Source organism: Lissotriton helveticus, chromosome 7 (assembly GCF_964261635.1).
Source record: "Lissotriton helveticus chromosome 7, aLisHel1.1, whole genome shotgun sequence".
NCBI lineage: Eukaryota > Metazoa > Chordata > Amphibia > Caudata > Salamandridae > Lissotriton > Lissotriton helveticus.
In genome coordinates this window covers 378873342-378945430 of record NC_136068.1, presented here as the reverse complement: position 1 = coordinate 378945430, position 72089 = coordinate 378873342, and positions in this window count along the sequence as shown.

Sequence of the window (72089 nt, the reverse complement as noted above, 5' to 3'; positions counted from 1 at the left end):
TATTATCCCCATATATCTCCACCTTAGCTCCATTTTATCCCCATTTTATCTCCACTTTATCCCCACTATAGCCCCATTTTATCAGTGTTTTAACCCCACTTTATTCCCCATTTTAGCTCCACTTTAGCCCAGTTTTATCTCCATTTCATCCCCATGTTTTCTCCACTTTATCCCCATTTTAGCTCCACTGTAGCTCCATTTTATCCCCATTTTCCCTCCATTTTATCCCCAATTTATCTCCAGTTAATCTTCATTATCTCTCTACTTTATTTACATTAAATCTCCGTCCCTTACCATCCAATCTCCATCTCTCCATCCTATCTCCAACTCCCCATCTCCATCTCCATCCCATCTCCATCTCCCCATCTCATCTCCATCTCCCCATCTCCATCCCATTTCTATAAAATGAGCATGATCATAGTCATTTTCCTGCTTCTAGGGAGCCAAAACTCAAGATTTGGCACATGGGTAAAAGTGACTCAAAATTACCCAAATGCTCACTTTGAGGGCTTAAAACATGTTTATTCACTGTAGGAAGTGATATAAACACCATAGAGGTAATTCATGTTCATGCGAGAAGGTCCGATTTTTCATGCAAAAGTATCTATGACCCGTGGCCTGAGAAAATTGCTCTGAGAGGAACAAAATGGTCCGTTTTGAAAATTTCCATCTTTCAACTAATTTTGACTTTCAGATGTGGATCATCCCTTTTGGAACTAAAATGACCATATTTATAGTCATTTTCATGCTTCTAGGGAGCCAAAACTCAAGATTTGGTGCATGGGTAAAAGTCACTTAAAATGACCCACATGCTCACTTTGTGAGCTTAAAACGTGTTTATTCACTGCAGGAAGTGATATCAACACCATTTAGAGGTAATTCATGTTTCCAACTCCCCATCTGTCTCCCCCATCTCCACCCACTCCCCATCACCCTCTCCCCATCGGTCTCTCAGTCATCTCCCTCTCCCTCATCATCTCTCCCCATCTGTCTCCCCCATCTCCACCGTCTCCCCATCAGTCTCTCCCTCATCTTGCTCTCCCTCATCCCCCATCTCCCTCATCCCATGTCCCTCCTCATCTGTCTCCACCATCTCCACCCTGTCCCCATCTCCCTCTCTATCCTCTCTTCACCTGTCTCTGCCTCATCTCCCTCATCTCATGTCCTCATGTCTCCCCAATCTGGTCATCGGTCTCCCCCATCTGTCTCCCCATCCTTCTCCCCCATCTCTCTCCCCATATTAGCTCCCCTTAATATCTCCATTATACCTACATTATATCTGTGTTTTATCAACATTTTATCTCTGCTTAATCTCATGTTATCCCTGTATTATCCCCATTTATCTCCACTTTAGCTCGATTTTATCCCCATTTTATCTCCACTTTATCCCCACTATAGACCCATTTATCCCTGTTTTAACCCCACTTTAACCCCATTTTAGCTCCACTTTAGCCCAGTTTTATCTCCATTTTATCCCCATGGTATCTCCACTTCATCCCCATTTTAGCTCCACTTTAGCTCCATTTTATCCTCATTTTCCCTCCATTTTATCCCCAATTTATTTCCAGTTTATCTTCATATCTCTCTACTTTATTTACATTAAATCTCCGTCCCTTACCATCCAATCTCCATCTCCCCATCCTATCTCCAACTCCCCATCTCCATCTCCATCCCATCTCCATCTCCCCATCTCATCTCCATCTCCCCATCTCCATCCCATTTCTATAAAATGAGCATGATCTTAGTCATTTTCCTGCTTCTAGGGAGCCAAAACTCAAGATTTGGCGCATGGGTAAAAGTGACTCAAAATTACCCAAATGCTCACTTTGAGGGCTTAAAACATGTTTATTCACTGTAGGAAGTGATATAAACACCATAGAGGTAATTCGTGTTCATGCGAGAAGGTCCGATTTTTCATGCAAAAGTATCGATGACCTGTGGCCTGAGAAAATTGCTCTGAGAGGAACAAAATGGTCCGTTTTGAAAATTTCCATCTTTCAACTAATTTTGACTTTCAGATGTGGATCATCCCTTTTGGAACTAAAATGACCATGTTTAAAGTCATTTTCAAGCTTCTAGGGAGCCAAAACTCAAGATTTGGTTCAAGGGTAAAAGTGACTTAAAATAGCTCAAATGCTCACTGTGAGGGCTTAAAATGTGTTTATTCACTGCGGCAAGTGATATAATCACCATTTAGAGGTAATTCATGTTCATGCGAGAAGGTCCGAATTTTCATGCAAAATGATCGATGACCCACGACCTGAGGAAATTGCTCTGAGATGACCAAAATGGTCCGTTTTGAAAATTTCCATCTTTCAACTAATTTTGACTTTCAGATGTGGATCATCTCTTTTGGAACTAAAATGACCATATTTATAGTCATTTTCATGCTTCTAGGGAGCCAAAACTCAAGATTTGGTGCATGGGTAAAAGTCACTTAAAATGACCCACATGCTCACTTTGTGGGCTTAAAACGTGTTTATTCACTGCAGGAAGTGATATCAACACCATTTAGAGGTAATTCATGTTTCCAACTCCCCATCTGTCTCCCCCATCTCCACCCACTCCCCATCACCTTCTCCCCATCGGTCTCTCAGTCATCTCCCTCTCCCTCATCATCTCTCCCCATCTGTCTCCCCCATCTCCACCGTCTCCCCATCAGTCTCTCCCTCATCTTGCTCTCCCTCATCCCCCATCTCCCTCATCCCATGTCCCTCCTCATCTGTCTCCACCATCTCCACCCTGTCCCCATCTCCCTCTCTATCCTCTCTCCACCTGTCTCTGCCTCATCTCCCTCATCCCATGTCCTTCTCCGATCTGTCTCCCCAATCTGGTCATCGGTCTCCCCCATCTGTCTCCCCATCCTTCTCCCCATCTCCCTCCCCATATTGGCTCCCCATAATATCTCCATTATACCTACATTATATCTGTGTTTTATCAACATTTTATCTCTGCTTAATCTCCATGTTATCCCTGTATTATCCCCATTTATCTCCACCTTAGCTCAATTTCATCCCCATTTTATCTCCACTTTATTCCCACTATAGCCCCATTTTATCAGTGTTTCACCCCACTTTATCCCCCATTTTAGCTCCACTTTAGCCCAGTTTTATCTCCATTTCATCCCCTTGTTTTCTCCACTTTATCCCCATTTGAGCTCCACTTTAGCTCCATTTTATCCCCATTTTCCCTCCATTTTATCCCCAATTTATCTCCAGTTAATCTTCATTATCTCTCTACTTTATTTACATTAAATCTCCGTCCCTTACCATCCAATCTCCATCTCTCCATCCTATCTCCAACTCCCCATCTCCATCTCCATCCCATCTCCATCTCCCCATCTCATCTCCATCTCCCCATCTCCATCCCATTTCTATAGAATGAGCATGATCATAGTCATTTTCCTGCTTCTAGGGAGCCAAAACTCAGGATTTGGCACATGGGTAAAAGTGACTCAAAATTACCCAAATGCTCACTTTGAAGGCTTAAAACATGTTTATTCACTGTAGGAAGTGATATAAACACCATAGAGGTAATTCATGTTCATGCGAGAAGGTCCGATTTTTCATGCAAAAGTATCTATGACCCGTGGCCTGAGAAAATTGCTCTGAGAGGAACAAAATGGTCCGTTTTGAAAATTTCCATCTTTCAACTAATTTTGACTTTCAGATGTGGATCATCCCTTTTGGAACTAAAATGACCATATTTATAGTCATTTTCATGCTTCTAGGGAGCCAAAACTCAAGATTTGGTGCATGGGTAAAAGTCACTTAAAATGACCCACATGCTCACTTTGTGAGCTTAAAACGTGTTTATTCACTGCAGGAAGTGATATCAACACCATTTAGAGGTAATTCATGTTTCCAACTCCCCATCTGTCTCCCCCATCTCCACCCACTCCCCATCACCCTCTCCCCATCGGTCTCTCAGTCATCTCCCTCTCCCTCATCATCTCTCCCCCATCTGTCTCCCCCATCTCCACCGTCTCCCCATCAGTCTCTCCCTCATCTTGCTCTCCCTCATCCCCCATCTCCCTCATCCCATGTCCCTCCTCATCTGTCTCCACCATCTCCACCCTGTCCCCATCTCCCTCTCTATCCTCTCTTCACCTGTCTCTGCCTCATCTCCCTCATCTCATGTCCTCATGTCTCCCCAATCTGGTCATCGGTCTCCCCCATCTGTCTCCCCATCCTTCTCCCCCATCTCTCTCCCCATATTAGCTCCCCTTAATATCTCCATTATACCTACATTATATCTGTGTTTTATCAACATTTTATCTCTGCTTAATCTCATGTTATCCCTGTATTATCCCCATTTATCTCCACTTTAGCTCGATTTTATCCCCATTTTATCTCCACTTTATCCCCACTATAGACCCATTTTATCCCTGTTTTAACCCCATTTTAGCTCCACTTTAGCCCAGTTTTATCTCCATTTTATCCCCATGGTATCTCCACTTCATCCCCATTTTAGCTCCACTTTAGCTCCATTTTATCCTCATTTTCCCTCCATTTTATCCCCAATTTATTTCCAGTTTATCTTCATATCTCTCTACTTTATTTACATTAAATCTCCGTCCCTTACCATCCAATCTCCATCTCCCCATCCTATCTCCAACTCCCCATCTCCATCTCCATCCCATCTCCATCTCCCCATCTCATCTCCATCTCCCCATCTCCATCCCATTTCTATAAAATGAGCATGATCTTAGTCATTTTCCTGCTTCTAGGGAGCCAAAACTCAAGATTTGGCGCATGGGTAAAAGTGACTCAAAATTACCCAAATGCTCACTTTGAGGGCTTAAAACATGTTTATTCACTGTAGGAAGTGATATAAACACCATAGAGGTAATTCGTGTTCATGCGAGAAGGTCCGATTTTTCATGCAAAAGTATCGATGACCTGTGGCCTGAGAAAATTGCTCTGAGAGGAACAAAATGGTCCGTTTTGAAAATTTCCATCTTTCAACTAATTTTGACTTTCAGATGTGGATCATCCCTTTTGGAACTAAAATGACCATGTTTAAAGTCATTTTCAAGCTTCTAGGGAGCCAAACCTCAAGATTTGGTTCAAGGGTAAAAGTGACTTAAAATAGCTCAAATGCTCACTGTGAGGGCTTAAAATGTGTTTATTCACTGTGGCAAGTGATATAATCACCATTTAGAGGTAATTCATGTTCATGCGAGAAGGTCCGAATTTTCATGCAAAATGATCGATGACCCACGACCTGAGGAAATTGCTCTGAGATGACCAAAATGGTCCGTTTTGAAAATTTCCATCTTTCAACTAATTTTGACTTTCAGATGTGGATCATCTCTTTTGGAACTAAAATGACCATATTTATAGTCATTTTCATGCTTCTAGGGAGCCAAAACTCAAGATTTGGTGCATGGGTAAAAGTCACTTAAAATGACCCACATGCTCACTTTGTGGGCTTAAAACGTGTTTATTCACTGCAGGAAGTGATATCAACACCATTTAGAGGTAATTCATGTTTCCAACTCCCCATCTGTCTCCCCCATCTCCACCCACTCCCCATCACCTTCTCCCCATCGGTCTCTCAGTCATCTCCCTCTCCCTCATCATCTCTCCCCATCTGTCTCCCCCATCTCCACCGTCTCCCCATCAGTCTCTCCCTCATCTTGCTCTCCCTCATCCCCCATCTCCCTCATCCCATGTCCCTCCTCATCTGTCTCCACCATCTCCACCCTGTCCCCATCTCCCTCTCTATCCTCTCTCCACCTGTCTCTGCCTCATCTCCCTCATCCCATGTCCTTCTCCGATCTGTCTCCCCAATCTGGTCATCGGTCTCCCCCATCTGTCTCCCCATCCTTCTCCCCCATCTCCCTCCCCATATTGGCTCCCCATAATATCTCCATTATACCTACATTATATCTGTGTTTTATCAACATTTTATCTCTGCTTAATCTCCATGTTATCCCTGTATTATCCCCATTTATCTCCACCTTAGCTCAATTTCATCCCCATTTTATCTCCACTTTATCCCCACTATAGCCCCATTTTATCAGTGTTTCACCCCACTTTATTCCCCATTTTAGCTCCACTTTAGCCCAGTTTTATCTCCATTTCATCTCCTTGTTTTCTCCACTTTATCCCCATTTGAGCTCCACTTTAGCTCCATTTTATCCCCATTTTCCCTCCATTTTATCCCCAATTTATCTCCAGTTTATCTTCATTATCTCTCTACTTTATTTACATGAAATCTCCGTCCCTTACCATCCAATCTCCATCTCTCCATCCTATCTCCAACTCCCCATCTCCATCTCCATCCCATCTCCATCTCCCCATCTCATCTCCATCTCCCCATCTCCATCCCGTTTCTATAGAATGAGCATGATCATAGTCATTTTCCTGCTTCTAGGGAACCAAAACTCAAGATTTGGCACATGGGTAAAAGTGACTCAAAATTACCCAAATGCTCACTTTGAAGGCTTAAAACATGTTTATTCACTGTAGGAAGTGATATAAACACCATAGGGGTAATTCATGTTCATGCGAGAAGGTCCGATTTTTCATGCAAAAGTATCGATGACCCGTAGCCTGAGAAAATTGCTCTGAGAGGAACAAAATTGTCCGTTTTGAAAATTTCCATCTTTCAACTAATTTTGACTTTCAGATGTGGATCATCCCTTTTGGAACTAAAATGACCATATTTATAGTCATTTTCATGCTTCTAGGGAGCCAAAACTCAAGATTTGGCGCATGGGTATAAGTCACTTAAAATGACCCACATGCTCACTTTGTGGGCTTAAAACGTGTTTATTCACTGCAGGAAGTGATATCAACACCATTTAGAGGTACTTCATGTTTACAACTCCCCATCTGTCTCCTCCATCTCCACCCACTCCCCATCACCCTCTCCCCATCGGTCTCTCAGTCATCTCCCTCTCCCTCATCATCTCTCCCCCATCTGTCTCCCCCATCTCCACCGTCTCCCCATCAGTCTCTCCCTCATCTTGCTCTCCCTCATCCCCCATCTCCCTCATGCCATGTCCCTCCTCATCTGTCTCCACCATCTCCACCCTGTCCCCATCTCCCTCTCTATCCTCTCTCCACCTGTCTCTGCCTCATCTCCCTCATCTCATGTCCTCATGTCTCCCCAATCTGGTCATCGGTCTCCCCCATCTGTCTCCCCATCCTTCTCCCCCATCTCTCTCCCCATATTAGCTCCCCTTAATATCTCCATTATACCTACATTATATCTGTGTTTTATCAACATTTTATCTCTGCTTAATCTCATGTTATCCCTGTATTATCCCCATTTATCTCCACTTTAGCTCGGTTTTATCCCCATTTTATCTCCACTTTATCCCCACTATAGGCCCATTTTATCCCTGTTGTAACCCCACTTTAACCCCATTTTAGCTCCACTTTAGCCCAGTTTTATCTCCATTTTATCCCCATGGTATCTCCACTTTATCCCCATTTTAGCTCCACTTTAGCTCCATTTTATCCTCATTTTCCCTCCATTTTATCCCCAATTTATTTCCAGTTTATCTTCATTATCTCTCTACTTTATTTACATTAAATCTCCGTCCCTTACCATCCAATCTCCATCTCCCCATCCTATCTCCAACTCCCCATCTCCATCTCCATCCCATCTCCATCTCCCCATCTCATCTCCATCTCCCCATATCCATCCCATTTCTATAAAATGAGCATGATCTTAGTCATTTTCCTGCTTCTAGGGAGCCAAAACTCAAGATTTGGCGCATGGGTAAAAGTGACTCAAAATTACCCAAATGCTCACTTTGAGGGCTTAAAACATGTTTATTCACTGTAGGAAGTGATATAAACACCATAGAGGTAATTCGTGTTCATGCGAGAAGGTCCGATTTTTCATGCAAAAGTATCGATGACCTGTGGCCTGAGAAAATTGCTCTGAGAGGAACAAAATGGTCCGTTTTGAAAATTTCCATCTTTCAACTAATTTTGACTTTCAGATGTGGATCATCCCTTTTGGAACTAAAATGACCATGTTTAAAGTCATTTTCAAGCTTCTAGGGAGCCAAAACTCAAGATTTGGTTCAAGGGTAAAAGTGACTTAAAATAGCTCAAATGCTCACTGTGAGGGCTTAAAATGTGTTTATTCACTGCGGCAAGTGATATAATCACCATTTAGAGGTAATTCATGTTCATGCGAGAAGGTCCGAATTTTCATGCAAAATGATCGATGACCCACGACCTGAGGAAATTGCTCTGAGATGACCAAAATGGTCCGTTTTAAAAATGTCCATCTTTCAACTAATTTTGACTTTCAGATGTGGATCATCTCTTTTGGAACTAAAATGACCATATTTATAGTCATTTTCATGCTTCTAGGGAGCCAAAACTCAAGATTTGGTGCATGGGTAAAAGTCACTTAAAATGACCCACATGCTCACTTTGTGGGCTTAAAACGTGTTTATTCGCTGCAGGAAGTGATATCAACACCATTTAGAGGTAATTCATGTTTCCAATTCCCCATCTGTCTCCCCCATCTCCACCCACTCCCCATCGCCCTCTCCCCATCGGTCTCTCAGTCATCTCCCTCTCCCTCATCATCTCTCCCCCATCTGTCTCCCCCATCTCCACCGTCTCCCCATCAGTCTCTCCCTCATCTTGCTCTCCCTCATTCCCCATCTTCCTCATCCCATGTCCCTCCTCATCTGTCTCCACCATCTCCACCCTGTCCCCATCTCCCTCTCTATCCTCGATCCACCTGTCTCTGCCTCATCTCCCTCATCCCATGTCCTTCTCCGATCTGTCTCCCCAATCTGGTCATCGGTCTCCCCCATCTGTCTCCCCATCCTTCTCCCCCATCTCTCTGCACATATTGGCTCCCCATAATATCTCCATTATACCTACATTATATCTGTGTTTTATCAACATTTTATCTCTGCTTAATCTCCATGTTATGCCTGTATTATCCCCATATATCTCCACCTTAGCTCCATTTTATCCCCATTTTATCTCCACTTTATCCCCACTATAGCCCCATTTTATCAGTGTTTTAACCCCACTTTATTCCCCATTTTAGCTCCACTTTAGCCCAGTTTTATCTCCATTTCATCCCCATGTTTTCTCCACTTTATCCCCATTTTAGCTCCACTGTAGCTCCATTTTATCCCCATTTTCCCTCCATTTTATCCCCAATTTATCTCCAGTTAATCTTCATTATCTCTCTACTTTATTTACATTAAATCTCCGTCCCTTACCATCCAATCTCCATCTCTCCATCCTATCTCCAACTCCCCATCTCCATCTCCATCCCATCTCCATCTCCCCATCTCATCTCCATCTCCCCATCTCCATCCCATTTCTATAAAATGAGCATGATCATAGTCATTTTCCTGCTTCTAGGGAGCCAAAACTCAAGATTTGGCACATGGGTAAAAGTGACTCAAAATTACCCAAATGCTCACTTTGAGGGCTTAAAACATGTTTATTCACTGTAGGAAGTGATATAAACACCATAGAGGTAATTCATGTTCATGCGAGAAGGTCCGATTTTTCATGCAAAAGTATCTATGACCCGTGGCCTGAGAAAATTGCTCTGAGAGGAACAAAATGGTCCGTTTTGAAAATTTCCATCTTTCAACTAATTTTGACTTTCAGATGTGGATCATCCCTTTTGGAACTAAAATGACCATATTTATAGTCATTTTCATGCTTCTAGGGAGCCAAAACTCAAGATTTGGTGCATGGGTAAAAGTCACTTAAAATGACCCACATGCTCACTTTGTGAGCTTAAAACGTGTTTATTCACTGCAGGAAGTGATATCAACACCATTTAGAGGTAATTCATGTTTCCAACTCCCCATCTGTCTCCCCCATCTCCACCCACTCCCCATCACCCTCTCCCCATCGGTCTCTCAGTCATCTCCCTCTCCCTCATCATCTCTCCCCATCTGTCTCCCCCATCTCCACCGTCTCCCCATCAGTCTCTCCCTCATCTTGCTCTCCCTCATCCCCCATCTCCCTCATCCCATGTCCCTCCTCATCTGTCTCCACCATCTCCACCCTGTCCCCATCTCCCTCTCTATCCTCTCTTCACCTGTCTCTGCCTCATCTCCCTCATCTCATGTCCTCATGTCTCCCCAATCTGGTCATCGGTCTCCCCCATCTGTCTCCCCATCCTTCTCCCCCATCTCTCTCCCCATATTAGCTCCCCTTAATATCTCCATTATACCTACATTATATCTGTGTTTTATCAACATTTTATCTCTGCTTAATCTCATGTTATCCCTGTATTATCCCCATTTATCTCCACTTTAGCTCGATTTTATCCCCATTTTATCTCCACTTTATCCCCACTATAGACCCATTTATCCCTGTTTTAACCCCACTTTAACCCCATTTTAGCTCCACTTTAGCCCAGTTTTATCTCCATTTTATCCCCATGGTATCTCCACTTCATCCCCATTTTAGCTCCACTTTAGCTCCATTTTATCCTCATTTTCCCTCCATTTTATCCCCAATTTATTTCCAGTTTATCTTCATATCTCTCTACTTTATTTACATTAAATCTCCGTCCCTTACCATCCAATCTCCATCTCCCCATCCTATCTCCAACTCCCCATCTCCATCTCCATCCCATCTCCATCTCCCCATCTCATCTCCATCTCCCCATCTCCATCCCATTTCTATAAAATGAGCATGATCTTAGTCATTTTCCTGCTTCTAGGGAGCCAAAACTCAAGATTTGGCGCATGGGTAAAAGTGACTCAAAATTACCCAAATGCTCACTTTGAGGGCTTAAAACATGTTTATTCACTGTAGGAAGTGATATAAACACCATAGAGGTAATTCGTGTTCATGCGAGAAGGTCCGATTTTTCATGCAAAAGTATCGATGACCTGTGGCCTGAGAAAATTGCTCTGAGAGGAACAAAATGGTCCGTTTTGAAAATTTCCATCTTTCAACTAATTTTGACTTTCAGATGTGGATCATCCCTTTTGGAACTAAAATGACCATGTTTAAAGTCATTTTCAAGCTTCTAGGGAGCCAAAACTCAAGATTTGGTTCAAGGGTAAAAGTGACTTAAAATAGCTCAAATGCTCACTGTGAGGGCTTAAAATGTGTTTATTCACTGCGGCAAGTGATATAATCACCATTTAGAGGTAATTCATGTTCATGCGAGAAGGTCCGAATTTTCATGCAAAATGATCGATGACCCACGACCTGAGGAAATTGCTCTGAGATGACCAAAATGGTCCGTTTTGAAAATTTCCATCTTTCAACTAATTTTGACTTTCAGATGTGGATCATCTCTTTTGGAACTAAAATGACCATATTTATAGTCATTTTCATGCTTCTAGGGAGCCAAAACTCAAGATTTGGTGCATGGGTAAAAGTCACTTAAAATGACCCACATGCTCACTTTGTGGGCTTAAAACGTGTTTATTCACTGCAGGAAGTGATATCAACACCATTTAGAGGTAATTCATGTTTCCAACTCCCCATCTGTCTCCCCCATCTCCACCCACTCCCCATCACCTTCTCCCCATCGGTCTCTCAGTCATCTCCCTCTCCCTCATCATCTCTCCCCATCTGTCTCCCCCATCTCCACCGTCTCCCCATCAGTCTCTCCCTCATCTTGCTCTCCCTCATCCCCCATCTCCCTCATCCCATGTCCCTCCTCATCTGTCTCCACCATCTCCACCCTGTCCCCATCTCCCTCTCTATCCTCTCTCCACCTGTCTCTGCCTCATCTCCCTCATCCCATGTCCTTCTCCGATCTGTCTCCCCAATCTGGTCATCGGTCTCCCCCATCTGTCTCCCCATCCTTCTCCCCATCTCCCTCCCCATATTGGCTCCCCATAATATCTCCATTATACCTACATTATATCTGTGTTTTATCAACATTTTATCTCTGCTTAATCTCCATGTTATCCCTGTATTATCCCCATTTATCTCCACCTTAGCTCAATTTCATCCCCATTTTATCTCCACTTTATTCCCACTATAGCCCCATTTTATCAGTGTTTCACCCCACTTTATCCCCCATTTTAGCTCCACTTTAGCCCAGTTTTATCTCCATTTCATCCCCTTGTTTTCTCCACTTTATCCCCATTTGAGCTCCACTTTAGCTCCATTTTATCCCCATTTTCCCTCCATTTTATCCCCAATTTATCTCCAGTTAATCTTCATTATCTCTCTACTTTATTTACATTAAATCTCCGTCCCTTACCATCCAATCTCCATCTCTCCATCCTATCTCCAACTCCCCATCTCCATCTCCATCCCATCTCCATCTCCCCATCTCATCTCCATCTCCCCATCTCCATCCCATTTCTATAGAATGAGCATGATCATAGTCATTTTCCTGCTTCTAGGGAGCCAAAACTCAGGATTTGGCACATGGGTAAAAGTGACTCAAAATTACCCAAATGCTCACTTTGAAGGCTTAAAACATGTTTATTCACTGTAGGAAGTGATATAAACACCATAGAGGTAATTCATGTTCATGCGAGAAGGTCCGATTTTTCATGCAAAAGTATCTATGACCCGTGGCCTGAGAAAATTGCTCTGAGAGGAACAAAATGGTCCGTTTTGAAAATTTCCATCTTTCAACTAATTTTGACTTTCAGATGTGGATCATCCCTTTTGGAACTAAAATGACCATATTTATAGTCATTTTCATGCTTCTAGGGAGCCAAAACTCAAGATTTGGTGCATGGGTAAAAGTCACTTAAAATGACCCACATGCTCACTTTGTGAGCTTAAAACGTGTTTATTCACTGCAGGAAGTGATATCAACACCATTTAGAGGTAATTCATGTTTCCAACTCCCCATCTGTCTCCCCCATCTCTACCCACTCCCCATCACCCTCTCCCCATCGGTCTCTCAGTCATCTCCCTCTCCCTCATCATCTCTCCCCCATCTGTCTCCCCCATCTCCACCGTCTCCCCATCAGTCTCTCCCTCATCTTGCTCTCCCTCATCCCCCATCTCCCTCATCCCATGTCCCTCCTCATCTGTCTCCACCATCTCCACCCTGTCCCCATCTCCCTCTCTATCCTCTCTTCACCTGTCTCTGCCTCATCTCCCTCATCTCATGTCCTCATGTCTCCCCAATCTGGTCATCGGTCTCCCCCATCTGTCTCCCCATCCTTCTCCCCCATCTCTCTCCCCATATTAGCTCCCCTTAATATCTCCATTATACCTACATTATATCTGTGTTTTATCAACATTTTATCTCTGCTTAATCTCATGTTATCCCTGTATTATCCCCATTTATCTCCACTTTAGCTCGATTTTATCCCCATTTTATCTCCACTTTATCCCCACTATAGACCCATTTTATCCCTGTTTTAACCCCATTTTAGCTCCACTTTAGCCCAGTTTTATCTCCATTTTATCCCCATGGTATCTCCACTTCATCCCCATTTTAGCTCCACTTTAGCTCCATTTTATCCTCATTTTCCCTCCATTTTATCCCCAATTTATTTCCAGTTTATCTTCATATCTCTCTACTTTATTTACATTAAATCTCCGTCCCTTACCATCCAATCTCCATCTCCCCATCCTATCTCCAACTCCCCATCTCCATCTCCATCCCATCTCCATCTCCCCATCTCATCTCCATCTCCCCATCTCCATCCCATTTCTATAAAATGAGCATGATCTTAGTCATTTTCCTGCTTCTAGGGAGCCAAAACTCAAGATTTGGCGCATGGGTAAAAGTGACTCAAAATTACCCAAATGCTCACTTTGAGGGCTTAAAACATGTTTATTCACTGTAGGAAGTGATATAAACACCATAGAGGTAATTCGTGTTCATGCGAGAAGGTCCGATTTTTCATGCAAAAGTATCGATGACCTGTGGCCTGAGAAAATTGCTCTGAGAGGAACAAAATGGTCCGTTTTGAAAATTTCCATCTTTCAACTAATTTTGACTTTCAGATGTGGATCATCCCTTTTGGAACTAAAATGACCATGTTTAAAGTCATTTTCAAGCTTCTAGGGAGCCAAACCTCAAGATTTGGTTCAAGGGTAAAAGTGACTTAAAATAGCTCAAATGCTCACTGTGAGGGCTTAAAATGTGTTTATTCACTGTGGCAAGTGATATAATCACCATTTAGAGGTAATTCATGTTCATGCGAGAAGGTCCGAATTTTCATGCAAAATGATCGATGACCCACGACCTGAGGAAATTGCTCTGAGATGACCAAAATGGTCCGTTTTGAAAATTTCCATCTTTCAACTAATTTTGACTTTCAGATGTGGATCATCTCTTTTGGAACTAAAATGACCATATTTATAGTCATTTTCATGCTTCTAGGGAGCCAAAACTCAAGATTTGGTGCATGGGTAAAAGTCACTTAAAATGACCCACATGCTCACTTTGTGGGCTTAAAACGTGTTTATTCACTGCAGGAAGTGATATCAACACCATTTAGAGGTAATTCATGTTTCCAACTCCCCATCTGTCTCCCCCATCTCCACCCACTCCCCATCACCTTCTCCCCATCGGTCTCTCAGTCATCTCCCTCTCCCTCATCATCTCTCCCCATCTGTCTCCCCCATCTCCATCGTCTCCCCATCAGTCTCTCCCTCATCTTGCTCTCCCTCATCCCCCATCTCCCTCATCCCATGTCCCTCCTCATCTGTCTCCACCATCTCCACCCTGTCCCCATCTCCCTCTCTATCCTCTCTCCACCTGTCTCTGCCTCATCTCCCTCATCCCATGTCCTTCTCCGATCTGTCTCCCCAATCTGGTCATCGGTCTCCCCCATCTGTCTCCCCATCCTTCTCCCCCATCTCCCTCCCCATATTGGCTCCCCATAATATCTCCATTATACCTACATTATATCTGTGTTTTATCAACATTTTATCTCTGCTTAATCTCCATGTTATCCCTGTATTATCCCCATTTATCTCCACCTTAGCTCAATTTCATCCCCATTTTATCTCCACTTTATCCCCACTATAGCCCCATTTTATCAGTGTTTCACCCCACTTTATTCCCCATTTTAGCTCCACTTTAGCCCAGTTTTATCTCCATTTCATCTCCTTGTTTTCTCCACTTTATCCCCATTTGAGCTCCACTTTAGCTCCATTTTATCCCCATTTTCCCTCCATTTTATCCCCAATTTATCTCCAGTTTATCTTCATTATCTCTCTACTTTATTTACATGAAATCTCCGTCCCTTACCATCCAATCTCCATCTCTCCATCCTATCTCCAACTCCCCATCTCCATCTCCATCCCATCTCCATCTCCCCATCTCATCTCCATCTCCCCATCTCCATCCCGTTTCTATAGAATGAGCATGATCATAGTCATTTTCCTGCTTCTAGGGAACCAAAACTCAAGATTTGGCACATGGGTAAAAGTGACTCAAAATTACCCAAATGCTCACTTTGAAGGCTTAAAACATGTTTATTCACTGTAGGAAGTGATATAAACACCATAGGGGTAATTCATGTTCATGCGAGAAGGTCCGATTTTTCATGCAAAAGTATCGATGACCCGTAGCCTGAGAAAATTGCTCTGAGAGGAACAAAATTGTCCGTTTTGAAAATTTCCATCTTTCAACTAATTTTGACTTTCAGATGTGGATCATCCCTTTTGGAACTAAAATGACCATATTTATAGTCATTTTCATGCTTCTAGGGAGCCAAAACTCAAGATTTGGCGCATGGGTATAAGTCACTTAAAATGACCCACATGCTCACTTTGTGGGCTTAAAACGTGTTTATTCACTGCAGGAAGTGATATCAACACCATTTAGAGGTACTTCATGTTTACAACTCCCCATCTGTCTCCTCCATCTCCACCCACTCCCCATCACCCTCTCCCCATCGGTCTCTCAGTCATCTCCCTCTCCCTCATCATCTCTCCCCCATCTGTCTCCCCCATCTCCACCGTCTCCCCATCAGTCTCTCCCTCATCTTGCTCTCCCTCATCCCCCATCTCCCTCATGCCATGTCCCTCCTCATCTGTCTCCACCATCTCCACCCTGTCCCCATCTCCCTCTCTATCCTCTCTCCACCTGTCTCTGCCTCATCTCCCTCATCTCATGTCCTCATGTCTCCCCAATCTGGTCATCGGTCTCCCCCATCTGTCTCCCCATCCTTCTCCCCCATCTCTCTCCCCATATTAGCTCCCCTTAATATCTCCATTATACCTACATTATATCTGTGTTTTATCAACATTTTATCTCTGCTTAATCTCATGTTATCCCTGTATTATCCCCATTTATCTCCACTTTAGCTCGGTTTTATCCCCATTTTATCTCCACTTTATCCCCACTATAGGCCCATTTTATCCCTGTTGTAACCCCACTTTAACCCCATTTTAGCTCCACTTTAGCCCAGTTTTATCTCCATTTTATCCCCATGGTATCTCCACTTTATCCCCATTTTAGCTCCACTTTAGCTCCATTTTATCCTCATTTTCCCTCCATTTTATCCCCAATTTATTTCCAGTTTATCTTCATTATCTCTCTACTTTATTTACATTAAATCTCCGTCCCTTACCATCCAATCTCCATCTCCCCATCCTATCTCCAACTCCCCATCTCCATCTCCATCCCATCTCCATCTCCCCATCTCATCTCCATCTCCCCATATCCATCCCATTTCTATAAAATGAGCATGATCTTAGTCATTTTCCTGCTTCTAGGGAGCCAAAACTCAAGATTTGGCGCATGGGTAAAAGTGACTCAAAATTACCCAAATGCTCACTTTGAGGGCTTAAAACATGTTTATTCAATGTAGGAAGTGATATAAACACCATAGAGGTAATTCGTGTTCATGCGAGAAGGTCCGATTTTTCATGCAAAAGTATCGATGACCTGTGGCCTGAGAAAATTGCTCTGAGAGGAACAAAATGGTCCGTTTTGAAAATTTCCATCTTTCAACTAATTTTGACTTTCAGATGTGGATCATCCCTTTTGGAACTAAAATGACCATGTTTAAAGTCATTTTCAAGCTTCTAGGGAGCCAAAACTCAAGATTTGGTTCAAGGGTAAAAGTGACTTAAAATAGCTCAAATGCTCACTGTGAGGGCTTAAAATGTGTTTATTCACTGCGGCAAGTGATATAATCACCATTTAGAGGTAATTCATGTTCATGCGAGAAGGTCCGAATTTTCATGCAAAATGATCGATGACCCACGACCTGAGGAAATTGCTCTGAGATGACCAAAATGGTCCGTTTTGAAAATTTCCATCTTTCAACTAATTTTGACTTTCAGATGTGGATCATCTCTTTTGGAACTAAAATGACCATATTTATAGTCATTTTCATGCTTCTAGGGAGCCAAAACTCAAGATTTGGTGCATGGGTAAAAGTCACTTAAAATGACCCACATGCTCACTTTGTGGGCTTAAAACGTGTTTATTCACTGCAGGAAGTGATATCAACACCATTTAGAGGTAATTCATGTTTCCAACTCCCCATCTGTCTCCCCCATCTCCACCCACTCCCCATCACCTTCTCCCCATCCGTCTCTCAGTCATCTCCCTCTCCCTCATCATCTCTCCCCATCTGTCTCCCCCATCTCCACCGTCTCCCCATCAGTCTCTCCCTCATCTTGCTCTCCCTCATCCCCCATCTCCCTCATCCCATATCCCTCCTCATCTGTCTCCACCATCTCCACCCTGTACCCATCTCCCTCTCTATCCTCTCTCCACCTGTCTCTGCCTCATCTCCCTCATCCCATGTCCTTCTCCGATCTGTCTCCCCAATCTGGTCATCGGTCTCCCCCATCTGTCTCCCCATCCTTCTCCCCCATCTCCCTCCCCATATTGGCTCCCCATAATATCTCCATTATACCTACATTATATCTGTGTTTTATCAACATTTTATCTCTGCTTAATCTCCATGTTATCCCTGTATTATCCCCATTTATATCCTCCTTAGCTCAATTTTATCCCCATTTTATCTCCACTTTATCCCCACTATAGCCCCATTTTATCAGTGTTTTAACCCCACTTTATTCCCCATTTTAGCTCCACTTTAGCCCAGTTTTATCTCCATTTCATCCCCATGTTTTCTGCATTTTATCCCCATTTGAGCTCCACTTTAGCTCCATTTTATCCCCATTTTCCCTCCATTTTATCCCCAATTTATCCCCAGTTTATCTTCATTATCTCTCTACTTTATTTACATTAAATCTCCGTCCCTTACCATCCAATCTCCATCTCTCCATCCTATCTCCAACTCCCCATCTCCATCTCCATCCCATCTCCATCTCCCCATCTCATCTACATCTCCCCATCTCCATCCCATTTCTATAGAATGAGCATGATCATAGTCATTTTCCTGCTTCTAGGGAACCAAAACTCAAGATTTGGCACATGGGTAAAAGTGACTAAAAATTACCCAAATGCTCACTTTGAAGGCTTAAAACATGTTTATTCACTGTAGGAAGTGATATAAACACCATAGAGGTAATTCATGTTCATGCGAGAAGGTCCGATTTTTCATGCAAAAGTATCGATGACCCGTGGCCTGAGAAAATTGCTCTGAGAGGAACAAAATGGTCCGTTTTGAAAATTTCCATCTTTCAACTAATTTTGACTTTCAGATGTGGATCATCCCTTTTGGAACTAAAATGACCATATTTATAGTCATTTTCATGCTTCTAGGGAGCCAAAACTCAAGATTTGGCGCATGGGTAAAAGTCACTTAAAATGACCCACATGCTCACTTTGTGGGCTTAAAACGTGTTTATTCACTGCAGGAAGTGATATCAACACCATTTAGAGGTAATTCATGTTTCCAACTCCCCATCTGTCTCCCCCATCTCCACCCACTCCCCATCACCCTCTCCCCATCGGTCTCTCAGTCATCTCCCTCTCCCTCATCATCTCTCCCCCATCTGTCTCCCCCATCTCCACCGTCTCCCCATCAGTCTCTCCCTCATCTTGCTCTCCCTCATCCCCCATCTCCCTCATCACATGTCCCTCCTCATCTGTCTCCACCATCTCCACCCTGTCCCCATCTCCCTCTCTATCCTCTCTCCACCTGTCTCTGCCTCATCTCCCTCATCTCATGTCCTCATGTCTCCCCAATCTGGTCATCGGTCTCCCCCATCTGTCTCCCCTTCCTTCTCCCCATCTCTCTCCCCATATTAGCTCCCCTTAATATCTCCATTATACCTACATTATATCTGTGTTTTATCAACATTTTATCTCTGCTTAATCTCCAGGTTATCCCTGTATTATCCCCATTTATCTCCACTTTAGCTCGATTTTATCCCCATTTTATCTCCACTTTATCCCCACTATAGGCCCATTTTATCCCTGTTTTAACCCACTTTAACTCTATTTTAGCTCCACTTTAGCCCAGTTTTATCTCCATTTTATCCCCATGGTATCTCCACTTTATTCCCATTTTAGCTCCACTTTAGCTCCATTTTATCCTCATTTTCCCTCCATTTTATCCCCAATTTATTTCCAGTTTATCTTCATTATCTCTCTACTTTATTTACATTAAATCTCCGTCCCTTACCATCCAATCTCCATCTCCCCATCCTATCTCCAACTCCCCATCTCCATCTCCATCCCATCTCCATCTCCCCATCTCATCTCCATCTCCCCATCTCCATCCCATTTCTATAAAATGAGCATGATCTTAGTCATTTCCTGCTTCTAGGGAGCCAAAACTCAAGATTTGGCGCATGGGTAAAAGTCACTTAAAATGACCCACATGCTCACTTTGTGGGCTTAAAACGTGTTTATTCACTGCAGGAAGTGATATCAACACCATTTAGAGGTAATTCATGTTTCCAACTCCCCATCTGTCCCCCCATCTCCACCCACTCCCCATCACCTACTCCCCATCGGTCTCTCAGTCATCTCCCTCTCCCTCATCATCTCTCCCCATCTGTCTCCCCCATCTCCACCGTCTCCCCATCAGTCTCTCCCTCATCTTGCTCTCCCTCATCCCCCATCTCCCTCATCCCATGTCCCTCCTCATCTGTCTCCACCATCTCCACCCTGTCCCCATCTCCCTCTCTATCCTCTCTCCACCTGTCTCTGCCTCATCTCCCTCATCCCATGTCCTTCTCCGATCTGTCTCCCCAATCTGGTCATCTGTCTCCCCCATCTGTCTCCCCATCCTTCTCCCCCATCTCCCTCCCCATATTGGCTCCCCATAATATCTCCATTATACCTACATTATATCTGTGTTTTATCAACATTTTATCTCTGCTTAATCTCCATGTTATCCCTGTATTATCCTCATTTATCTCCACCTTATCTCCATTTTATCCCCATTTTATCTCCACTTTATCCCCACTATAGCCCCATTTTATCAGTGTTTTAACCCCACTTTATTCCCAATTTTAGCTCCACTTTAGCCCAGTTTTATCTCCATTTCATCCCCATGTTTTCTCCACTTTATCCCCATTTTAGCTCCACTTTAGCTCCATTTTATCCCCATTTCCCCTCCATTTTATCCCCAATTTATCTCCAGTTTATCTTCATTATCTCTCTACTTTATTTACATTAAATCTCCGTCCCTTACCATCCAATCTCCATCTCTCCATCCTATCTCCAACTCCCCATCTCCATCTCCATCCCATCTCCATCTCCCCATCTCATCTCCATCTCCCCATCTCCATCCCATTTCTATAGAATGAGCATGATCATAGTCATTTTCCTGCTTCTAGGGAGCCAAAACTCAAGATTTGGCACATGGGTAAAAGTGACTCAAAATTACCCAAATGCTCACTTTGAAGGCTTAAAACATGTTTATTCACTGTAGGAAGTGATATAAACACCATAGAGGTAATTCATGTTCATGCGAGAAGGTCCGATTTTTCATGCAAAAGTATCGATGACCCGTGGCCTGAGAAAATTGCTCTGAGAGGAACAAAATGGTCCGTTTTGAAATGTCCATCTTTCAACTAATTTTGACTTTCAGATGTGGATCATCCCTTTTGGAACTAAAATGACCATATTTATAGTCATTTTCATGCTTCTAGGGAGCCAAAACTCAAGATTTGGCGCATGGGTAAAAGTCACTTAAAATGACCCACATGCTCACTTTGTGGGCTTAAAACGTGTTTATTCACTGCAGGAAGTGATATCAACACCATTTAGAGGTAATTCATGTTTCCAACTCCCCATCTGTCTCCCCCATCTCCACCCACTCCCCATCACCCTCTCCCCATCGGTCTCTCAGTCATCTCCCTCTCCCTCATCATCTCTTCCCCATCTGTCTCCCCCATCTCCACCGTCTCCCCATCAGTCTCTCCCTCATCTTGCTCTCCCTCATCCCCCATCTCCCTCATCCCATGTCCCTCCTCATCTGTCTCCACCATCTCCACCCTGTCCCCATCTCCCTCTCTATCCTCTCTCCACCTGTCTCTGCCTCATCTCCCTCATCTCATGTCCTCATGTCTCCCCAATCTGGTCATCGGTCTCCCCCATCTGTCTCCCCATCCTTCTCCCCCATCTCCCTCCCCATATTGGCTCCCCATAATATCTTCATTATACCTACATTATATCTGTGTTTTATCAACAATTTATCTCTGCTTAATCTCCATGTTATCCTTGTATTGTCCCCATTTATCTCCACCTTAGCTCCATTTTATCCCCATTTTATCTCCACTTTATCCCCACTATAGCCCCATTTTATCAGTGTTTTAACCCCACTTTATTCCCCATTTTAGCTCCACTTTAGCCCAGTTTTATCTCCATTTCATCCCCATGTTTTCTCCACTTTATCCCCAATTTAACTCCACTTTACCTCCATTTCATCCCCATTTCCCCTCCATTTTATCCCCAATTTATCTCCAGTTTATCTACATTATCTCTCTACTTTATTTACATTAAATCTCCGTCCCTTACCATCCAATCTCCATCTCTCCATCCTATCTCCAACTCCCCATCTCCATCTCCATCCCATCTCCATCTCCCCATCTCATCTCCATCTCCCCATCTCCATCCCATTTCTATAGAATGAGCATGATCATAGTCATTTTCCTGCTTCTAGGGAGCCAAAACTCAAGATTTGGCACATGGGTAAAAGTGACTCAAAATTACCCAAATGCTAACTTTGAAGGCTTAAAACATGTTTATTCACTGTAGGAAGTGATATAAACACCATAGAGGTAATTCATGTTCATGCGAGAAGGTCCGATTTTTCATGCAAAAGTATCGATGACCCGTGGCCTGAGAAAATTGCTCTGAGAGGAACAAAATGGTCCGTTTTGAAAATTTCCATCTTTCAACTAATTTTGACTTTCAGATGGGGATCATCCCTTTTGGAACTAAAATGACCATATTTATAGTCATTTTCATGCTTCTAGGGAGCCAAAACTCAAGATTTGATGCATGGGTAAAAGTCACTTAAAATGACCCACATGCTCACTTTGTGGGCTTAAAACGTGTTTATTAACTGCAGGAAGTGATATCAACACCATTTAGAAGTAATTCATGTTTCCAACTCCCCATCTGTCTCCCCCATCTCCACCCACTCCCCATCACCCTCTCCCCATCGGTCTCTCAGTCATCTCCCTCTCCCTCATCATCTCTCCCCCATCTGTCTCCCCCATCTCCACCGTCTCCCCATCAGTCTCTCCCTCATCTTGCTCTCCCTCATCCCCCATCTCCCTCATCCCATGTCCCTCCTCATCTGTCTCCACCATCTCCACCCTGTCCCCATCTCCCTCTCTATCCTCTCTCCACCTGTCTCTGCCTCATCTCCCTCATCTCATGTCCTCATGTCTCCCCAATCTGGTCATCGGTCTCCCCCATCTGTCTCCCCATCCTTCTCCCCCATCTCTCTCCCCATATTAGCTCCCCTTAATATCTCCATTATACCTACATTATATCTGTGTTTTATCAACATTTTATCTCTGCTTAATCTCATGTTATCCCTGTATTATCCCCATTTATCTCCACTTTAGCTCGATTGTATCCCCATTTTATCTCCACTTTATCGCCACTATAGGCCCATTTTATCCCTGTTTTAACCCCACTTTAATCCCATTTTAGCTCCACTTTAGCCCAGTTTTATCTCCATTTTATCCCCATGGTATCTCTACTTTATCCCCATTTTAGCTCCACTTTAGCTCCATTTTATCCTCATTTTCCCTCCATTTTATCCCCAATTTATTTCCAGTTTATCTTCATTATCTCTCTACTTTATTTACATTAAATCTCCGTCCCTTACCATCCAATCTCCATCTCCCCATCCTATCTCCAACTCCCCATCTCCATCTCCATCCCATCTCCATCTCCCCATCTCATCTCCATCTCCCCATCTCCATCCCATTTCTATAAAATGAGCATGATCTTAGTCATTTTCCTGCTTCTAGGGAGCCAAAACTCAAGATTTGGCGCATGGGTAAAAGTGACTCAAAATTACCCAAATGCTCACTTTGAAGGCTTAAAACATGTTTATTCACTGTAGGAAGTGATATAAACACCATAGAGGTAATTCATGTTCATGCGAGAAGGTCCGATTTTTCATGCAAAAGTATCGATGACCCGTGGCCTGAGAAAATTGCTCTGAGAGGAACAAAATGGTCCGTTTTGAAAATTTCCATCTTTCAACTAATTTTGACTTTCAGATGTGGATCATCCCTTTTGGAACTAAAATGACCATATTTATAGTCATTTTCATGCTTCTAGGGAGCCAAAACTCAAGATTTGGCGCATGGGTAAAAGTCACTTAAAATGACCCACATGCTCACTTTGTGGGCTTAAAACGTGTTTATTCACTGCAGGAAGTGATATCAACACCATTTAGAGGTAATTCATGTTTCCAACTCCCCATCTGTCTCCCCCATCTCCACCCACTCCCCATCACCCTCTCCCCATCGGTCTCTCAGTCATCTCCCTCTCCCTCATCATCTCTCCCCATCTGTCTCCCCCATCTCCACCGTCTCCCCATCAGTCTCTCCCTCATCTTGCTCTCCCTCATCCCCCATCTCCCTCATCACATGTCCCTCCTCATCTGTCTCCACCATCTCCACCCTGTCCCCATCTCCCTCTCTATCCTCTCTCCACCTGTCTCTGCCTCATCTCCCTCATCTCATGTCCTCATGTCTCCCCAATCTGGTCATCGGTCTCCCCCATCTGTCTCCCCTTCCTTCTCCCCATCTCTCTCCCCATATTAGCTCCCCTTAATATCTCCATTATACCTACATTATATCTGTGTTTTATCAACATTTTATCTCTGCTTAATCTCCAGGTTATCCCTGTATTATCCCCATTTATCTCCACTTTAGCTCGATTTTATCCCCATTTTATCTCCACTTTATCCCCACTATAGGCCCATTTTATCCCTGTTTTAACCCCACTTTAACTCTATTTTAGCTCCACTTTAGCCCAGTTTTATCTCCATTTTATCCCCATGGTATCTCCACTTTATTCCCATTTTAGCTCCACTTTAGCTCCATTTTATCCTCATTTTCCCTCCATTTTATCCCCAATTTATTTCCAGTTTATCTTCATTATCTCTCTACTTTATTTACATTAAATCTCCGTCCCTTACCATCCAATCTCCATCTCCCCATCCTATCTCCAACTCCCCATCTCCATCTCCAACCCATCTCCATCTCCCCATCTCATCTCCATCTCCCCATCTCCATCCCATTTCTATAAAATGAGCATGATCTTAGTCATTTTCCTGCTTCTAGGGAGCCAAAACTCAAGATTTGGCGCATGGGTAAAAGTGACTCAAAATTACCCAAATGCTCACTTTGAGGGCTTAAAACATGTTTATTCACTGTAGGAAGTGATATAAACACCATAGAGGTAATTCGTGTTCATGCGAGAAGGTCCGATTTTTCATGCAAAAGTATCGATGACCTGTGGCCTGAGAAAATTGCTCTGAGAGGAACAAAATAGTCCGTTTTGAAAATTTCCATCTTTCAACTAATTTTGACTTTCAGATGTGGATCATCCCTTTTGGAACTAAAATGACCATGTTTAAAGTCATTTTCAAGCTTCTAGGGAGCCAAAACTCAAGATTTGGTTCAAGGATAAAAGTGACTAAAAATAGCTCAAATGCTCACTGTGAGGGCTTAAAATGTGTTTATTCACTGCAGCAAGTGATATAATCACCATTTAGAGGTAATTCATGTTCTTGCGAAAAGGTCCGAATTTTCATGCAAAATGATCGATGACCCACGACCTGAGGAAATTGCTCTGAGATGACCAAAATGGTCCGTTTTTAAAATTTCCATCTTTCAACTAATTTTGACTTTCAGATGTGGATCATCTCTTTTGGAACTAAAATGACCATATTTATAGTCATTTTCATGCTTCTAGGGAACCAAAACTCAAGATTTGGTGCATGGGTAAAAGTCACTTAAAATGACCCACATGCTCACTTTGTGGGCTTAAAACGTGTTTATTCACTGCAGGAAGTGATATCAACACCATTTAGAGGTAATTCATGTTTCCAACTCCCCATCTGTCCCCCCATCTCCACCCACTCCCCATCACCTACTCCCCATCGGTCTCTCAGTCATCTCCCTCTCCCTCATCATCTCTCCCCATCTGTCTCCCCCATCTCCACCGTCTCCCCATCAGTCTCTCCCTCATCTTGCTCTCCCTCATCCCCCATCTCCCTCATCCCATGTCCCTCCTCATCTGTCTCCACCATCTCCACCCTGTCCCCATCTCCCTCTCTATCCTCTCTCCACCTGTCTCTGCCTCATCTCCCTCATCCCATGTCCTTCTCCGATCTGTCTCCCCAATCTGGTCATCGGTCTCCCCCATCTGTCTCCCCATCCTTCTCCCCCATCTCCCTCCCCATATTGGCTCCCCATAATATCTCCATTATACCTACATTATATCTGTGTTTTATCAACATTTTATCTCTGCTTAATCTCCATGTTATCCCTGTATTATCCTCATTTATCTCCACCTTATCTCCATTTTATCCCCATTTTATCTCCACTTTATCCCCACTATAGCCCCATTTTATCAGTGTTTTAACCCCACTTTATTCCCAATTTTAGCTCCACTTTAGCCCAGTTTTATCTCCATTTCATCCCCATGTTTTCTCCACTTTATCCCCATTTTAGCTCCACTTTAGCTCCATTTTATCCCCATTTCCCCTCCATTTTATCCCCAATTTATCTCCAGTTTATCTTCATTATCTCTCTACTTTATTTACATTAAATCTCCGTCCCTTACCATCCAATCTCCATCTCTCCATCCTATCTCCAACTCCCCATCTCCATCTCCATCCCATCTCCATCTCCCCATCTCATCTCCATCTCCCCATCTCCATCCCATTTCTATAGAATGAGCATGATCATAGTCATTTTCCTGCTTCTAGGGAGCCAAAACTCAAGATTTGGCACATGGGTAAAAGTGACTCAAAATTACCCAAATGCTCACTTTGAAGGCTTAAAACATGTTTATTCACTGTAGGAAGTGATATAAACACCATAGAGGTAATTCATCTTCATGCGAGAAGGTCCGATTTTTCATGCAAAAGTATCGATGACCCGTGGCCTGAGAAAATTGCTCTGAGAGGAACAAAATGGTCCGTTTTGAAAATTTCCATCTTTCAACTAATTTTGACTTTCAGATGTGGATCATCCCTTTTGGAACTAAAATGACCATATTTATAGTCATTTTCATGCTTCTAGGGAGCCAAAACTCAAGATTTGGCGCATGGGTAAAAGTCACTTAAAATGACCCACATGCTCACTTTGTGGGCTTAAAACGTGTTTATTCACTGCAGGAAGTGATATCAACACCATTTAGAGGTAATTCATGTTTCCAACTCCCCATCTGTCTCCCCCATCTCCACCCACTCCCCATCACCCTCTCCCCATCGGTCTCTCAGTCATCTCCCTCTCCCTCATCATCTCTCCCCCATCTGTCTCCCCCATCTCCACCGTCTCCCCATCAGTCTCTCCCTCATCTTGCTCTCCCTCATCCCCATCTCCCTCATCCCATGTCCCTCCTCATCTGTCTCCACCATCTCCACCCTGTCCCCATCTCCCTCTCTATCCTCTCTCCACCTGTCTCTGCCTCATCTCCCTCATCTCATGTCCTCATGTCTCCCCAATCTGGTCATCGGTCTCCCCCATCTGTCTCCCCATCCTTCTCCCCCATCTCCCTCCCCATATTGGCTCCCCATAATATCTTCATTATACCTACATTATATCTGTGTTTTATCAACAATTTATCTCTGCTTAATCTCCATGTTATCCTTGTATTGTCCCCATTTATCTCCACCTTAGCTCCATTTTATCCCCATTTTATCTCCACTTTATCCCCACTATAGCCCCATTTTATCAGTGTTTTAACCCCACTTTATTCCCCATTTTAGCTCCACTTTAGCCCAGTTTTATCTCCATTTCATCCCCATGTTTTCTCCACTTTATCCCCAATTTAACTCCACTTTACCTCCATTTCATCCCCATTTTCCCTCCATTTTATCCCCAATTTATCTCCAGTTTATCTACATTATCTCTCTACTTTATTTACATTAAATCTCCGTCCCTTACCATCCAATCTCCATCTCTCCATCCTATCTCCAACTCCCCATCTCCATCTCCATCCCATCTCCATCTCCCCATCTCATCTCCATCTCCCCATCTCCATCCCATTTCTATAGAATGAGCATGATCATAGTCATTTTCCTGCTTCTAGGGAGCCAAAACTCAAGATTTGGCACATGGGTAAAAGTGACTCAAAATTACCCAAATGCTAACTTTGAAGGCTTAAAACATGTTTATTCACTGTAGGAAGTGATATAAACACCATAGAGGTAATTCATGTTCATGCGAGAAGGTCCGATTTTTCATGCAAAAGTATCGATGACCCGTGGCCTGAGAAAATTGCTCTGAGAGGAACAAAATGGTCCGTTTTGAAAATTTCCATCTTTCAACTAATTTTGACTTTCAGATGGGGATCATCCCTTTTGGAACTAAAATGACCATATTTATAGTCATTTTCATGCTTCTAGGGAGCCAAAACTCAAGATTTGGTGCATGGGTAAAAGTCACTTAAAATGACCCACATGCTCACTTTGTGGGCTTAAAACGTGTTTATTCACTGCAGGAAGTGATATCAACACCATTTAGAAGTAATTCATGTTTCCAACTCCCCATCTGTCTCCCCCATCTCCACCCACTCCCCATCACCCTCTCCCCATCGGTCTCTCAGTCATCTCCCTCTCCCTCATCATCTCTCCCCCATCTGTCTCCCCCATCTCCACCGTCTCCCCATCAGTCTCTCCCTCATCTTGCTCTCCCTCATCCCCCATCTCCCTCATCCCATGTCCCTCCTCATCTGTCTCCACCATCTCCACCCTGTCCCCATCTCCCTCTCTATCCTCTCTCCACCTGTCTCTGCCTCATCTCCCTCATCTCATGTCCTCATGTCTCCCCAATCTGGTCATCGGTCTCCCCCATCTGTCTCCCCATCCTTCTCCCCCATCTCTCTCCCCATATTAGCTCCCCTTAATATCTCCATTATACCTACATTATATCTGTGTTTTATCAACATTTTATCTCTGCTTAATCTCATGTTATCCCTGTATTATCCCCATTTATCTCCACTTTAGCTCGATTGTATCCCCATTTTATCTCCACTTTATCCCCACTATAGGCCCATTTTATCCCTGTTTTAACCCCACTTTAACCCCATTTTAGCTCCACTTTAGCCCAGTTTTATCTCCATTTTATCCCCATGGTATCTCTACTTTATCCCCATTTTAGCTCCACTTTAGCTCCATTTTATCCTCATTTTCCCTCCATTTTATCCCCAATTTATTTCCAGTTTATCTTCATTATCTCTCTACTTTATTTACATTAAATCTCCGTCCCTTACCATCCAATCTCCATCTCCCCATCCTATCTCCAACTCCCCATCTCCATCTCCATCCCATCTCCATCTCCCCATCTCATCTCCATCTCCCCATCTCCATCCCATTTCTATAAAATGAGCATGATCTTAGTCATTTTCCTGCTTCTAGGGAGCCAAAACTCAAGATTTGGCGCATGGGTAAAAGTGACTCAAAATTACCCAAATGCTCACTTTGAAGGCTTAAAACATGTTTATTCACTGTAGGAAGTGATATAAACACCATAGAGGTAATTCATGTTCATGCGAGAAGGTCCGATTTTTCATGCAAAAGTATCGATGACCCGTGGCCTGAGAAAATTGCTCTGAGAGGAACAAAATGGTCCGTTTTGAAAATTTCCATCTTTCAACTAATTTTGACTTTCAGATGTGGATCATCCCTTTTGGAACTAAAATGACCATGTTTATAGTCATTTTCATGCTTCTAGGGAGCCAAAACTCAAGATTTGGCGCATGGGTAAAAGTCACTTAAAATGACCCACATGCTCACTTTGTGGGCTTAAAACGTGTTTATTCACTGCAGGAAGTGATATCAACACCATTTAGAGGTAATTCATGATTCCAACTCCCCATCTGTCTCCCCCATCTCCACCCACTCCCCATCACCCTCTCCCCATCGGTCTCTCAGTCATCTCCCTCTCCTTCATCATCTCTCCCCCATCTGTCTCCCCCATCTCCACCGTCTCCCCATCAGTCTCTCCCTCATCTTGCTCTCCCTCATCCCCCATCTCCCTCATCACATGTCCCTCCTCATCTGTCTCCACCATCTCCACCCTGTCCCCATCTCCCTCTCTATCCTCTCTCCACCTGTCTCTGCTCATCTCCCTCATCTCATGTCCTCATGTCTCCCCAATCTGGTCATCGGTCTCCCCCATCTGTCTCCCCTTCCTTCTCCCCATCTCTCTCCCCATATTAGCTCCCCTTAATATCTCCATTATACCTACATTATATCTGTGTTTTATCAACATTTTATCTCTGCTTAATCTCCAGGTTATCCCTGTATTATCCCCATTTATCTCCACTTTAGCTCGATTTTATCCCCATTTTATCTCCACTTTATCCCCACTATAGGCCCATTTTATCCCTGTTTTAACCCCACTTTAACTCTATTTTAGCTCCACTTTAGCCCAGTTTTATCTCCATTTTATCCCCATGGTATCTCCACTTTATTCCCATTTTAGCTCCACTTTAGCTCCATTTTATCCTCATTTTCCCTCCATTTTATCCCCAATTTATTTCCAGTTTATCTTCATTATCTCTCTACTTTATTTACATTAAATCTCCGTCCCTTACCATCCAATCTCCATCTCCCCATCCTATCTCCAACTCCCCATCTCCATCTCCATCCCATCTCCATCTCCCCATCTCATCTCCATCTCCCCATCTCCATCCCATTTCTATAAAATGAGCATGATCTTAGTCATTTTCCTGCTTCTAGGGAGCCAAAACTCAAGATTTGGCGCATGGGTAAAAGTGACTCAAAATTACCCAAATGCTCACTTTGAGGGCTTAAAACATGTTTATTCACTGTAGGAAGTGATATAAACACCATAGAGGTAATTCGTGTTCATGCGAGAAGGTCCGATTTTTCATGCAAAAGTATCGATGACCTGTGGCCTGAGAAAATTGCTCTGAGAGGAACAAAATAGTCCGTTTTGAAAATTTCCATCTTTCAACTAATTTTGACTTTCAGATGTGGATCATCCCTTTTGGAACTAAAATGACCATGTTTAAAGTCATTTTCAAGCTTCTAGGGAGCCAAAACTCAAGATTTGGTTCAAGGATAAAAGTGACTAAAAATAGCTCAAATGCTCACTGTGAGGGCTTAAAATGTGTTTATTCACTGCAGCAAGTGATATAATCACCATTTAGAGGTAATTCATGTTCTTGCGAAAAGGTCCGAATTTTCATGCAAAATGATCGATGACCCACGACCTGAGGAAATTGCTCTGAGATGACCAAAATGGTCCGTTTTTAAAATTTCCATCTTTCAACTAATTTTGACTTTCAGATGTGGATCATCTCTTTTGGAACTAAAATGACCATATTTATAGTCATTTTCATGCTTCTAGGGAACCAAAACTCAAGATTTGGTGCATGGGTAAAAGTCACTTAAAATGACCCACATGCTCACTTTGTGGGCTTAAAACGTGTTTATTCACTGCAGGAAGTGATATCAACACCATTTAGAGGTAATTCATGTTTCCAACTCCCCATCTGTCCCCCCATCTCCACCCACTCCCCATCACCTACTCCCCATCGGTCTCTCAGTCATCTCCCTCTCCCTCATCATCTCTCCCCATCTGTCTCCCCCATCTCCACCGTCTCCCCATCAGTCTCTCCCTCATCTTGCTCTCCCTCATCCCCCATCTCCCTCATCCCATGTCCCTCCTCATCTGTCTCCACCATCTCCACCCTGTCCCCATCTCCCTCTCTATCCTCTCTCCACCTGTCTCTGCCTCATCTCCCTCATCCCATGTCCTTCTCCGATCTGTCTCCCCAATCTGGTCATCGGTCTCCCCCATCTGTCTCCCCATCCTTCTCCCCCATCTCCCTCCCCATATTGGCTCCCCATAATATCTCCATTATACCTACATTATATCTGTGTTTTATCAACATTTTATCTCTGCTTAATCTCCATGTTATCCCTGTATTATCCTCATTTATCTCCACCTTATCTCCATTTTATCCCCATTTTATCTCCACTTTATCCCCACTATAGCCCCATTTTATCAGTGTTTTAACTCCACTTTATTCCCAATTTTAGCTCCACTTTAGCCCAGTTTTATCTCCATTTCATCCCCATGTTTTCTCCACTTTATCCCCATTTTAGCTCCACTTTAGCTCCATTTTATCCCCATTTCCCCTCCATTTTATCCCCAATTTATCTCCAGTTTATCTTCATTATCTCTCTACTTTATTTACATTAAATCTCCGTCCCTTACCATCCAATCTCCATCTCTCCATCCTATCTCCAACTCCCCATCTCCATCTCCATCCCATCTCCATCTCCCCATCTCATCTCCATCTCCCCATCTCCATCCCATTTCTATAGAATGAGCATGATCATAGTCATTTTCCTGCTTCTAGGGAGCCAAAAACTCAAGATTTGGCACATGGGTAAAAGTGACTCAAAATTACCCAAATGCTCACTTTGAAGGCTTAAAACATATTTATTCACTGTAGGAAGTGATATAAACACCATAGAGGTAATTCATGTTCATGCGAGAAGGTCCGATTTTTCATGCAAAAGTATCGATGACCCGTGGCCTGAGAAAATTGCTCTGAGAGGAACAAAATGGTCCGTTTTGAAAATGTCCATCTTTCAACTAATTTTGACTTTCAGATGTGGATCATCCCTTTTGGAACTAAAATGACCATATTTATAGTCATTTTCATGCTTCTAGGGAGCCAAAACTCAAGATTTGGCGCATGGGTAAAAGTCACTTAAAATGACCCACATGCTCACTTTGTGGGCTTAAAACGTGTTTATTCACTGCAGGAAGTGATATCAACACCATTTAGAGGTAATTCATGTTTCCAACTCCCCATCTGTCTCCCCCATCTCCACCCACTCCCCATCACCCTCTCCCCATCGGTCTCTCAGTCATCTCCCTCTCCCTCATCATCTCTCCCCCATCTGTCTCCCCCATCTCCACCGTCTCCCCATCAGTCTCTCCCTCATCTTGCTCTCCCTCATCCCCCATCTCCCTCATCCCATGTCCCTCCTCATCTGTCTCCACCATCTCCACCCTGTCCCCATCTCCCTCTCTATCCTCTCTCCACCTGTCTCTGCCTCATCTCCCTCATCTCATGTCCTCATGTCTCCCCAATCTGGTCATCGGTCTCCCCCATCTGTCTCCCCATCCTTCTCCCCCATCTCCCTCCCCATATTGGCTCCCCATAATATCTTCATTATACCTACATTATATCTGTGTTTTATCAACAATTTATCTCTGCTTAATCTCCATGTTATCCTTGTATTGTCCCCATTTATCTCCACCTTAGCTCCATTTTATCCCCATTTTATCTCCACTTTATCCCCACTATAGCCCCATTTTATCAGTGTTTTAACCCCACTTTATTCCCCATTTTAGCTCCACTTTAGCCCAGTTTTATCTCCATTTCATCCCCATGTTTTCTCCACTTTATCCCCAATTTAACTCCCCTTTACCTCCATTTCATCCCCATTTTCCCTCCATTTTATCCCCAATTTATCTCCAGTTTATCTACATTATCTCTCTACTTTATTTACATTAAATCTCCGTCCCTTACCATCCAATCTCCATCTCTCCATCCTATCTCCAACTCCCCATCTCCATCTCCATCCCATCTCCATCTCCCCATCTCATCTCCATCTCCCCATCTCCATCCCATTTCTATAGAATGAGCATGATCATAGTCATTTTCCTGCTTCTAGGGAGCCAAAACTCAAGATTTGGCACATGGGTAAAAGTGACTCAAAATTACCCAAATGCTAACTTTGAAGGCTTAAAACATGTTTATTCACTGTAGGAAGTGATATAAACACCATAGAGGTAATTCATGTTCATGCGAGAAGGTCCGATTTTTCATGCAAAAGTATCGATGACCCGTGGCCTGAGAAAATTGCTCTGAGAGGAACAAAATGGTCCGTTTTGAAAATTTCCATCTTTCAACTAATTTTGACTTTCAGATGGGGATCATCCCTTTTGGAACTAAAATGACCATATTTATAGTCATTTTCATGCTTCTAGGGAGCCAAAACTCAAGATTTGGTGCATGGGTAAAAGTCACTTAAAATGACCCACATGCTCACTTTGTGGACTTAAAACGTGTTTATTCACTGCAGGAAGTGATATCAACACCATTTAGAAGTAATTCATGTTTCCAACTCCCCATCTGTCTCCCCCATCTCCACCCACTCCCCATCACCCTCTCCCCATCGGTCTCTCAGTCATCTCCCTCTCCCTCATCATCTCTCCCCCATCTGTCTCCCCCATCTCCACCGTCTCCCCATCAGTCTCTCCCTCATCTTGCTCTCCCTCATCCCCCATCTCCCTCATCCCATGTCCCTCCTCATCTGTCTCCACCATCTCCACCCTGTCCCCATCTCCCTCTCTATCCTCTCTCCACCTGTCTCTGCCTCATCTCCCTCATCTCATGTCCTCATGTCTCCCCAATCTGGTCATCGGTCTCCCCCATCTGTCTCCCCATCCTTCTCCCCCATCTCTCTCCCCATATTAGCTCCCCTTAATATCTCCATTATACCTACATTATATCTGTGTTTTATCAACATTTTATCTCTGCTTAATCTCATGTTATCCCTGTATTATCCCCATTTATCTCCACTTTAGCTCGATTGTATCCCCATTTTATCTCCACTTTATCCCCACTATAGGCCCATTTTATCCCTGTTTTAACCCCACTTTAACCCCATTTTAGCTCCACTTTAGCCCAGTTTTATCTCCATTTTATCCCCATGGTATCTCTACTTTATCCCCATTTTAGCTCCACTTTAGCTCCATTTTATCCTCATTTTCCCTCCATTTTATCCCCAATTTATTTCCAGTTTATCTTCATTATCTCTCTACTTTATTTACATTAAATCTCCGTCCCTTACCATCCAATCTCAATCTCCCCATCCTATCTCCAACTCCCCATCTCCATCTCCATCCCATCTCCATCTCCCCATCTCATCTCCATCTCCCCATCTCCATCCCATTTCTATAAAATGAGCATGATCTTAGTCATTTTCCTGCTTCTAGGGAGCCAAAACTCAAGATTTGGCGCATGGGTAAAAGTGACTCAAAATTACCCAAATGCTCACTTTGAAGGCTTAAAACATGTTTATTCACTGTAGGAAGTGATATAAACACCATAGAGGTAATTCATGTTCATGCGAGAAGGTCCGATTTTTCATGCAAAAGTATCGATGACCCGTGGCCTGAGAAAATTGCTCTGAGAGGAACAAAATGGTCCGTTTTGAAAATTTCCATCTTTCAACTAATTTTGACTTTCAGATGTGGATCATCCCTTTTGGAACTAAAATGACCATATTTATAGTCATTTTCATGCTTCTAGGGAGCCAAAACTCAAGATTTGGCGCATGGGTAAAAGTCACTTAAAATGACCCACATGCTCACTTTGTGGGCTTAAAACGTGTTTATTCACTGCAGGAAGTGATATCAACACCATTTAGAGGTAATTCATGTTTCCAACTCCCCATCTGTCTCCCCCATCTCCACCCACTCCCCATCACCCTCTCCCCATCGGTCTCTCAGTCATCTCCCTCTCCCTCATCATCTCTCCCCCATCTGTCTCCCCCATCTCCACCGTCTCCCCATCAGTCTCTCCCTCATCTTGCTCTCCCTCATCCCCCATCTCCCTCATCACATGTCCCTCCTCATCTGTCTCCACCATCTCCACCCTGTCCCCATCTCCCTCTCTATCCTCTCTCCACCTGTCTCTGCCTCATCTCCCTCATCTCATGTCCTCATGTCTCCCCAATCTGGTCATCGGTCTCCCCCATCTGTCTCCCCTTCCTTCTCCCCATCTCTCTCCCCATATTAGCTCCCCTTAATATCTCCATTATACCTACATTATATCTGTGTTTTATCAACATTTTATCTCTGCTTAATCTCCAGGTTATCCCTGTATTATCCCCATTTATCTCCACTTTAGCTCGATTTTATCCCCATTTTATCTCCACTTTATCCCCACTATAGGCCCATTTTATCCCTGTTTTAACCCCACTTTAACTCTATTTTAGCTCCACTTTAGCCCAGTTTTATCTCCATTTTATCCCCATGGTATCTCCACTTTATTCCCATTTTAGCTCCACTTTAGCTCCATTTTATCCTCATTTTCCCTCCATTTTATCCCCAATTTATTTCCAGTTTATCTTCATTATCTCTCTACTTTATTTACATTAAATCTCCGTCCCTTACCATCCAATCTCCATCTCCCCATCCTATCTCCAACTCCCCATCTCCATCTCCATCCCATCTCCATCTCCCCATCTCATCTCCATCTCCCCATCTCCATCCCATTTCTATAAAATGAGCATGATCTTAGTCATTTTCCTGCTTCTAGGGAGCCAAAACTCAAGATTTGGCGCATGGGTAAAAGTGACTCAAAATTACCCAAATGCTCACTTTGAGGGCTTAAAACATGTTTATTCACTGTAGGAAGTGATATAAACACCATAGAGGTAATTCGTGTTCATGCGAGAAGGTCCGATTTTTCATGCAAAAGTATCGATGACCTGTGGCCTGAGAAAATTGCTCTGAGAGGAACAAAATAGTCCGTTTTGAAAATTTCCATCTTTCAACTAATTTTGACTTTCAGATGTGGATCATCCCTTTTGGAACTAAAATGACCATGTTTAAAGTCATTTTCAAGCTTCTAGGGAGCCAAAACTCAAGATTTGGTTCAAGGATAAAAGTGACTAAAAATAGCTCAAATGCTCACTGTGAGGGCTTAAAATGTGTTTATTCACTGCAGCAAGTGATATAATCACCATTTAGAGGTAATTCATGTTCTTGCGAAAAGGTCCGAATTTTCATGCAAAATGATCGATGACCCACGACCTGAGGAAATTGCTCTGAGATGACCAAAATGGTCCGTTTTTAAAATTTCCATCTTTCAACTAATTTTGACTTTCAGATGTAGATCATCTCTTTTGGAACTAAAATGACCATATTTATAGTCATTTTCATGCTTCTAGGGAACCAAAACTCAAGATTTGGTGCATGGGTAAAAGTCACTTAAAATGACCCACATGCTCACTTTGTGGGCTTAAAACGTGTTTATTCACTGCAGGAAGTGATATCAACACCATTTAGAGGTAATTCATGTTTCCAACTCCCCATCTGTCCCCCCATCTCCACCCACTCCCCATCACCTACTCACCATCGGTCTCTCAGTCATCTCCCTCTCCCTCATCATCTCTCCCCATCTGTCTCCCCCATCTCCACCGTCTCCCCATCAGTCTCTCCCTCATCTTGCTCTCCCTCATCCCCCATCTCCCTCATCCCATGTCCCTCCTCATCTGTCTCCACCATCTCCACCCTGTCCCCATCTCCCTCTCTATCCTCTCTCCACCTGTCTCTGCCTCATCTCCCTCATCCCATGTCCTTCTCCGATCTGTCTCCCCAATCTGGTCATCGGTCTCCCCCATCTGTCTCCCCATCCTTCTCCCCCATCTCCCTCCCCATATTGGCTCCCCATAATATCTCCATTATACCTACATTATATCTGTGTTTTATCAACATTTTATCTCTGCTTAATCTCCATGTTATCCCTGTATTATCCTCATTTATCTCCACCTTATCTCCATTTTATCCCCATTTTATCTCCACTTTATCCCCACTATAGCCCCATTTTATCAGTGTTTTAACCCCACTTTATTCCCAATTTTAGCTCCACTTTAGCCCAGTTTTATCTCCATTTCATCCCCATGTTTTCTCCACTTTATCCCCATTTTAGCTCCACTTTAGCTCCATTTTATCCCCATTTCCCCTCCATTTTATCCCCAATTTATCTCCAGTTTATCTTCATTATCTCTCTACTTTATTTACATTAAATCTCCGTCCCTTACCATCCAATCTCCATCTCTCCATCCTATCTCCAACTCCCCATCTCCATCTCCATCCCATCTCCATCTCCCCATCTCATCTCCATCTCCCCATCTCCATCCCATTTCTATAGAATGAGCATGATCATAGTCATTTTCCTGCTTCTAGGGAGCCAAAACTCAAGATTTGGCACATGGGTAAAAGTGACTCAAAATTACCCAAATGCTCACTTTGAAGGCTTAAAACATGTTTATTCACTGTAGGAAGTGATATAAACACCATAGAGGTAATTCATGTTCATGCGAGAAGGTCCGATTTTTCATGCAAAAGTATCGATGACCCGTGGCCTGAGAAAATTGCTCTGAGAGGAACAAAATGGTCCGTTTTGAAAATTTCCATCTTTCAACTAATTTTGACTTTCAGATGTGGATCATCCCTTTTGGAACTAAAATGACCATATTTATAGTCATTTTCATGCTTCTAGGGAGCCAAAACTCAAGATTTGGCGCATGGGTAAAAGTCACTTAAAATGACCCACATGCTCACTTTGTGGGCTTAAAACGTGTTTATTCACTGCAGGAAGTGATATCAACACCATTTAGAGGTAATTCATGTTTCCAACTCCCCATCTGTCTCCCCCATCTCCACCCACTCCCCATCACCCTCTCCCCATCGGTCTCTCAGTCATCTCCCTCTCCCTCATCATCTCTCCCCCATCTGTCTCCCCCATCTCCACCGTCTCCCCATCAGTCTCTCCCTCATCTTGCTCTCCCTCATCCCCCATCTCCCTCATCCCATGTCCCTCCTCATCTGTCTCCACCATCTCCACCCTGTCCCCATCTCCCTCTCTATCCTCTCTCCACCTGTCTCTGCCTCATCTCCCTCATCTCATGTCCTCATGTCTCCCCAATCTGGTCATCGGTCTCCCCCATCTGTCTCCCCATCCTTCTCCCCCATCTCCCTCCCCATATTGGCTCCCCATAATATCTTCATTATACCTACATTATATCTGTGTTTTATCAACAATTTATCTCTGCTTAATCTCCATGTTATCCTTGTATTGTCCCCATTTATCTCCACCTTAGCTCCATTTTATCCCCATTTTATCTCCACTTTATCCCCACTATAGCCCCATTTTATCAGTGTTTTAACCCCACTTTATTCCCCATTTTAGCTCCACTTTAGCCCAGTTTTATCTCCATTTCATCCCCATGTTTTCTCCACTTTATCCCCAATTTAACTCCACTTTACCTCCATTTCATCCCCATTTTCCCTCCATTTTATCCCCAATTTATCTCCAGTTTATCTACATTATCTCTCTACTTTATTTACATTAAATCTCCGTCCCTTACCATCCAATCTCCATCTCTCCATCCTATCTCCAACTCCCCATCTCCATCTCCATCCCATCTCCATCTCCCCATCTCATCTCCATCTCCCCATCTCCATCCCATTTCTATAGAATGAGCATGATCATAGTCATTTTCCTGCTTCTAGGGAGCCAAAACTCAAGATTTGGCACATGGGTAAAAGTGACTCAAAATTACCCAAATGCTAACTTTGAAGGCTTAAAACATGTTTATTCACTGTAGGAAGTGATATAAACACCATAGAGGTAATTCATGTTCATGCGAGAAGGTCCGATTTTTCATGCAAAAGTATCGATGACCCGTGGCCTGAGAAAATTGCTCTGAGAGGAACAAAATGGTCCGTTTTGAAAATTTCCATCTTTCAACTAATTTTGACTTTCAGATGGGGATCATCCCTTTTGGAACTAAAATGACCATATTTATAGTCATTTTCATGCTTCTATGGAGCCAAAACTCAAGATTTGGTGCATGGGTAAAAGTCACTTAAAATGACCCACATGCTCACTTTGTGGGCTTAAAACGTGTTTATTCACTGCAGGAAGTGATATCAACACCATTTAGAAGTAATTCATGTTTCCAACTCCCCATCTGTCTCCCCCATCTCCACCCACTCCCCATCACCCTCTCCCCATCGGTCTCTCAGTCATCTCCCTCTCCCTCATCATCTCTCCCCCATCTGTCTCCCCCATCTCCACCGTCTCCCCATCAGTCTCTCCCTCATCTTGCTCTCCCTCATCCCCCATCTCCCTCATCCCATGTCCCTCCTCATCTGTCTCCACCATCTCCACCCTGTCCCCATCTCCCTCTCTATCCTCTCTCCACCTGTCTCTGCCTCATCTCCCTCATCTCATGTCCTCATGTCTCCCCAATCTGGTCATCGGTCTCCCCCATCTGTCTCCCCATCCTTCTCCCCCATCTCTCTCCCCATATTAGCTCCCCTTAATATCTCCATTATACCTACATTATATCTGTGTTTTATCAACATTTTATCTCTGCTTAATCTCATGTTATCCCTGTATTATCCCCATTTATCTCCACTTTAGCTCGATTTTATCCCCATTTTATCTCCACTTTAGCTCCATTTTATCCTAATTTTCCCTCCATTTTATCCCCAATTTATTTCCAGTTTATCTTCATTATCTCTCTACTTTATTTACATTAAATCTCCGTCCCTTACCATCCAATCTCCATCTCCCCATCCTATCTCCAACTCCCCATCTCCATCTCCATCCCATCTCCATCTCCCCATCTCATCTCCATCTCCCCATCTCCATCCCATTTCTATAAAATGAGCATGATCTTAGTCATTTTCCTGCTTCTAGGGAGCCAAAACTCAAGATTTGGCGCATGGGTAAAAGTGACTCAAAATTACCCAAATGCTCACTTTGAGGGCTTAAAACGTGTTTATTCACTGTAGGAAGTGATATAAACACCATAGAGGTAATTCGTGTTCAAGCGAGAAGGTCCGATTTTTCATGCAAAAGTATCGATGACCTGTGGCCTGAGAAAATTGCTCTGAGAGGAACAAAATGGTCCGTTTTGAAAATTTCCATCTTTCAATGAATTTTGACTTTCCGATGTGGATCATCCCTTTTGGAACTAAAATGACCATGTTTAAAGTCATTTTCAAGCTTCTAGGGAGCCAAAACTCAAGATTTGGTTCAAGGGTAAAAGTGACTTAAAATAGCTCAAATGCTCACTGTGAGGGCTTAAAATGTGTTTATTCACTGCGGCAAGTGATATAATCACCATTTAGAGGTAATTCATGTTCATGCGAGAAGGTCCGAATTTTCATGCAAAATGATCGATGACCCACGACCTGAGGAAATTGCTCTGAGATGACCAAAATGGTCCGTTTTGAAAATTTCCATCTTTCAACTAATTTTGACTTTCAGATGAGGATCATCTCTTTTGGAACTAAATTGACCATATTTATAGTCATTTTCATGCTTCTAGGGAGCCAAAACTCAAGATTTGGTGCATGGGTAAAAGTCACTTAAAATGACCCACATGCTCACTTTGTGGGCTTAAAACGTGTTTATTCACTGCAGGAAGTGATATCAACACCATTTAGAGGTAATTCATGTTTCCAACTCCCATCTGTCTCCCCCATCTCCACCCACTCCCCATCACCTTCTCCCCATCGGTCTCTCAGTCATCTCCCTCTCCCTCATCATCTCTCCCCATCTGTCTCCCCCATCTCCACCGTCTCCCCATCAGTCTCTCCCTCATCTTGCTCTCCCTCATCCCCATCTCCCTCATCCCATGTCCCTCCTCATCTGTCTCCACCATCTCCACCCTGTCCCCATCTCCCTCTCTATCCTCTCTCCACTGTCTCTGCCTCATCTCCCTCATCCCATGTCCTTCTCCGATCTGTCTCCCCAATCTGGTCATCTGTCTCCCCCATCTGTCTCCCCATCCTTCTCCCCCATCTCCCTCCCCATATTGGCTCCCCATAATATCTCCATTATACCTACATTATATCTGTGTTTTATCAACATTTTATCTCTACTTAATCTCCATGTTATCCCTGTATTATCCTCATTTATCTCCACCTTAGCTCAATTTTATCCCCATTTTATCTCCACTTTATCCCCACTATAGCCCCATTTCATCAGTGTTTTAACCCCACTTTATTCCCCATTTTAGCTCCACTTTAGCCCAGTTTTATCTCCATTTCATCCCCATGTTTTCTCCACTTTATCCCCATTTGAGCTCCACTTTAGCTCCATTTTATCCCCATTTTCCCTCCATTTTATCCCCAATTTATCTCCAGTTTATCTTCATTATCTCTCTACTTTATTTACATTAAATCTCCGTCCCTTACCATCCAATCTCCATCTCTCCATCCTATCTCCAACTCCCCATCTCCATCTCCATCCCATCTCCATCTCCCCATCTCATCTCCATCTCCCCATCTCCATCCCATTTCTATAGAATGAGCATGATCATAGTCATTTTCCTGCTTCTAGGGAACCAAAACTCAAGATTTGGCACATGGGTAAAAGTGACTCAAAATTACCTAAATGCTCACTTTGAAGGCTTAAAACATGTTTATTCACTGTAGGAAGTGATATAAACACCATAGAGGTAATTCATGTTCATGCGAGAAGGTCCAATTTTTCATGCAAAAGTATCGATGACCCGTGGCCTGAGAAAATTGCTCTGAGAGGAACAAAATGGTCCGTTTTGAAAATGTCCATCTTTCAACTAATTTTGACTTTCAGATGTGGATCATCCCTTTTGGAACTAAAATGACCATATTTATAGTCATTTTCATGCTTCTAGGGAGCCAAAACTCAAGATTTGGGGCATGGGTAAAAGTCACTTAAAATGACCCACATGCTCACTTTGTGGGCTTAAAACGTGTTAATTCACTGCAGGAAGTGATATCAACACCATTTAGAGGTAATTCATAATGGTAATTCATGTTTCCAACTCCCCATCTGTCTCCCCCATCTCCACCCACTCCCCATCACCCTCTCCCCATCTGTCTCTCAGTCATCTCCCTCTCCCTCATCATCTCTCCCCCATCTGTCTCCCCCATCTCCACCGTCTCCCCATCAGTCTCTCCCTCATCTTGCTCTCCCTCATCCCCCATCTTCCTCATCCCATGTCCCTCCTCATCTGTCTCCACCATCTCCACCCTGTCCCCATCTCCCTCTCTATCCTCTCTCCACCTGTCTCTGCCTCATCTCCCTCATCTCATGTCCTCATGTCTCCCCAATCTGGTCATCGGTCTCCCCGATCTGTCTCCCCATCCTTCTCCCCCATCTCTCTCCCCATATTAGCTCCCCTTAATATCTCCTTTATACCTACATTATATCTGTGTTTTATCAACATTTTATCTCTGCTTAATCTCCAAGTTATCCCTGTATTATCCCCATTTATCTCCACTTTAGCTCGATTTTATCCCCATTTTATCTCCACTTTATCCCCACTATAGGCCCATTTTATCCCTGTTTTAACCCCACTTTAACTCTATTTTAGCTCCACTTTAGCCCATTTTTATCTCTATTTTATCCCCATGGTATCTCCACTTTATCCCCATTTTAGCTCCACTTTAGCTCCATTTTATCCTCATTTTCCCTCCATTTTATCCCCAATTTATTTCCCGTTTATCTTCATTATCTCTCTACTTTATTTACATTAAATCTCCGTCCCTTACCATCCAATCTCCATCTCCCCATCCTATCTCCAACTCCCCATCTCCATCTCCATCCCATCTCCATCTCCCCATCTCATCTCCATCTCCCCATCTCCATCCCATTTCTATAAAATGAGCATGATCTTAGTCATTTTCCTGCTTCTAGGGAGCCAAAACTCAAGATTTGGCGCATGGGTAAAAGTGACTCAAAATTACCCAAATGCTCACTTTGAGGGCTTAAAACATGTTTATTCACTGTAGGAAGTGATATAAACACCATAGAGGTAATTCGTGTTCATGCGAGAAGGTCCGATTTTTCATGCAAAAGTATCGATGACCTGTGGCCTGAGAAAATTGCTCTGAGAGGAACAAAATAGTCCGTTTTGAAAATGTCCATCTTTCAACTAATTTTGACTTTCAGATGTGGATCATCCCTTTTGGAACTAAAATGACCATGTTTAAAGTCATTTTCAAGCTTCTAGGGAGCCAAAACTCAAGATTTGGTTCAAGGATAAAAGTGACTAAAAATAGCTCAAATGCTCACTGTGAGGGCTTAAAATGTGTTTATTCACTGCAGCAAGTGATATAATCACCATTTAGAGGTAATTCATGTTCTTGCGAAAAGGTCCGAATTTTCATGCAAAATGATCGATGACCCACGACCTGAGGAAATTGCTCTGAGATGACCAAAATGGTCCGTTTTTAAAATTTCCATCTTTCAACTAATTTTGACTTTCAGATGTGGATCATCTCTTTTGGAACTAAAATGACCATATTTATAGTCATTTTCATGCTTCTAGGGAACCAAAACTCAAGATTTGGTGCATGGGTAAAAGTCACTTAAAATGACCCACATGCTCACTTTGTGGGCTTAAAACGTGTTTATTCACTGCAGGAAGTGATATCAACACCATTTAGAGGTAATTCATGTTTCCAACTCCCCATCTGTCCCCCCATCTCCACCCACTCCCCATCACCTACTCCCCATCGGTCTCTCAGTCATCTCCCTCTCCCTCATCATCTCTCCCCATCTGTCTCCCCCATCTCCACCGTCTCCCCATCAGTCTCTCCCTCATCTTGCTCTCCCTCATCCCCCATCTCCCTCATCCCATGTCCCTCCTCATCTGTCTCCACCATCTCCACCCTGTCCCCATCTCCCTCTCTATCCTCTCTCCACCTGTCTCTGCCTCATCTCCCTCATCCCATGTCCTTCTCCGATCTGTCTCCCCAATCTGGTCATCGGTCTCCCCCATCTGTCTCCCCATCCTTCTCCCCCATCTCCCTCCCCATATTGGCTCCCCATAATATCTCCATTATACCTACATTATATCTGTGTTTTATCAACATTTTATCTCTGCTTAATCTCCATGTTATCCCTGTATTATCCTCATTTATCTCCACCTTATCTCCATTTTATCCCCATTTTATCTCCACTTTATCCCCACTATAGCCCCATTTTATCAGTGTTTTAACCCCACTTTATTCCCAATTTTAGCTCCACTTTAGCCCAGTTTTATCTCCATTTCATCCCCATGTTTTCTCCACTTTATCCCCATTTTAGCTCCACTTTAGCTCCATTTTATCCCCATTTCCCCTCCATTTTATCCCCAATTTATCTCCAGTTTATCTTCATTATCTCTCTACTTTATTTACATTAAATCTCCGTCCCTTACCATCCAATCTCCATCTCTCCATCCTATCTCCAACTCCCCATCTCCATCTCCATCCCATCTCCATCTCCCCATCTCATCTCCATCTCCCCATCTCCATCCCATTTCTATAGATTGAGCATGATCATAGTCATTTTCCTGCTTCTAGGGAGCCAAAACTCAAGATTTGGCACATGGGTAAAAGTGACTCAAAATTACCCAAATGCTCACTTTGAAGGCTTAAAACATGTTTATTCACTGTAGGAAGTGATATAAACACCATAGAGGTAATTCATGTTCATGCGAGAAGGTCCGATTTTTCATGCAAAAGTATCGATGACCCGTGGCCTGAGAAAATTGCTCTGAGAGGAACAAAATGGTCCGTTTTGAAAATTTCCATCTTTCAACTAATTTTGACTTTCAGATGTGGATCATCCCTTTTGGAACTAAAATGACCATATTTATAGTCATTTTCATGCTTCTAGGGAGCCAAAACTCAAGATTTGGCGCATGGGTAAAAGTCACTTAAAATGACCCACATGCTCACTTTGTGGGCTTAAAACGTGTTAATTCACTGCAGGAAGTGATATCAACACCATTTAGAGGTAATTCATGTTTCCAACTCCCCATCTGTCTCCCCCATCTCCACCCACTCCCCATCACCCTCTCCCCATCTGTCTCTCAGTCATCTCCCTCTCCCTCATCATCTCTCCCCCATCTGTCTCCCCCATCTCCACCGTCTCCCCATCAGTCTCTCCCTCATCTTGCTCTCCCTCATCCCCCATCTCCCTCATCCCATGTCCCTCCTCATCTGTCTCCACCATCTCCACCCTGTCCCCATCTCCCTCTCTATCCTCTCTCCACCTGTCTCTGCCTCATCTCCCTCATCTCATGTCCTCATGTCTCCCCAATCTGGTCATCGGTCTCCCCGATCTGTCTCCCCATCCTTCTCCCCCATCTCTCTCCCCATATTAGCTCCCCTTAATATCTCCATTATACCTACATTATATCTGTGTTTTATTAACATTTTATCTCTGCTTAATCTCCAAGTTATCCCTGTATTATCCCCATTTATCTCCACTTTAGCTCGATTTTATCCCCATTTTATCTCCACTTTATCCCCACTATAGGCCCATTTTATCCCTGTTTTAACCCCACTTTAACTCTATTTTAGCTCCACTTTAGCCCAGTTTTATCTCCATTTTATCCCCATGGTATCTCCACTTTATCCCCATTTTAGCTCTACTTTAGCTCCATTTTATCCTCATTTTCCCTCCATTTTATCCCCAATTTATTTCCCGTTTATCTTCATTATCTCTCTACTTTATTTACATTAAATCTCCGTCCCTTACCATCCAATCTCCATCTCCCCATCCTATCTCCAACTTCCCATCTCCATCTCCATCCCATCTCCATCTCCCCATCTCATCTCCATCTCCCCATCTCCATCCCATTTCTATAAAATGAGCATGATCTTAGTCATTGTCCTGCTTCTAGGGAGCCAAAACTCAAGATTTGGCGCATGGGTAAAAGTGACTCAAAATTACCCAAATGCTCACTTTGAGGACTTAAAACATGTTTATTCACTGTAGGAAGTGATATAAACACCATAGAGGTAATTCGTGTTCATGCGAGAAGGTCCGATTTTTCATGCAAAAGTATCGATGACCTGTGGCCTGAGAAAATTGCTCTGAGAGGAACAAAATGGTCCATTTTGAAAATTTCCATCTTTCAACTAATTTTGACTTTCAGATGTGGATCATCCCTTTTGGAACTAAAATGACCATGTTAAAGTCATTTTCAAGCTTCTAGGGAGCCAAAACTCAAGATTTGGTTCAAAGGTAAAAGTGACTTAAAATAGCTCAAATGCTCACTGTGAGGGCTTAAAATGTGTTTATTCACTGCGGCAAGTGATATAATCACCATTTAGAGGTAATTCATGTTCATGCGAGAAGGTCTGAATTTTCATGCAAAATGATCGATGACCCACGACCTGAGGAAATTGCTCTGAGATTACCAAAATGGTCCGTTTTGAAAATTTCCATCTTTCAACTAATTTTGACTTTCAGATGTGGATCATCTCTTTTGGAACTAAAATGACCATATTTATAGTCATTTTCATGCTTCTAGGGAGCCAAAACTCAAGATTTGGCGCATGGGTAAAAGTCACTTAAAATGACCCACATGCTCACTTTGTGGGCTTAAAACGTGTTTATTCACTGCAGGAATTGATATCAACACCATTTAGAGGTAATTCATGTTTCCAACTCCCCATCGGTCTCCCCCATCTCCACCCACTCCCCATCACCTTCTCCCCATCGGTCTCTCAGTCATCTCCCTCTCCCTCATCATCTCTCCCCATCTGTCTCCCCCATCTCCACTGTCTCCCCATCAGTCTCTCCCTCATATTGCTCTCCCTCATCCCCCATCTCCCTCATCCCATGTCCCTCCTCATCTGTCTCCACCATCTCCACCCTGTCCCCATCTCCCTCTCTATCCTCTCTCCACCTGTCTCTGCCTCATCTCCCTCATCTCATGTCCTCATGTCTCCCCAATCTGGTCATCGGTCTCCCCCATCTGTCTCCCCATCCTTCTCCCCCATCTCCCTCCCCATATTGGCTCCCCATAATATCTCCATTATACCTACATTATATCTGTGTTTTATCAACATTTTATCTCTGCTTAATCTCCATGTTATCCCTGTATTATCCCCATTTATCTCCACCTTAGCTCCATTTTATCCCCATTTTATCTCCACTTTATCCCCACTATTGCCCCATTTTATCAGTGTTTTAACCCCACTTTATTTCCCATTTTAGCTCCACTTTAGCCCAGTTTTATCTCCATTTCATCCCCATGTTTTCTCCACTTTATCCCCATTTTAGCTCCACTTTACCTCCATTCTACCCCCATTTTCCCTCCATTTTATCCCCAATTTATCTCCAGTTTATCTTCATTATCTCTCTACTTTATTTACATTAAATCTCCGTCCCTTACCATCCAATCTCCATCTCTCCATCCTATCTCCAACTCCCCATCTCCATCTCCATCCCATGTCTATCTCCCCATCTCATCTCCATCTCCCCATCTCCATCCCATTTCTATAGAATGAGCATGATCATAGTCATTTTCCTGCTTCTAGGGAGCCAAAACTCAAGATTTGGCACATGGGTAAAAGTGACTCAAAATTACCCAAATGCTCACTTTGAAGGCTTAAAACATGTTTATTTACTGTAGGAAGTGATATAAACACCATAGAGGTAATCCATGTTCATGCGAGAAGGTCTGATTTTTCATGCAAAAGTATCGATGACCCGTGGCCTGAGAAAATTGCTCTGAGAGGAACAAAATGGTCCGTTATGAAAATTTCCATCTTTCAACTAATTTTGACTTTCAGATGTGGATCATCCCTTTTGGAACTAAAATGACCATGTTTAAAGTCATTTTCAAGCTTCTAGGGAGCCAAAACTCAAGATTTGGTTCAAGGGTAAAAGTGATTCAAAATAGCTCAAATGCTCACTGTGAGGGCTTAAAATGTGTTTATTCACTGCGGCAAGTGATATAATCACCATTTAGAGGTAATTCATGTTCATGCGAGAAGGTCCGAATTTTCATGCAAAATGATCGATGACCCACGACCTGAGGAAATTTCTCTGAGATGACCAAAATGGTCCATTTTTAAAATTTCCATCTTTCAACTAATTTTGACTTTCAGATGTGGATCATCTCTTTTGGAACTAAAATGACCATATTTATAGTCATTTTCATGCTTCTAGGGAACCAAAACTCAAGATTTGGTGCATGGGTAAAAGTCACTTAAAATGACCCACATGCTCACTTTGTGGGCGGTGTTTATTCACTGCAGGAAGTGATATCAACACCATTTAGAGGTAATTCATGTTTCCAACTCCCCATCTGTCCCCCCATCTCCACCCACTCCCCATCACCTACTCCCCATCGGTCTCTCAGTATTCTCCCTCTCCCTCATCATCTGTCCCCATCTGTCTCCCCCATCTCCACCGTCTCCCCATCAGTCTCTCCCTCATCTTGCTCTCCCTCATCCCCCATCTCCCTCATCCCATGTCCCTCCTCATCTGTCTCCACCATCTCCACCCTGTCCCCATCTCCCTCTCTATCCTCTCTCCACTTGTCTCTGCCTCATCTCCCTCATCCCATGTCCTTCTCCGATCTGTCTCCCCAATCTGGTCATCGGTCTCCCCCATCTGTCTCTCCATCCTTCTCCCCCATCTCCCTCCCCATATTGGCGCCCCATAATATCTCCATTATACCTACATTATATCTGTGTTTTATCAACATTTTATCTCTGCTTAATCTCCATGTTATCCCTATATTATCCCCATTTATCTCCACCTTAGCTCCATTTTATCCCCATTTTATCTCCACTTTATCCCCACTATAGCCCTATTTTATCAGTGTTTTAACCCCACTTTATTCCCCATTTTAGCTCCACTTTAGCCCAGTTTTATCTCCATTTCATCCCCATGTTTTCTCCACTTTATCTCCATTTTAGCTCCACTTTAGCTCCATTTTATCCCCATTTTCCCTCCATTTTATCCCCAATTTATCTCCAGTTTATCTTCATTATCTCTCTACTTTATTTACATTAAATCTCCGTCCCTTACCATCCAATCTCCATCTCTCCATCCTATCTCCAACTCCCCATCTCCATCTCCATCCCATCTCCATCTCCCCATCTCATCTCCATCTCCCCATCTCCATCCCATTTCTATAGAATGAGCATGATCATAGTCATTTTCCTGCTTCTAGGGAGCCAAAACTCAAGATTTGGCACATGGGTAAAAGTGACTCAAAATTACCCAAATGCTCACTTTGAAGGACTAAAACATGTTTATTCACTGTAGGAAGTGATATAAACACCATAGAGGTAATTCATGTTCATGCGAGAAGGTCCGATTTTTCATGCAAAAGTATCGATGACCCGTGGCCTGAGAAAATTGCTCTGAGAGGAACAAAATGGTCTGTTTTGAAAATTTCCATCTTTCAACTAATTTTGACTTTCAGATGTGGATCATCCCTTTTGGAACTAAAATGACCATATTTATAGTCATTTTCATGCTTCTATGGAGCCAAAACTCAAGATTTGGCGCATGGGTAAAAGTCACTTAAAATGACCCACATGCTCACTTTGTGGGCTTAAAACGTGTTTATTCACTGCAGGAAGTGATATCAACACCATTTAGAGGTAATTCATGTTTCCAACTCCCCATCTGTCTCCCCCATCTCCACCCACTCCCACTCCCCATCACCCTCTCCCCATCGGTCTCTCAGTCATCTCCCTCTCCCTCATCATCTCTCCCCCATCTGTCTCCCCCATCTCCACCGTCTCCCCATCAGTCTCTCCCTCATCTTGCTCTCCCTCATCCCCCATCTCCCTCATCCCATGTCCCTCCTCATCTGTCTCCACCATCTCCACCCTGTCCCCATCTCCCTCTCTATCCTCTCTCCACCTGTCTCTGCCTCATCTCCCTCATCTCATGTCCTCATGTCTCCCCAATCTGGTCATCGGTCTCCCCCATCTGTCTCCCCATCCTTCTCCCCCATCTCTCTCCCCATATTAGCTCCCCTTAATATCTCCATTATACCTACATTATATCTGTGTTTTATCAACATTTTATCTCTGCTTAATCTCCATGTTATCCCTGTATTATCCCCATTTATCTCCACTTTAGCTCGATTTTATCCCCATTTTATCTCCACTTTATCCCCACTATAGGCCAATTTTATCCCTGTTTTATCCCCACTTTAACCCCATTTGAGCTCCACTTTAGCCCAGTTTTATCTCCATTTTATCCCCATGGTATCTCCACTTTATCCCCATTTTAGCTCCACTTTAGCTCCATTTTATCCTCATTTTCCCTCCATTTTATCCCCAATTTATTTCTAGTTTATCTTCATTATCTCTCTACTTTATTTACATTAAATCTCCGTCCCTTACCATCCAATCTCCATCTCCCCATCCTATCTCCAACTGCCCATCTCCATCTCCATCCCATCTCCATCTCCCCATCTCATCTCCATCTCCCCATCTCCATCCCATTTCTATAAAATGAGCATGATCTTAGTCATTTTCCTGCTTCTAGGGAGCCAAAACTCAAGATTTGGCGCATGGGTAAAAGTGACTCAAAATTACCCAAATGCTCACTTTGAGGGCTTAAAACATGTTTATTCACTGTAGGAAGTGATATAAACACCATAGAGGTAATTCGTGTTCATGCGAGAAGGTCCGATTTTTCATGCAAAAGTATCGATGACCTGTGGCCTGAGAAAATTGCTCTGAGAGGAACAAAATGGTCCGTTTTGAACATTTCCATCTTTCAACTAATTTTGACTTTCAGATGTGGATCATCCCTTTTGGAACTAAAATTACCATGTTTAAAGTCATTTTCAAGCTTCTAGGAAGCCAAAACTCAAGATTTGGTTCAAGGGTAAAAGTGACTTAAAATAGCTCAAATGCTCACTGTGAGTGCTTAAAATGTGTTTATTCACTGCGGCAAGTGATATAATCACCATTTAGAGGTAATTCATGTTCATGCGAGAAGGTCCGAATTTTCATGCAAAATGATCGATGACCCACGACCTGAGGAAATTGCTCTGAGATGACCAAAATGGTCCGTTTTGAAAATTTCCATCTTTCAACTAATTTTGACTTTCAGATGTGGATCATCTCTTTTGGAACTAAAATGACCATATTTATAGTCATTTTCATGCTTCTAGGGAACCAAAACTCAAGATTTGGTGCATGGGTAAAAGTCACTTAAAATGACCCACATTCTCACTTTGTGGGCTTAAAACGTGTTTATTCACTGCAGGAAGTGATATCAACACCATTTAAAGGTAATTCATGTTTCCAACTCCCCATCTCCACCCACTCCCCATCACCTACTCCCCATCGGTCTCTCAGTCATCTCCCTCTCCCTCATCATCCTCCCCATCTGTCTCCCCCATCTCCACCGTCTCCCCATCAGTCTCTCCCTCATCTTGCTCTCCCTCATCCCCATCTCCCTCATCCCATGTCCCTCCTCATCTGTCTCCACCATCTCCACCCTGTCCCCATCTCCCTCTCTATCCTCTCTCCACCTGTCTCTGCCTCATCTCCCTCATCCCATGTCCTTCTCCGATCTGTCTCCCCAATCTGGTCATCGGTCTCCCCCATCTGTCTCCCCATCCTTCTCCCCAATCTCCCTCCCCATATTGGCTCCCCATAATATCTCCATTATACCTACATTATATCTGTGTTTTATCAACATTTTATCTCTGCTTAATCTCCATGTTATCCCTGTATTATCCCCATTTATCTCCACCTTAGCTCCATTTTATCCCCATTTTATCTCCACTTTATCCCCACTATAGCCCCATTTTATCAGTGTTTTAACCCCACTTTATTCCCCATTTTAGCTCCACTTTAGCCCAGTTTTATCTCCATTTCATCCCCATGTTTTCTCCACTTTATCCCCATTTTAGCTCCACTTTACCTCAATTTTATCCCCATTTTTCCTCCATTTTATCCCCAATTTATCTCCAGTTTATCTTCATTATCTCTCTTCTTTATTTACATTAAATCTCCGTCCCTTACCATCCAATCTCCATCTCTCCATCCTATCTCCAACTCCCCATCTCCATCTCCATCCCATCTCCATCTCCCCATCTCATCTCCATCTCCCCATCTCCATCCCATTTCTATAGAATGAGCATGATTATAGTCATTTTCCTGCTTCTAGGGAGCCACAACTCAAGATTTGGCACATGGGTAAAAGTGACTCAAAATTACCCAAATGCTCACTTTGAAGGCTTAAAACATGTTTATTCACTGTAGGAAGTGATATAAACACCATAGAGGTAATTCATGTTCATGCGAGAAGGTCCGATTTTTCATGCAAAAGTATCGATGACCCGTGGCCTGAGAAAATTGCTCTGAGAGGAACAAAATGGTCCGTTCTGAAAATTTCCATCTTTCAACTAATTTTGACTTTCAGATGTGGATCATCCCTTTTGGAACTAAAATGACCATATTTATAGTCATTTTCATGCTTCTAGGGAGCCAAAACTCAAGATTTGGCGCATGGGTAAAAGTCACTTAAAATGACCCACATGCTCACTTTGTGGGCTTAAAACGTGTTTATTCACTGCAGGAATTGATATCAACACCATTTAGAGGTAATTCATGTTTCCAACTCCCCATCTGTCTCCCCCATCTCCACCCACTCCCCATCACCCTCTCCCCATCTGTCTCTCAGTCATCTCCCTCTCCCTCATCATCTCTCCCCCATCTGTCTCCCCCATCTCCACCGTCTCCCCATCAGTCTCTCCCTCATCTTGCTCTCCCTCATCCCCCATCTTCCTCATCCCATGTCCCTCCTCATCTGTCTCCACCATCTCCACCCTGTCCCCATCTCCCTCTCTATCCTCTCTCCACCTGTCTCTGCCTCATCTCCCTCATCTCATGTCCTCATGTCTCCCCAATCTGGTCATCGGTCTCCCCGATCTGTCTCCCCATCCTTCTCCCCCATCTCTCTCCCCATATTAGCTCCCCTTAATATCTCCTTTATACCTACATTATATCTGTGTTTTATCAACATTTTATCTCTGCTTAATCTCCAAGTTATCCCTGTATTATCCCCATTTATCTCCACTTTAGCTCGATTTTATCCCCATTTTATCTCCACTTTATCCCCACTATAGGCCCATTTTATCCCTGTTTTAACCCCACTTTAACTCTATTTTAGCTCCACTTTAGCCCATTTTTATCTCTATTTTATCCCCATGGTATCTCCACTTTATCCCCATTTTAGCTCCACTTTAGCTCCATTTTATCCTCATTTTCCCTCCATTTTATCCCCAATTTATTTCCCGTTTATCTTCATTATCTCTCTACTTTATTTACATTAAATCTCCGTCCCTTACCATCCAATCTCCATCTCCCCATCCTATCTCCAACTCCCCATCTCCATCTCCATCCCATCTCCATCTCCCATCTCATCTCCATCTCCCCATCTCCATCCCATTTCTATAAAATGAGCATGATCTTAGTCATTTTCCTGCTTCTAGGGAGCCAAAACTCAAGATTTGGCGCATGGGTAAAAGTGACTCAAAATTACCCAAATGCTCACTTTGAGGGCTTAAAACATGTTTATTCACTGTAGGAAGTGATATAAACACCATAGAGGTAATTCGTGTTCATGCGAGAAGGTCCGATTTTTCATGCAAAAGTATCGATGACCTGTGGCCTGAGAAAATTGCTCTGAGAGGAACAAAATAGTCCGTTTTGAAAATGTCCATCTTTCAACTAATTTTGACTTTCAGATGTGGATCATCCCTTTTGGAACTAAAATGACCATGTTTAAAGTCATTTTCAAGCTTCTAGGGAGCCAAAACTCAAGATTTGGTTCAAGGATAAAAGTGACTAAAAATAGCTCAAATGCTCACTGTGAGGGCTTAAAATGTGTTTATTCACTGCAGCAAGTGATATAATCACCATTTAGAGGTAATTCATGTTCTTGCGAAAAGGTCCGAATTTTCATGCAAAATGATCGATGACCCACGACCTGAGGAAATTGCTCTGAGATGACCAAAATGGTCCGTTTTTAAAATTTCCATCTTTCAACTAATTTTGACTTTCAGATGTGGATCATCTCTTTTGGAACTAAAATGACCATATTTATAGTCATTTTCATGCTTCTAGGGAACCAAAACTCAAGATTTGGTGCATGGGTAAAAGTCACTTAAAATGACCCACATGCTCACTTTGTGGGCTTAAAACGTGTTTATTCACTGCAGGAAGTGATATCAACACCATTTAGAGGTAATTCATGTTTCCAACTCCCCATCTGTCCCCCCATCTCCACCCACTCCCCATCACCTACTCCCCATCGGTCTCTCAGTCATCTCCCTCTCCCTCATCATCTCTCCCCATCTGTCTCCCCCATCTCCACCGTCTCCCCATCAGTCTCTCCCTCATCTTGCTCTCCCTCATCCCCCATCTCCCTCATCCCATGTCCCTCCTCATCTGTCTCCACCATCTCCACCCTGTCCCCATCTCCCTCTCTATCCTCTCTCCACCTGTCTCTGCCTCATCTCCCTCATCCCATGTCCTTCTCCGATCTGTCTCCCCAATCTGGTCATCGGTCTCCCCCATCTGTCTCCCCATCCTTCTCCCCCATCTCCCTCCCCATATTGGCTCCCCATAATATCTCCATTATACCTACATTATATCTGTGTTTTATCAACATTTTATCTCTGCTTAATCTCCATGTTATCCCTGTATTATCCTCATTTATCTCCACCTTATCTCCATTTTATCCCCATTTTATCTCCACTTTATCCCCACTATAGCCCCATTTTATCAGTGTTTTAACCCCACTTTATTCCCAATTTTAGCTCCACTTTAGCCCAGTTTTATCTCCATTTCATCCCCATGTTTTCTCCACTTTATCCCCATTTTAGCTCCACTTTAGCTCCATTTTATCCCCATTTCCCCTCCATTTTATCCCCAATTTATCTCCAGTTTATCTTCATTATCTCTCTACTTTATTTACATTAAATCTCCGTCCCTTACCATCCAATCTCCATCTCTCCATCCTATCTCCAACTCCCCATCTCCATCTCCATCCCATCTCCATCTCCCCATCTCATCTCCATCTCCCCATCTCCATCCCATTTCTATAGATTGAGCATGATCATAGTCATTTTCCTGCTTCTAGGGAGCCAAAACTCAAGATTTGGCACATGGGTAAAAGTGACTCAAAATTACCCAAATGCTCACTTTGAAGGCTTAAAACATGTTTATTCACTGTAGGAAGTGATATAAACACCATAGAGGTAATTCATGTTCATGCGAGAAGGTCCGATTTTTCATGCAAAAGTATCGATGACCCGTGGCCTGAGAAAATTGCTCTGAGAGGAACAAAATGGTCCGTTTTGAAAATTTCCATCTTTCAACTAATTTTGACTTTCAGATGTGGATCATCCCTTTTGGAACTAAAATGACCATATTTATAGTCATTTTCATGCTTCTAGGGAGCCAAAACTCAAGATTTGGCGCATGGGTAAAAGTCACTTAAAATGACCCACATGCTCACTTTGTGGGCTTAAAACGTGTTAATTCACTGCAGGAAGTGATATCAACACCATTTAGAGGTAATTCATGTTTCCAACTCCCCATCTGTCTCCCCCATCTCCACCCACTCCCCATCACCCTCTCCCCATCTGTCTCTCAGTCATCTCCCTCTCCCTCATCATCTCTCCCCCATCTGTCTCCCCCATCTCCACCGTCTCCCCATCAGTCTCTCCCTCATCTTGCTCTCCCTCATCCCCCATCTCCCTCATCCCATGTCCCTCCTCATCTGTCTCCACCATCTCCACCCTGTCCCCATCTCCCTCTCTATCCTCTCTCCACCTGTCTCTGCCTCATCTCCCTCATCTCATGTCCTCATGTCTCCCCAATCTGGTCATCGGTCTCCCCGATCTGTCTCCCCATCCTTCTCCCCCATCTCTCTCCCCATATTAGCTCCCCTTAATATCTCCATTATACCTACATTATATCTGTGTTTTATTAACATTTTATCTCTGCTTAATCTCCAAGTTATCCCTGTATTATCCCCATTTATCTCCACTTTAGCTCGATTTTATCCCCATTTTATCTCCACTTTATCCCCACTATAGGCCCATTTTATCCCTGTTTTAACCCCACTTTAACTCTATTTTAGCTCCACTTTAGCCCAGTTTTATCTCCATTTTATCCCCATGGTATCTTCACTTTATCCCCATTTTAGCTCTACTTTAGCTCCATTTTATCCTCATTTTCCCTCCATTTTATCCCCAATTTATTTCCCGTTTATCTTCATTATCTCTCTACTTTATTTACATTAAATCTCCGTCCCTTACCATCCAATCTCCATCTCCCCATCCTATCTCCAACTTCCCATCTCCATCTCCATCCCATCTCCATCTCCCCATCTCATCTCCATCTCCCCATCTCCATCCCATTTCTATAAAATGAGCATGATCTTAGTCATTGTCCTGCTTCTAGGGAGCCAAAACTCAAGATTTGGCGCATGGGTAAAAGTGACTCAAAATTACCCAAATGCTCACTTTGAGGGCTTAAAACATGTTTATTCACTGTAGGAAGTGATATAAACACCATAGAGGTAATTCGTGTTCATGCGAGAAGGTCCGATTTTTCATGCAAAAGTATCGATGACCTGTGGCCTGAGAAAATTGCTCTGAGAGGAACAAAATGGTCCATTTTGAAAATTTCCATCTTTCAACTAATTTTGACTTTCAGATGTGGATCATCCCTTTTGGAACTAAAATGACCATGTTAAAGTCATTTTCAAGCTTCTAGGGAGCCAAAACTCAAGATTTGGTTCAAAGGTAAAAGTGACTTAAAATAGCTCAAATGCTCACTGTGAGGGCTTAAAATGTGTTTATTCACTGCGGCAAGTGATATAATCACCATTTAGAGGTAATTCATGTTCATGCGAGAAGGTCTGAATTTTCATGCAAAATGATCGATGACCCACGACCTGAGGAAATTGCTCTGAGATTACCAAAATGGTCCGTTTTGAAAATTTCCATCTTTCAACTAATTTTGACTTTCAGATGTGGATCATCTCTTTTGGAACTAAAATGACCATATTTATAGTCATTTTCATGCTTCTAGGGAGCCAAAACTCAAGATTTGGCGCATGGGTAAAAGTCACTTAAAATGACCCACATGCTCACTTTGTGGGCTTAAAACGTGTTTATTCACTGCAGGAATTGATATCAACACCATTTAGAGGTAATTCATGTTTCCAACTCCCCATCGGTCTCCCCCATCTCCACCCACTCCCCATCACCTTCTCCCCATCGGTCTCTCAGTCATCTCCCTCTCCCTCATCATCTCTCCCCATCTGTCTCCCCCATCTCCACTGTCTCCCCATCAGTCTCTCCCTCATATTGCTCTCCCTCATCCCCCATCTCCCTCATCCCATGTCCCTCCTCATCTGTCTCCACCATCTCCACCCTGTCCCCATCTCCCACTCTATCCTCTCTCCACCTGTCTCTGCCTCATCTCCCTCATCTCATGTCCTCATGTCTCCCCAATCTGGTCATCGGTCTCCCCCATCTGTCTCCCCATCCTTCTCCCCCATCTCCCTCCCCATATTGGCTCCCCATAATATCTCCATTATACCTACATTATATCTGTGTTTTATCAACATTTTATCTCTGCTTAATCTCCATGTTATCCCTGTATTATCCCCATTTATCTCCACCTTAGCTCCATTTTATCCCCATTTTATCTCCACTTTATCCCCACTATTGCCCCATTTTATCAGTGTTTTAACCCCACTTTATTTCCCATTTTAGCTCCACTTTAGCCCAGTTTTATCTCCATTTCATCCCCATGTTTTCTCCACTTTATCCCCATTTTAGCTCCACTTTACCTCCATTCTACCCCCATTTTCCCTCCATTTTATCCCCAATTTATCTCCAGTTTATCTTCATTATCTCTCTACTTTATTTACATTAAATCTCCGTCCCTTACCATCCAATCTCCATCTCTCCATCCTATCTCCAACTCCCCATCTCCATCTCCATCCCATGTCTATCTCCCCATCTCATCTCCATCTCCCCATCTCCATCCCATTTCTATAGAATGAGCATGATCATAGTCATTTTCCTGCTTCTAGGGAGCCAAAACTCAAGATTTGGCACATGGGTAAAAGTGACTCAAAATTACCCAAATGCTCACTTTGAAGGCTTAAAACATGTTTATTTACTGTAGGAAGTGATATAAACACCATAGAGGTAATCCATGTTCATGCGAGAAGGTCTGATTTTTCATGCAAAAGTATCGATGACCCGTGGCCTGAGAAAATTGCTCTGAGAGGAACAAAATGGTCCGTTATGAAAATTTCCATCTTTCAACTAATTTTGACTTTCAGATGTGGATCATCCCTTTTGGAACTAAAATGACCATGTTTAAAGTCATTTTCAAGCTTCTAGGGAGCCAAAACTCAAGATTTGGTTCAAGGGTAAAAGTGATTCAAAATAGCTCAAATGCTCACTGTGAGGGCTTAAAATGTGTTTATTCACTGCGGCAAGTGATATAATCACCATTTAGAGGTAATTCATGTTCATGCGAGAAGGTCCGAATTTTCATGCAAAATGATCGATGACCCACGACCTGAGGAAATTTCTCTGAGATGACCAAAATGGTCCATTTTTAAAATTTCCATCTTTCAACTAATTTTGACTTTCAGATGTGGATCATCTCTTTTGGAACTAAAATGACCATATTTATAGTCATTTTCATGCTTCTAGGGAACCAAAACTCAAGATTTGGTGCATGGGTAAAAGTCACTTAAAATGACCCACATGCTCACTTTGTGGGCGGTGTTTATTCACTGCAGGAAGTGATATCAACACCATTTAGAGGTAATTCATGTTTCCAACTCCCCATCTGTCCCCCCATCTCCACCCACTCCCCATCACCTACTCCCCATCGGTCTCTCAGTATTCTCCCTCTCCCTCATCATCTGTCCCCATCTGTCTCCCCCATCTCCACCGTCTCCCCATCAGTCTCTCCCTCATCTTGCTCTCCCTCATCCCCCATCTCCCTCATCCCATGTCCCTCCTCATCTGTCTCCACCATCTCCACCCTGTCCCCATCTCCCTCTCTATCCTCTCTCCACTTGTCTCTGCCTCATCTCCCTCATCCCATGTCCTTCTCCGATCTGTCTCCCCAATCTGGTCATCGGTCTCCCCCATCTGTCTCTCCATCCTTCTCCCCCATCTCCCTCCCCATATTGGCGCCCCATAATATCTCCATTATACCTACATTATATCTGTGTTTTATCAACATTTTATCTCTGCTTAATCTCCATGTTATCCCTATATTATCCCCATTTATCTCCACCTTAGCTCCATTTTATCCCCATTTTATCTCCACTTTATCCCCACTATAGCCCTATTTTATCAGTGTTTTAACCCCACTTTATTCCCCATTTTAGCTCCACTTTAGCCCAGTTTTATCTCCATTTCATCCCCATGTTTTCTCCACTTTATCTCCATTTTAGCTCCACTTTAGCTCCATTTTATCCCCATTTTCCCTCCATTTTATCCCCAATTTATCTCCAGTTTATCTTCATTATCTCTCTACTTTATTTACATTAAATCTCCGTCCCTTACCATCCAATCTCCATCTCTCCATCCTATCTCCAACTCCCCATCTCCATCTCCATCCCATCTCCATCTCCCCATCTCATCTCCATCTCCCCATCTCCATCCCATTTCTATAGAATGAGCATGATCATAGTCATTTTCCTGCTTCTAGGGAGCCAAAACTCAAGATTTGGCACATGGGTAAAAGTGACTCAAAATTACCCAAATGCTCACTTTGAAGGACTAAAACATGTTTATTCACTGTAGGAAGTGATATAAACACCATAGAGGTAATTCATGTTCATGCGAGAAGGTCCGATTTTTCATGCAAAAGTATCGATGACCCGTGGCCTGAGAAAATTGCTCTGAGAGGAACAAAATGGTCTGTTTTGAAAATTTCCATCTTTCAACTAATTTTGACTTTCAGATGTGGATCATCCCTTTTGGAACTAAAATGACCATATTTATAGTCATTTTCATGCTTCTATGGAGCCAAAACTCAAGATTTGGCGCATGGGTAAAAGTCACTTAAAATGACCCACATGCTCACTTTGTGGGCTTAAAACGTGTTTATTCACTGCAGGAAGTGATATCAACACCATTTAGAGGTAATTCATGTTTCCAACTCCCCATCTGTCTCCCCCATCTCCACCCACTCCCACTCCCCATCACCCTCTCCCCATCGGTCTCTCAGTCATCTCCCTCTCCCTCATCATCTCTCCCCCATCTGTCTCCCCCATCTCCACCGTCTCCCCATCAGTCTCTCCCTCATCTTGCTCTCCCTCATCCCCCATCTCCCTCATCCCATGTCCCTCCTCATCTGTCTCCACCATCTCCACCCTGTCCCCATCTCCCTCTCTATCCTCTCTCCACCTGTCTCTGCCTCATCTCCCTCATCTCATGTCCTCATGTCTCCCCAATCTGGTCATCGGTCTCCCCCATCTGTCTCCCCATCCTTCTCCCCCATCTCTCTCCCCATATTAGCTCCCCTTAATATCTCCATTATACCTACATTATATCTGTGTTTTATCAACATTTTATCTCTGCTTAATCTCCATGTTATCCCTGTATTATCCCCATTTATCTCCACTTTAGCTCGATTTTATCCCCATTTTATCTCCACTTTATCCCCACTATAGGCCAATTTTATCCCTGTTTTATCCCCACTTTAACCCCATTTGAGCTCCACTTTAGCCCAGTTTTATCTCCATTTTATCCCCATGGTATCTCCACTTTATCCCCATTTTAGCTCCACTTTAGCTCCATTTTATCCTCATTTTCCCTCCATTTTATCCCCAATTTATTTCTAGTTTATCTTCATTATCTCTCTACTTTATTTACATTAAATCTCCGTCCCTTACCATCCAATCTCCATCTCCCCATCCTATCTCCAACTGCCCATCTCCATCTCCATCCCATCTCCATCTCCCCATCTCATCTCCATCTCCCCATCTCCATCCCATTTCTATAAAATGAGCATGATCTTAGTCATTTTCCTGCTTCTAGGGAGCCAAAACTCAAGATTTGGCGCATGGGTAAAAGTGACTCAAAATTACCCAAATGCTCACTTTGAGGGCTTAAAACATGTTTATTCACTGTAGGAAGTGATATAAACACCATAGAGGTAATTCGTGTTCATGCGAGAAGGTCCGATTTTTCATGCAAAAGTATCGATGACCTGTGGCCTGAGAAAATTGCTCTGAGAGGAACAAAATGGTCCGTTTTGAACATTTCCATCTTTCAACTAATTTTGACTTTCAGATGTGGATCATCCCTTTTGGAACTAAAATTACCATGTTTAAAGTCATTTTCAAGCTTCTAGGAAGCCAAAACTCAAGATTTGGTTCAAGGGTAAAAGTGACTTAAAATAGCTCAAATGCTCACTGTGAGTGCTTAAAATGTGTTTATTCACTGCGGCAAGTGATATAATCACCATTTAGAGGTAATTCATGTTCATGCGAGAAGGTCCGAATTTTCATGCAAAATGATCGATGACCCACGACCTGAGGAAATTGCTCTGAGATGACCAAAATGGTCCGTTTTGAAAATTTCCATCTTTCAACTAATTTTGACTTTCAGATGTGGATCATCTCTTTTGGAACTAAAATGACCATATTTATAGTCATTTTCATGCTTCTAGGGAACCAAAACTCAAGATTTGGTGCATGGGTAAAAGTCACTTAAAATGACCCACATTCTCACTTTGTGGGCTTAAAACGTGTTTATTCACTGCAGGAAGTGATATCAACACCATTTAAAGGTAATTCATGTTTCCAACTCCCCATCTCCACCCACTCCCCATCACCTACTCCCCATCGGTCTCTCAGTCATCTCCCTCTCCCTCATCATCCTCCCCATCTGTCTCCCCCATCTCCACCGTCTCCCCATCAGTCTCTCCCTCATCTTGCTCTCCCTCATCCCCATCTCCCTCATCCCATGTCCCTCCTCATCTGTCTCCACCATCTCCACCCTGTCCCCATCTCCCTCTCTATCCTCTCTCCACCTGTCTCTGCCTCATCTCCCTCATCCCATGTCCTTCTCCGATCTGTCTCCCCAATCTGGTCATCGGTCTCCCCCATCTGTCTCCCCATCCTTCTCCCCAATCTCCCTCCCCATATTGGCTCCCCATAATATCTCCATTATACCTACATTATATCTGTGTTTTATCAACATTTTATCTCTGCTTAATCTCCATGTTATCCCTGTATTATCCCCATTTATCTCCACCTTAGCTCCATTTTATCCCCATTTTATCTCCACTTTATCCCCACTATAGCCCCATTTTATCAGTGTTTTAACCCCACTTTATTCCCCATTTTAGCTCCACTTTAGCCCAGTTTTATCTCCATTTCATCCCCATGTTTTCTCCACTTTATCCCCATTTTAGCTCCACTTTACCTCAATTTTATCCCCATTTTTCCTCCATTTTATCCCCAATTTATCTCCAGTTTATCTTCATTATCTCTCTTCTTTATTTACATTAAATCTCCGTCCCTTACCATCCAATCTCCATCTCTCCATCCTATCTCCAACTCCCCATCTCCATCTCCATCCCATCTCCATCTCCCCATCTCATCTCCATCTCCCCATCTCCATCCCATTTCTATAGAATGAGCATGATTATAGTCATTTTCCTGCTTCTAGGGAGCCACAACTCAAGATTTGGCACATGGGTAAAAGTGACTCAAAATTACCCAAATGCTCACTTTGAAGGCTTAAAACATGTTTATTCACTGTAGGAAGTGATATAAACACCATAGAGGTAATTCATTTTCATGCGAGAAGGTCCGATTTTTCATGCAAAAGTATCGATGACCCGTGGCCTGAGAAAATTGCTCTGAGAGGAACAAAATGGTCCGTTCTGAAAATTTCCATCTTTCAACTAATTTTGACTTTCAGATGTGGATCATCCCTTTTGGAACTAAAATGACCATATTTATAGTCATTTTCATGCTTCTAGGGAGCCAAAACTCAAGATTTGGCGCATGGGTAAAAGTCACTTAAAATGACCCACATGCTCACTTTGTGGGCTTAAAACGTGTTTATTCACTGCAGGAATTGATATCAACACCATTTAGAGGTAATTCATGTTTCCAACTCCCCATCTGTCTCCCCCATCTCCACCCACTCCCCATCACCTTCTCCCCATCGGTCTCTCAGTCATCTCCCTCTCCCTCATCATCTCTCCCCATCTGTCTCCCCCATCTCCACCGTCTCCCCATCAGTCTCTCCCTCATATTGCTCTCCCTCATCCCCCATCTCCCTCATCCCATGTCCCTCCTCATCTGTCTCCACCATCTCCACCCTGTCCCCATCTCCCTCTCTATCCTCTCTCCACCTGTCTCTGCCTCATCTCCCTCATCCCATGTCCTTCTCCGATCTGTCTCCCCAATCTGGTCATCGGTCTCCCCCATCTGTCTCCCCATCCTTCTCCCCCATCTCCCTCCCCATATTGGCTCCCCATAATATCTCCATTATACCTACATTATATCTGTGTTTTATCAACATTTTATCTCTGCTTAATCTCCATGTTATCCCTGTATTATCCCCATTTATCTCCACCTTAGCTCCATTTGATCCCCATTTTATCTCCACTTTATCCCCACTATAGCCCCATTTTATCAGTGTTTTAACCCCATTTTAGCTCCACTTTAGCCCAGTTTTATCTCCATTTCATCCCCATGTTTTCTCCACTTTATCCCCATTTTAGCTCCACTTTACCTCCATTTTATCCCCATTTTCCCTCCATTTTATCCCCAATTTATCTCCAGTTTATCTTCATTATCTCTCTTCTTTATTTACATTAAATCTCCATCCCTTACCATCCAATCTCCATCTCTCCATCCTATCTCCAACTCCCCATCTCCATCTCCATCCCATCTCCATCTCCCCATCTCATCTCCATCTCCCCATCTCCATCCCATTTCTATAGAATGAGCATGATCATAGTCATTTTCCTGCTTCTAGGGAGCCAAAACTCAAGATTTGGCACATGGGTAAAAGTGACTCAAAATTACCCAAATGCTCACTTTGAAGGCTTAAAACATGTTTATTCACTGTAGGAAGTGATATAAACACCATAGAGGTAATTCATGTTCATGCGAGAAGGTCCGATTTTTCATGCAAAAGTATCGATGACCCGTGGCCTGAGAAAATTGCTCTGAGAGGAACAAAATGGTCCGTTCTGAAAATTTCCATCTTTCAACTAATTTTGACTTTCAGATGTGGATCATCCCTTTTGGAACTAAAATGACCATATTTATAGTCATTTTCATGCTTCTAGGGAGCCAAAACTCAAGATTTGGCGCATGGGTAAAAGTCACTTAAAATGACCCACATGCTCACTTTGTGGGCTTAAAACGTGTTTATTCACTGCAGGAATTGATATCAACACCATTTAGAGGTAATTCATGTTTCCAACTCCCCATCTGTCTCCCCCATCTCCACCCACTCCCCATCACCCTCTCCCCATCGGTCTCTCAGTCATCTCCCTCTCCCTCATCATCTCTCTCCCATCTGTCTCCCCCATCTCCACCGTCTCCCCATCAGTCTCTCCCTCATCTTGCTCTCCCTCATCTTGCTCTCCCTCATCCCATGTCCCTCCTCATCTGTCTCCACCATCTCCACCCTGTCCCCATCTCCCTCTCTATCCTCTCTCCACCTGTCTCTGCCTCATCTCCCTCATCTCATGTCCTCATGTCTCCCCAATCTGGTCATCGGTCTCCCCCATCTGTCTCCCCATCCTTCTCCCCCATCTCCCTCCCCATATTGGCTCCCCATAATATCTCCATTATACCTACAATATATCTGTGTTTTATCAACATTTTATCTCTGCTTAATCTCCATGTTATCCCTGTATTATCCCCATTTATCTCCACCTTAGCTCCATTTTATCCCCATTTTATCTCCACTTTATCCCCACTATTGCCCCATTTTATCAGTGTTTTAACCCCACTTTATTTCCCATTTTAGCTCCACTTTAGCCCAGTTTTATCTCCATTTCATCCCCATGTTTTCTCCACTTTATCCCCATTTTAGCTCCACTTTACCTCCATTTTATCCCCATTTTCCCTCCATTTTATCCCCAATTTATCTCCAGTTTATCTTCATTATCTCTCTACTTTATTTACATTAAATCTCCGTCCCTTACCATCCAATCTCCATCTCTCCATCCTATCTCCAACTCCCCATCTCCATCTCCATCCCATGTCTATCTCCCCATCTCATCTCCATCTCCCCATCTCCATCCCATTTCTATAGAATGAGCATGATCATAGTCATTTTCCTGCTTCTAGGGAGCCAAAACTCAAGATTTGGCACATGGGTAAAAGTGACTCAAAATTACCCAAATGCTCACTTTGAAGGCTTAAAACATGTATATTTACTGTAGGAAGTGATATAAACACCATAGAGGTAATCCATGTTCATGCGAGAAGGTCTGATTTTTCATGCAAAAGTATCGATGACCCGTGGCCTGAGAAAATTGCTCTGAGAGGAACAAAATGGTCCGTTCTGAAAATTTCCATCTTTCAACTAATTTTGACTTTCAGATGTGGATCATCCCTTTTGGAACTAAAATGACCATATTTATAGTAATTTTCATGCTTCTAGGGAGCCAAAACTCAAGATTTGGCGCATGGTTAAAAGTCACTTAAAATGACCCACATGCTCACTTTGTTGGCTTAAAACGTGTTTATTCACTGCAGGAATTGATATCAACACCATTTAGAGGTAATTCATGTTTTCAACTCCCCATCTGTCTCCCCCATCTCCACCCACTCCCTATCACCCTCTCCCCATCGGTCTCTCAGTCATCTCCCTCTCCCTCATCATCTCTCCTCCATCTGTCTCCCCCATCTCCACCGTCTCCCCATCAGTCTCTCCCTCATCTTGCTCTCCCTCATCTTGCTCTCCCTCATCCCATGTCCTTACTCATCTGTCACCACCATCTCCACCCTGTCCCCATCTCCCTCTCTATCCTCTCTCCACCTGTCTCTGCCTCATCTCCCTCATCTCATGTCCTCATGTCTCCCCAATCTGGTCATCGGTCTCCCCCATCTGTCTCCCCATCCTTCTCCCCCATCTCTCTCCCCATATTAGCTCCCCTTAATATCTCCATTATACCTACATTATATCTGTGTTTTATCAACATTTTATCTCTGCTTAATCTCCATGTTATCCCTGTATTATCCCCATTTATCTCCACTTTAGCTCGATTTTATCCCCATTTTATCTCCACTTTATCCCCACTATAGGCCCATGTTATCCCTGTTTTAACCCCACTTTAACCCCATTTTAGCTCCACTTTAGCCCAGTTCTATCTCCATTTTATCCCCATGGTATCTCCACTTTATCCCCGTTTTAGCTCCACTTTAGCTCAGTTTTATCCTCATTTTCCCTCCATTTTATCCCCAATTTATTTCCAGTTTATCTTCATTATCTCTCTACTTTATTTACATTAAATCTCCGTCCCTTACCATCCAATCTCCATCTCCCCATCCTATCTCCAACTCCCCATCTCCATCTCCATCCCATCTCCATCTCCCCATCTCATCTCCATCTCCCCATCTCATCTCCATCTCCCCATCTCCATCCCATTTCTATAAAATGAGCATGATCTTAGTCATTTTCCTGCTTCTAGGGAGCCAAAACTCAAGATTTGGCGCATGGGTAAAAGTGCCTCAAAATTACCCAAATGCTCACTTTGAGGGCTTAAAACATGTTTATTCACTGTAGGAAGTGATATAAACACCATAGAGGTAATTCGTGTTCATGCGAGAAGGTCCGATTTTTCATGCAAAAGTATCGATGACCTGTGGCCTGAGAAAATTGCTCTGAGAGGAACAAAATGGTCCATTTTGAAAATTTCCATCTTTCAACTAATTTTGACTTTCAGATGTGGATCATCCCTTTTGGAACTAAAATGACCATGTTTAAAGTCATTTTCAAGCTTCTAGGGAGCCAAAACTCAAGATTTGGTTCAAGGGTAAAAGTGACTTAAAATAGCTCAAATGCTCACTGTGAGGGCTTAAAATGTGTTTATTCACTGCGGCAAGTGATATAATCACCATTTAGAGGTAATTCATGTTCATGCGAGAAGGTCCGAATTTTCATGCAAAATGATCGATGACCCACGACCTGAGGAAATTGCTCTGAGATGACCAAAATGGTCCGTTTTTAAAATTTCCATCTTTCAACTAATTTTGACTTTCAGATGAGGATCATCTCTTTTGGAACTAAAATGTGCATATTTATAGTCATTTTCATGCTTCTAGGGAACCAAAACTCAAGATTTGGTGCATGGGTAAAAGTCACTTAAAATGACCCACATGCTCACTTTGTGGGCTTAAAACGTGTTTATTCACTGCAGGAAGTGATATCAACACCATTTAAAGGTAATTCATGTTTCCAACTCCCCATCTGTCCCCCCATCTCCACCCACTCCCCATCACCTACTCCCCATCGGTCTCTCAGTCATCTCCCTCTCCCTCATCATCTCTCCCCATCTGTCTCCCCCATCTCCACCGTCTCCCCATCAGTCTCTCCCTCATCTTGCTCTCCCTCATCCCCCATCTCCCTCATCCCATGTCCCTCCTCATCTGTCTCCACCATCTCCACCCTGTCCCCATCTCCCTCTCTATCCTCTCTCCACCTGTCTCTGCCTCATCTCCCTCATCCCATGTCCTTCTCCGATCTGTCTCCCCAATCTGGTCATCGGTCTCCCCCATCTGTCTCCCCATCCTTCTCCCCCATCTCCCTCCCCATATTGGCTCCCCATAATATCTCCATTATACCTACATTATATCTGTGTTTTATCAACATTTTATCTCTGCTTAATCTCCATGTTATCCCTGTATTATCCCCATTTATCTCCACCTTAGCTCCATTTTATCCCCATTTTATCTCCACTTTATCCCCACTATAGCAACCATTTTATCAGTGTTTTAACCCCACATTATTCCCCATTTTAGCTCCACTTTAGCCCAGTTTTATCTCCATTTCATCCCCATGTTTTCTCCACTTTATCCCCATTTTTAGCTCCACTTTAGCTCCATTTTATCCCCATTTCCCCTCCATTTTATCCCCAATTTATCTCCAGTGTATCTTCATTATCTCTCTACTTTATTTACATTAAATCTCCGTCCCTTACCATCCAATCTCCATCTCTCCATCCTATCTCCAACTCCCCATCTCCATCTCCATCCCATCTCCATCTCCCCATCTCATCTCCATCTTCCCATCTCCATCCCATTTCTATAGAATGAGCATGATCATAGTCATTTTCCTGCTTCTAGGGAGCCAAAACTCAAGATTTGGCACATGGGTAAAAGTGACTCCAAATTACCCAAATGCTCACTTTGAAGGCTTAAAACATGTTTATTCACTGTAGGAAGTGATATAAACACCATAGAGGTAATTCATAATCATGCGAGAAGGTCCGATTTTTCATGCAAAAGTATCGATGACCCGTGGCCTGAGAAAATTGCTCTGAGAGGAACAAAATGGTCAGTTTTGAAAATTTCCATCTTTCAACTAATTTTGACTTTCAGATGTGGATCATCCCTTTTGGAACTAAAATGACCATATTTATAGTCATTTTCATGCTTCTAGGGAGCCAAAACTCAAGATTTGGCGCATGGGTAAAAGTCACTTAAAATGACCCACATGCTCACTTTGTGGGCTTAAAACGTGTTTATTCACTGCAGGAAGTGATATCAACACCATTTAGAGGTAATTCATGTTTCCAACTCCCCATCTGTCTCCCCCATCTCCACCCACTCCCCATCACCCTCTCCCCATCGGTCTCTCAGTCATCTCCCTCTCCCTCATCATCTCTCCCCCATCTGTCTCCCCCATCTCCACTGTCTCCCCATCAGTCTCTCCCTCATCTTGCTCTCCCTCATCCCCCATCTCCCTCATCCCATGTCCCTCCTCATCTGTCTCCACCATCTCCACCCTGTCCCCATCTCCCTCTCTATCCTCGATCCACCTGTCTCTGCCTCATCTCCCTCATCTCATGTCCTCATGTCTCCCCAATCTGGTCATCGGTCTCCCCCATCTGTCTCCCCATCCTTCTCCCCCATCTCTCTCCCCATATTAGCTCCCCTTAATATCTCCATTATACCTACATTATATCTGTGTTTTATCAACATTTTATCTCTGCTTAATCTCCATGTTATCCCTGTATTATCCCCATTTATCTCCACTTTAGCTCGATTTTATCCCCATTTTATCTCCACTTTATCCCCACTATAGGCCCATTTTATCCCTGTTTTAACCCCACTTTAACCCCATTTTAGCTCCACTTTAGCCCAGTTTTATCTCCGTTTTATCCCCATGGTATCTCCACTTTATCCCCATTTTAGCTCCACTTTAGCTCCATTTTATCCTCATTTTCCCTCCATTTTATCCCCAATTTATTTCCAGTTTATCTTCATTATCTCTTTACTTTATTTACATTAAATCTCCATCCCTTACCATCCAATTTCCATCTCCCCATCCTATCTCCAACTCCCCATCTCCATCTCCATCCCATCTCCATCTCCCCATCTCATCTCCATCTCCCCATCTCCATCCCATTTCTATAAAATGAGCATGATCTTAGTCATTTTCCTGCTTCTAGGGAGCCAAAACTCAAGATTTGGCGCATGGGTAAAAGTGACTCAAAATTACTCAAATGCTCACTTTGAGGGCTTAAAACATGTGTATTCACTGTAGGAAGTGATATAAACACCATAGAGGTAATTCGTGTTCATGCGAGAAGGTCCGATTTTTCATGCAAAAGTATCGATGACCTGTCGCCTGAGAAAATTGCTCTGAGAGGAACAAAATGGTCCGTTATGAAAATTTCCATCTTTCAACTAATTTTGACTTTCAGATGTGGATCATCCCTTTTGGAACTAAAATGACCATGTTTAAAGTCATTTTCAAGCTTCTAGGGAGCCAAAACTCAAGATTTGGTTCAAGGGTAAAAGTGATTCAAAATAGCTCAAATGCTCACTGTGAGGGCTTAAAATGTGTTTATTCACTGCGGCAAGTGATATAATCACCATTTAGAGGTAATTCATGTTCATGCGAGAAGGTCCGAATTTTCATGCAAAATGATCGATGACCCACGACCTGAGGAAATTTCTCTGAGATGACCAAAATGGTCCATTTTTAAAATTTCCATCTTTCAACTAATTTTGACTTTCAGATGTGGATCATCTCTTTTGGAACTAAAATGACCATATTTATAGTCATTTTCATGCTTCTAGGGAACCAAAACTCAAGATTTGGTGCATGGGTAAAAGTCACTTAAAATGACCCACATGCTCACTTTGTGGGCTTAAAACGTGTTTATTCACTGCAGGAACTGATATCAACACCATTTAGAGGTAATTCATGTTTCCAACTCCCCATCTGTCCCCCCATCTCCACCCACTCCCCATCACCTACTCCCCATCGGTCTCTCAGTATTCTCCCTCTCCCTCATCATCTGTCCCCATCTGTCTCCCCCATCTCCACCGTCTCCCCATCAGTCTCTCCCTCATCTTGCTCTCCCTCATCCCCCATCTCCCTCATCCCATGTCCCTCCTCATCTGTCTCCACCATCTCCACCCTGTCCCCATCTCCCTCTCTATCCTCTCTCCACTTGTCTCTGCCTCATCTCCCTCATCCCATGTCCTTCTCCGATCTGTCTCCCCAATCTGGTCATCGGTCTCCCCCATCTGTCTCTCCATCCTTCTCCCCCATCTCCCTCCCCATATTGGCGCCCCATAATATCTCCATTATACCTACATTATATCTGTGTTTTATCAACATTTTATCTCTGCTTAATCTCCATGTTATCCCTATATTATCCCCATTTATCTCCACCTTAGCTCCATTTTATCCCCATTTTATCTCCACTTTATCCCCACTATAGCCCCATTTTATCAGTGTTTTAACCCCACTTTATTCCCCATTTTAGCTCCACTTTAGCCCAGTTTTATCTCCATTTCATCCCCATGTTTTCTCCACTTTATCTCCATTTTAGCTCCACTTTAGCTCCATTTTATCCCAATTTTCCCTCCATTTTATCCCCAATTTATCTCCAGTTTATCTTCATTATCTCTCTACTTTATTTACATTAAATCTCCGTCCCTTACCATCCAATCTCCATCTCTCCATCCTATCTCCAACTCCCCATCTCCATCTCCATCCCATCTCCATCTCCCCATCTCATCTCCATCTCCCCATCTCCATCCCATTTCTATAGAATGAGCATGATCATAGTCATTTTCCTGCTTCTAGGGAGCCAAAACTCAAGATTTGGCACATGGGTAAAAGTGACTCAAAATTACCCAAATGCTCACTTTGAAGGACTAAAACATGTTTATTCACTGTAGGAAGTGATATAAACACCATAGTGGTAATTCATGTTCATGCGAGAAGATCCGATTTTTCATGCAAAAGTATCGATGACCCGTGGCCTGAGAAAATTGCTCTGAGAGGAACAAAATGGTCTGTTTTGAAAATGTCCATCTTTCAACTAATTTTGACTTTCAGATGTGGATCATCCCTTTTGGAACTAAAATGACCATATTTATAGTCATTTTCATGCTTCTATGGAGCCAAAACTCAAGATTTGGCGCATGGGTAAAAGTCACTTAAAATGACCCACATGCTCACTTTGTGGGCTTAAAACGTGTTTATTCACTGCAGGAAGTGATATCAACACCATTTAGAGGTAATTCATGTTTCCAACTCCCCATCTGTCTCCCCCATCTCCACCCACTCCCACTCCCCATCACCCTCTCCCCATCGGTCTCTCAGTCATCTCCCTCTCCCTCATCATCTCTCCCCCATCTGTCTCCCCCATCTCCACCGTCTCCCCATCAGTCTCTCCCTCATC